Here is a 62,068-nt window from a genome sequence, read left to right as displayed (position 1 = left end):
TAAAAGGGGAGTAGTGAGAATGTGGAGAGGAATTGATATCAGAAGTGAAAATACACAAGCATGTTCCAAGTTGATGAAAGACATCAATCTACAGATTCAATTAATTCAACATTCCCTAAGCAGAGTGACTACACAGGAAATATTAATGAACTGAACTATGGTCTAAAAACCAAAGTTAACGTAAAGGATTTTAGGGACTATAGATGCCAAATAAGCAAGAAAAAGGCCAACTGGTGATTTCTAACCATAAATAAAATAAGATAGACATCAACAGAGCAGTATTTTTTAAATGCTAAAAGAAATCTCATGTCAAACCAGAATTCTACACCCAGCAGCAACAGTGCCCCAAATAAAGATGTCCTAGAAAAACTTAAAGTGAAACTTTTGATTGTCAGCAGCCTTGAATTAGACAAAATACTGGAGTGAGTTATCACACCCAAAGGAATATAATCTCAGGTAGAAAACCAGGAACGGAGGAAGGACTAAAGAGGAAAGGAAAGGATAATTTATAGATAAATATAAATGAATTTTATTTTGTGAAGTAATTCTAGAAATCTCTCATGGAGATTAAAATATATGTAGAATAAAATGCATGAAAACAGTAATACAAATGTCAGGAAGCTTAAAAATAGAATTGAAAGTGTTTAAGTTATTAGCATTTGAGGGAGGTGGTAAAAGTAATTATTCTCATTAGACTGTATTAAAGATTCAGGATTTAGCCATTAGTGCAATTACACAAAGATTTCTATATGATTTCAACTAATAAGTTTATAGACAAAATAACGGAATAATAAAAGAGTTAAGTCAACATCAGTGAAGTAAAGAGAGTAAAGGAACGTTAATTATTCAGGTCAAAGGGAAGGGAAAGAGTAAGACGGTTGAAATAATTACAAGTTTACTGGTAATTACCTGAGATGTAAATGCACAAAGTACTAATTTATTTTTAATGGCTGTGTGATCTATTCTAGAGACTTATTAATAAATATTTTGGACATTCTTTTATTGATAAATGTTTACACATTCTCTATTTTTTCCTATTAAAACATATGTTGTATGGACATTTTTGTACATATAAACTTCCATTCCTATTTTTACAGAAAATATCTATAGTGGAAGACAAAGGAAATATTAAAATGTTGATAGAAACTGCAAATACCACCTCCCCACACAACTGTATTAAATTTTTTCATCTACCAACAGTATCTGACAGTGTCAATAACCCCACATTTCTTTGTTTATGTATAAAGCTTTAGGAATCGCTCAAATCCCATTGATAAGAGACAGGAAGTCTCCTCTGGATTATCCACTGATTGGATTATCCACTCCCTCCATAAAAGGGGAACCAGAGGCAGAACTCACTGCATTTTCCAGCAATCCAGGGGCTGTCTGCACATCAGGAGTGGGGTCAGCAGGACAACTCTGCAGCCATGGAGGAACCTGCATCGGCCTATTTTCCAAGCCAGCCTGTTCTGGTGAGTGTGGAATCCATACGGACAGCAAGAGTGTCCATTTATACACTTGGTCCTTCTGTGAAACCTCTTTAAGTGAGCAGGCAGTAGCTGTTACTACAAGAAGATACCTTATTGAAAGTTGTTTCCCAGGTGTCAATGTTTGTTAAGTAATGTTCAAGGTATTGTACTTATTTGTGTAGAACGCTTTCTTGGGATAATAGGCCAGACCTTTGTTTTGTTTTGTTTTTACCCAACAACATCACTGGGAAGTGGAAGTAGTATTCGGCTCTGCACTGTTTACATTGTTCCCTTCTCTGGAAAAATTTTTACCCACAATGTGATTGGTCTTTTTTAAAAAATATTCAGTTCTGTGCTCAAATATCACCTCATCAGTTAGTCCTTCCCTAACCTCTTCATCATTAATAATTGTAGGTGGGCCGGGCCCGTGGTGTAGGGGTTAAGTTCGCGCACTCTGCTGCTGGTGGCCTGGGTTTGGATCCCGGGCACGCACCAAGGCCCCACTTGCCAGGCCATGCTGTGGCGGCGTCCCATATAAAGTTGAGGAAGATGGGCACAGATGATGGCACAGGGCTAGTCTTCCTCAGCAAAAAAAAAATAAAAAAGAGAGAGAAGGATTGGCATGGATCTTAGCTCAGGGATGATCTTCCTCACAAAAAAATAAATTAATAAAATAATTGTAGATAATTTCTTTCCCCTTTATCCCTCCTTACCGTTCTTCCTCCATCTCTCCCTCTGTCTCTCTATCTCTGCGTAGCCCTTACTGTTTATCACAGGATCTAATTATACCTAACACTATATTAGACATTCATTAGTCTCTTTATTAACTCATTCCTCTCACCAAGATTAAAATAAACAGAGGCAGTCATGTTTTTAAGTTAAATTCTGGATCATGGGTTTTAGTACATAACTTGGCTTATGATAGGTGCTCTATAAATGGGAGGATCAAATAATTTTCCCTCCAAACTGGGACATGTTGGAGAATGAAAGGGATCGTATTAATAATTATGGCAGGACAATAGGAATGAAGTGAGATTTATGACTTCACTTTTAAAAAGGATCTGAAGACAGAAATGAGAGATTGTAAAGGAAGGGTGCACTGATTAGGTTTACATTTCAAATAGATTATTGTGACTAGAGTTTTATAATGGATTACAGAGAGAAAGGATTTGCAATCGTAGTGATAATTTATTGCAGTATATCACAAAAGAGATTATATGCTTGTATAATTGTAGTTGAGGGAATTTGTTTGAAAACTTTAGAAAGTATCTTTTGGAGTTTGAATAATTTCTTTCGATAAATATATTGAGCGTCTTCTAAGGGCAAAGCAATGAGTGAATATGGCAGTGTAACACATTACAGTCCACATTAGTCTTCAGTTCATGGAGTATCCAATTTAGTGAGAAAAACACTACGAGAGAAATAGATGATAATACACATACAATTAAAAAATTTAAAAATTAACACAGAGAAAATGTGACATTAATTTTGATGGCTGGATCAGGAAAGGTCACTCTGTGGAAATGTATTTTGTAGGAATCTGAAAGGTGCTCAGGAATTATTCAAAAGCGGAGAATATTTAGCTGGATTTAGGAGGGTGGATGGATGGTTCATTGATGTACGAGTGTTGGGTGGCAGGGTGTCCAGAATGACACTCAGGTGTAGACAGGATATTAACACCAACAAGTGAGATTAGGGGACCCTGAGATATGGGTGATTATTTGGAGAACTGGTTGGATCAACTTGGCACCTGCTCATTGCAAGCTGGTCATCGAGTTATCACTGATGTGGTGAGTGGGCAGATGGGTATTTGGGTCTCAGGGTTCAAGCCAGATCTGTCTGATTCTATGGGCATTTCGAGTTCATTAATGGTATGTGAAGCCAGGGAAATTGATGGGCTGGCCTAGAAGAGGGTGTAGATGTGTAACAAATGTGAGAGCAGGATTGACTTCTAAGAAGCATCAATTGTGTTAAGTCAGATGGTGGAGCCCAGATTAACAGGGAGGAGTAGGAGGAGAGAGGAAGAGTCAGGGGAGGAAAAATGGTTACTTACAGTGGATAGAACTATGTGATGGGAATATGGCGTGTGTGAGCTATTTACGTATGTACAGGAGAATATTTGAGTGAAGATGGGACATGGGTGTGCAAGTGAAGTGAGCATCAAATTGTTGAGAGGAACGTGATTTCATTAGAGATGAGGCACTGAATTACTATGCTCTGGGCACACAAGCATCTAAAAATAGTCCTTTCTGTCCGTGACTCATATCAGTTTGGCGTCCCAGAATCTAGTTCTCAGTGTGAGGTGCCTGTGCCAGCAGCATCAGCATCATGCGGGAACACTTAGAAGTGCAAATTCTTGGCCATCCGCAGGCCTACTTGGGTTGAGGTCCAGCAATCTGTGTTTTAACAACCCTCCAGATGATTGTGATGCACAGGGCAGTTTGAGAGATATTTCTCCAGGATACAGGAGGGTGGAAGATCCAAATGAGGTGAGAAAATTCTCCATGACTGGCAGTCTGCATCCCACATTTTATTCACATTTCACATTTCATTTTGTTTTCAAAGGGAAAGCACAAAAGAAATATGATTCCCCAGACTGCAGAGAAGAAAAGACAGGCCCATTTAGCCAAGACCAAGCGGAGACATCGGGAAAGGTCTACACTTCCTATATGACTCACCAGCTGCATTTTCAAGAGGCCAGTTACAAGGATACCTTCCCACCCTGGCAATGAGGTCAGGTACAGTCAACGGGAGGAGATCTTGCAGAAGCCCCAGCAAATCTGTGCACACAGGAGACTGCAGGGTCTCCAGGCCTGCAGCAGTGAAGGAGAACTTTTAAGTACTTTTGATATCACAAATACCTTAAATATAATTGCACCAGGTGGTCCAGGTGAATTCCTGGGCTGTGTTGGTGCTGGGTCTCTAGACCCCAGCCTCAAGCCCACTGCCACACAGTCTTCAGACTGGGCGGAGATGATCCCAGGAGTGGGTCTCGGTCTCCCCCACCCACTCTACAGACAGCCCGTAACTTATGGAGACATCCGCAGACAGAGTCAGAAAGTGAAAAAAGCAAGGGAGAGACTGGCTGAGGCCCTGAGGGCAGACAGGTTTGCCAGGGAGGCAGAGAGAGCAAGGAGCCAAGAAGGATGTTCTGAGACCTGATGGAAAATAGGAGAAGGTCATGTGGAAGAAGCCAAGAAGTGTGGCCCTGGGGAAGTGGTTCCCCATGAACAGCCCCCAGTTTCACTAGCCTCATTTAATGTCAACCCCACTTCTTGCTCTGGACTGTGATGCTTTGTCATTTTATAATTGTACTTCATTGAACTCTTTTGAGAGACATAAATGTGAAGAGTAGACTGTTGTGTGGGTGAGAGATCGTGTTTCATGTGACAGGAAAGAAGATCTTTACTTGTCCTGGTTTACTGCAATTTCTGCTTACCATGATTTTTATTCACTTCTATATTAAAGGTAATTTGGCCTAAGGGATCATTTAGTGTTTTTAGTTATATTTGTTTAGAATACTTGCACTCAGGAAAAGAGGATACCTACTGTAAAGAGCTTATTTTTTAACGTTAAATTAATTTGATTCCATAAAAGTCTTACTTTACTAAGCTTGATTTTATATCTCATTCTAACATAAGTTGTATCCTTTTTTTTTTTCCAAATACTAACTCAAATATAAGACATTTTTATATAATTTAAGTAGTCCTTAGACTACCTGTTACAGCCTTATCTGTTACCTAAAATTACCTCGGTGATTTTTTAAAATAGAGTTCACCTTAGATTCTTAACAAGGAAAATGTTGTTTGGGAGCATTTAGCACTGAGAGATTCTTGGCAGCAGGCTTGCTGCCTTCGCGTTGACACTAGGTCCTGAGTCAACGAAACTTGTCCACCTGCTCACAGAGTAGGGCACATCGTAATTATTCAACAAATATGTGATGAACAATATTTGGTGGAAAAAAGGGTCAAGTTACAGTAGTCAGATGGTAGGACTCTTACTGGGTCAGGAGGGGAAAGGACTGATGTGGTTTTGGAAGGATCTGGAATTTTCTGGACTTTCTTGAAGACCTTTGATAGAGCAGTCTTAGCAGTCATGGGGAAGGAAGCCTATTTCAGAGGGTCAAAGAGTGACTGAGAAACAGAAGGGCAGAGAGGGAGTGGAGGTGGACGGCTGTGCCTTGTGCCTCCTGACAATGGCCTCTGGATTTAACACAGTGATGGCTCCCTTCCAGAGCCCACAGCTTGGTGTGGGGCTGACTCCTCCCTAGGACTAGGGTGTTCTAATTCCTCAGTGTGAGCTAATCTGCATATTCCAAAACCCCCGATGTCCTAGGACAGGGGGTGTCAAATGGCCCTCTCTGACCCTACAGGATCCAGGCCCAGGACCCTTTATGGAACAGGAAGAGGATCTGGGTATACACAGGGTTCTTACCTGCCAGACCTGGAGTTATGGGGAGTGGAGCTGAGTGAGGTCACAGCGTAGGAGCCGCTGACAGGGTCTGAGTCCACCTGGGAGGAGAACAGAGTAAGAGTGGCTGAGGGGGATGGTCAGGACAAGACCTGCCCCCTCACTTGTATGCTGCATCTCTGTGCTTGGTCACAATCTACTCCTCAAGTCTCATTAACATGAGCTGATTTCTTCCCTCATTGCATCATTTCTTCCCTCGTACATTCTGTTAAATTGTTTTAGGTTAACGTCAGTTGGGTTTTTGCTCCAATACCTTTAAATTATTCCTGACGAATTCATAGATGTAGACCATGATTTCAATGAGTTACATTGAAAAATGAAGGTGTTCACATGTGATAATTGCAGACCTGAGAAATTTAAATGATGGCATCGGGCGTGGTCCATGATCTTCAGGACATCCATATAAGCCACGTGATAATCAGAATTTTTAAGACAAGGTACCATTAGGTTTTGATGGTTTGAGTGAGAACAAAGGGGAGCCCTACAATTGCTTCAGGGTTTATCAACAGCAGAGAATCCTCCCTCACCTCTTCCAGCTCCTGGGGGTTCCTGCTTCCCTGTCTTGTGGCAGCAGATCTCCAATCTCTGCCTACGTTTTTCACGTAACCTTCTTCCCTCCACGTCTCTGTGTCCTCTCTTCTTCTTATAAAGACACCAGTCGTTGAATTGAGGGCCCCCCCTAAATCCAGGATGAGTTCATCTGCGGATATTTAATCACATCTGCAAAGACCCTGTTTCCAAATAAGGTCACTTTCTAAGGTTCTGGGTGAACTTGAATCTTTGGGAGACGTTATTCAACCGACTACATCACCTACCCTCAAGTTGAGGTTGGGAGCTGGCTCAGGCAGATCTGAACATTAACAATATTAAAGGAGTTGTTTTCACCAACAATATTGGAGTTGTTTTCCTCAAAAGTACTTGATTCAATGTAATAAACTTAAAAATCATAATTATTTGAAATCGTGATGGTGATTCTTAAATCATATGCAAGAGAAAGTTTACAAAATGAAAGAAGAATTTTTGAGAACCAACCACCAAACAAAATAAACAAGATTGAGAAAAAGGACAAAGTGACATATCAAAACATTTCCCTAGTTCCGTTAAGAAAATCAGCAAATTAACGTACTCACAGAACCAGTCTCTCCACTGAAGCAACCATTCAGTTGAACAAAACTTGACAGAATCAAGTGTTTCAGAAATCGGAAATATAATAAAAAACTTACAGCATCCAGAGGAGTGATTAATGAAGGAAAATGGGGCTGAATTTGGGTAAGAAAGCACTGTGGTGTTTTTGGTTAATGCCTACCCGCTGACATTCTCTGGGACAGCGGAGGATGTGAAGATGGGAGCCAGAATCCTTGCACGGCTCCCTCATGCCAGGAGACAAATACTAACCTGCTTCTTCAAATAGGGTGATTCTGTGACTGGGTGGTAGTGATCTGTCTTTTGGGTCCCTGAGGGACCAGCACAGAAGTTGACAGGTATTTCTCCCCCTCAGGGTGGAGGGACTTTCCAAGTGTTGTCATTGTCTGATGAAAGACTTAAAGATCTATGCTACTGGTAGATGCCTGGGCCAATGGCTGGGGGAGGAGACAGACATAAAAATCTGGAAAGGAGGCATCTGAGGAGGAAGTTTTTTGGGGAATGAAAGCTTAGAAGGGCCACTGCATCTACCAGGGAAGCTGGAGTGCAATGTGCACGCCCAGGATTGGATGGGCGCTCAGACAAGACCTGAGAAGACCTGGGCTTGCACCTCTGGCAGATTTGTGGGCTCCATGCAGGTAGGGGGTGAAGTCTAAGGTAGAGCTACAGGGGACCAGCTGCAAACACTGGAGAAATTTTAATTTTTTCTTTTTTTAAAATGTGTTCTTTTGGATACTTGCATTTAAAGACATCTCTGTCAGTTCACTTGCTGATTGTTAAGATAACTGAAAAGAGATTTCAGTGACCACGCACATCAAAAAACATAGTCTTTGTAAAAATAGTTTGAAAAGTCACTAAACAAAAGGATGACTGCAGCTCATAAAAAGCCACAACAGCAAAACCTGGAGAGCGAGGAGAATCTGATTCTCACAACAACAACACTGTAATACGGAAAATGTCCAGTTACCACTACAAAATTACAAATTATATGAAGCTACAGGAAAGTATAGCTGGTTCATATGGAATAGAAGGAAATTGACAGAAGTTTTTCCTGAGGAAGCCCAGGCATCAGACTCATGAGACAAGGACTTTAAAACAACTCTCTTATATTTGCTCAAAGGGCTAATGGAAAGTAGGGATAAAGGACCAAGGAAAATAAAGAGAATGATGTCTCAATTCAGACAGAATATCAATAAAGAGATAGAAATAGTAAAAAGAACCAAATAGAAATAATTGAGTATTACCCCTGCACTTCTCCCACCTCCAACCTTAAACAACCACGAATTTACTTGCCTGTATTTGACATTCCATGTAAATCAAATCATATAATAAGTGGTCTTCTTTGACTAGATGCTTTCACTTCGCAGGTCTTCAAGGTGCATCCATGGTCTAGCACGTGTCCTTCATATCTTTATGGCTGAAGAACATATAATGTACAGAAACACGGATCACATTGTGTTTATACATTCATCAGATGATGGATATTTGGGTTGCTCTGGTCCAGCTTTTGCTGGTCCCACTCTCACCTTCAGTGGCCCAAGATCAATGTCTCCCATCACCCTTCGTATTCACTGCCATCCAGTCAGCTCAGCTCTGCTTAGGCACCAGGTCTTGTCAATGTAAACACTGGTGGAGCCCATAACAAGGGCCCTAAAAGGCAGAGGTTGGGACAGGTAGTGGCCACCTCGCTGAAGACCGCCAAGTCCAACACATGCTTTTTGGCTGCTGCAACTTTAACATAAATAATTTGAGCAGAAATTCCCAAGGTTGCTGACATAAGTGGTTTCCAGTGGTTCCTCTTAAAAAACTTAAAGTAGGGCCTCCTAGTAGAATTTGTCATCCTTCTTGGTTTCTCAGCCACTGAACCCCTATCCTATGTTTGAGGGCTTCCCTCACTTTATGATCCTGGGGGGAGATAACACCAGCTTCCAGATTTAACAGCAGAAAATGCCAGACACGTCCAATTGTAGCCTTCCCACTGCAGCCAGGGCACAGTTCTGCGGATCAGACGCACCCACGCAGACTCTGACCCAGGAGAGGGACCTACGCTCTGATGACGATGGATTTGGACAGCAGCTAATAGAAGCGGCCTCAGCGGGGCTCCAGCCCGTCCAGGTCCTCCCAGAGGCTCCGTGAGCAATCCCTCTAACAATCCTGTTTCACACAATCAAGAGCCCTGAGTGAGAGCCTGGCGCTGGTGTTGGAAGTGCGGAGACGGTCAGGAGGGGCCCACAGTTCGCATTCCAGCCTCGGTCTAGGATGGGGGCCTCTTCCCAGACCCCTGGTCAGCCGGCGTGGTCACTGGCCCCCAGCGGCTTCCCCACGGGCTGGGTCCGCGGGCTCAGCGCGGCTCAGAGGCTGCACCCCCGGGGTCAGTCCCCGCGCGGACACCTGCGCCAGACTCCACGCGGCCATCACGTCCGGAGGATGCAGCCGCGGGGACACGCGCGTCCTCGTCGTGGGCGGAGGACACGCCGCTGTCCGGCCAGAGCGCCCCGCGCCGTGGGCAGCGGCGGGGCCGGGGGAGCGGGGAGGAGGGCAGCGGGGACCGGGTCCACGACCCTCCGTGGGGGTGCTCGGGGCGGCTCGGGCGCGTGGAAGGCTCCGGACTTTACATCCAGGGCCCCATGCAGCGCGGTCCCCTTCATCGTCGCCGGCCTCGCCTCCGCTTCCTTCTGAGGCGCCAACCGCCTGTTCTCTCTTCACCGCCCACGACCTGTCAGCCCTTCCCCGCGGCCCCGGGGCTCGGCTCTCTCCGCCGCCTCTCGCCGCTTTTCGGCTGGGCTCGGCTCCTCTAACCAGGCGTCGGGCCCTTCCGCCTGGCCTCCGCTGTGTCGTCACATCTTCGGCTCTTTCCGTTTATCTTCGTCTCTCTCTCCGCCTGTTCAGCTCCCTCCGCCTGTCCCCGCCGCTCCTCGGCTCAGTGGTTCGGGTTCGTCTCTCTCCGTCTGGTTTCGGCTTTCTCCGATTTCACTGCCACAGTTCGGCTCTTTCCGTCTCTCCCCGCCAAGTCTTGGGCTTCGCTGATTGTTCAAGTTCACCCCCTCTTCACTGTGCTGTCGGAGTGTCACTTTCTCTACATCCTAATAGATCAACATATTAAACAAACAGTAAGTGTTCCTAATCTGATAAATAAAAACAAGAATTTTGGTGTTTTACTTATCTTTCCTTTGGTGGGCGAAGTTGAGAATCATCTCTTATACTGAGAGCATTCTCTATTTTCTGTGAACTGTTCTTCGCCGTTTGTCCCTTTCTCCAACGGATGCTTCGTCTATTTTGGTTGGTAAGAGTTCCTTAATATTAAAAAATTAGCTTTTTGTGATGAGTTGCCAACATCCTCCTCTTTTCCTTTTTTTGTCTTTGCCTCTAGTTGTTGCTGCCATGCAGATTTTTTGAAAGGAAATCAAACGTGTTAATTTCGGTCCTTGTTTTGTTATAGTTTTAAAAGACCATCTCTTCTCTGAGATTATATATAAAATACTTATCCTTTGGTTTTTTATAGGACTTTCACAGCTTTAATCTGTACCTTTAAATCTATGATAATCCCTATTCCACAGAACAACTGGGGGTTCCAACATGATTTTTTTGTTAGCAATTCATTTTTTCTTTCCTGCCTTAGCACACCACCTGCACCCACTTTATTAGGAAAAATGTTCAGGCAGGGAGATAATTTGAAAGAGTTTTGCAGTGAACAGTCACGTTATGGACAGAATTCTGTCCCCTCAACAGTCATGTGTTGAAGCCCAAATCCCTAGTACCTCTTATTGTAACTTTATTTGGAGTTTGTGACTTAAAAGAAAGTAACTGAGATAAAATAGGGCCATTAGGGTGGACCATAATCCAATTTGATCAGTGTCCTTATAAGATGAGATTAGGACACACAGACCAAGAGACGCCAGGGGCACACATGCACAGAGGGATGACAACGTGAAGAGGCAGCTAGACGATGGTAATCTGGAAGCCAAGGAGAGAGGACTTAGGGGAAACCAATCCTGCAGGCACCTTGATCTTGGACTTCCAGCCTCCAGAATTATGAGAAAGTAAATTTCTGCTGTTTAAGCCACCCTGTCTGTGGTACTTTACTACGGCAGCCCTAATGAAGACAGTCCACCACCTAGATTCCATCAGTTACAATTTACTATGTTTACTTTGCCACCTCCATCCATTTATCACCCAAGAATCCATCTCTGTTTAATGCATTTTGAAGTACGCTGCAAACAACAGTAGACTTCACTCCTAAACATGTTAGCATACATAGTCATCAAAGTTCAAAATTTGGCTGAGGCTGGAAGATCTTCCCAGGTGGCTCACTGAATGGTGAGCACTTGGTGCTGGCAAGTTGGTTCCTCTCCGCGTGGACCTCTCCACAGGGCTACTGGAGCATCCTCATGGCATGGTGGATGGCTTCCCCTAGAGAGGGAGCAATCTAAGAGACCAAGGAGGCAGCTTCAGTGTGGTTTATGATGTAGCCTCAGATGTCAGACACTGTCATTTCTGCAGCACTGTATTGACCACTTGGGTTCATGACAATTCACGGCTAATCGAATGTAGGAGGGGGCTGCACAGGGCATAAACACAGGTGGAAGGTACCATTGGTGGCTATCTTGGCTGCTAGCCTACACACCCCCCTTTCCTCCAGGCCGCCTCTCCTCATAAGCCCAGAATTCCTTTTCTTCTGCTCCTGCTCACCCCTGAGAACCTGGTTTGATTGGAGCTGTTTGGGGCCTCTGGAATTCATGGCTGTGTTTGGGACAACATGGAAGGTCTCATCTTTCCCTTTACTCTTACTCCTCTCCCCTCTCTATCCTTCTCAGCCTCTCCCCCAGCTCCAGCCTTCCTTGGCTCCTAGTGACTCTTTTAGCAGTAGAGGATATTCTGAAGGTCAGCAGGATGTGCAACAGATAAGAGGGGTTTGCTGGAGCAGGAAATGTTGGGGGAAAGTCTGCTTCCTGGGGTCCTGTCACCTTCTGTAGAAGGGGAGCTTGGGGGTTGTTGGTGGCTTGTCAGGATAACTACTGTGTTTCTTATTCTGAGACTGGGTCCTCAACATTCCCCAGGGCAGGGGATTTTAGGTTGAATGGGGTTCTATCTATCCACTACAGTTGGGGACAGAGACATCTACACAGCAAGAGGAAGCTGACGAGTTGCCAGCTGGGGCTCAGAATGTTCCTTGTGTTTGGGATTAGGGAGGATTCCCCACAGGGGCAGTCATCTCCTGTTGGGAGGGACTTGAGGGACTTGCATTGTGGTCTCCTCTCATTTGTGTTGAGTACTGCTTGCTGATGCTTCTATAGACTCTTATCTTTTGATAATGGGAAGAGAGGGAGTTTTCTGAGGATCTGTTTGACACTTACACTGGAGAACCTGGTGTGTTGCCTAGTGAGACTCTGGTCATTGCTTTTCTGGGGGGAGACTGGGTTACTCCTTGCTGGGTATACTCATATCTAGTCTTAGTAGTCAAGAGGCGAGCTGGGCTTTGTGTTGGGTGAAAATGGTGTGGTATTGGTTGGGGCTCCTTTCTTCTTGGTGTATAGGGGGTTGTAAGTTGGTTTTTGGGGTTTCCAACATCTCTAATCTTGCAGGAATATGAGGGAGCACTTGCTGAAGCTTCCGTCATTTGATGGAGCCCTCGTTATTTTGGGGATAACTGGGAGGCATGAGACTGAGGTTCCTGTTGTATCTGGTGCTTGGAGACTGGAGGACCACTGCTTGTACGGGGATCCCACCTTTCAAGTGTTGGGGTGACAGGGAGGGGTCACTTCATGGAGGGCCATTGTCTCTAATTCAGGGAGAGAATTGAGTTAATTGCATGAGATTCCATGTATCTTTAGTCAGGGGGCTCTGGAGGGGTCTTTATAGAACTGCTTTTTTCTAGTGTTGGGGGAGATCGGAAGTCTCACTTTCCGGGTCTGCCCTTGTCTGTACTGTTGGCATAGACTGGGTGGGTCACTGGGCTGGGCCTTCCCATTGTCTAGTGTTGAGGAGCAGCTAAGGGTGTTACTTATGGGACTGCTGTCATTTCTAAAATTGGAAGTGACTAGGGGGTGCTTGCTGGAGTCCCATAATTTCTAGTTTTGCGGGAATGGAGGTCTTGATGCTCAGACCCCAGCATTTGTGTTTGTGGATGACAGTTGTTATCTGAGGTCTGGTTGCCTCTAATTTTGGAAGGAACTGGTGATGTCTCTCTAGGGCTTCTGTCACATCTGCTGTTGGATGCAGATTGTGAGCACCATTTGCTGGGGCTCCATAATCTCTAGTCTTGCGGGGTGGAGTGAAGATTTTCTTGGAGGTGCTTCCATCATCGCTATTTTTCGGGTATCAGTTCAACATGTTTTTAAAAGCATTATATTTTGAAAATGTTTAAACTTACATAAAAGTTGTAAAAGTATACAGGGTTATTTTATTCAGTCAATATTCATTATATTTACGTACATTTCCTTCCTGCTGATGATCATTCCTAACATTATGTGTCTTTGTGTGGAATTCTTTTCCTTCAGCCTGAAAATTCTCTTTAGAGTTTCTTGAATTTCAGTTCTGCTGCTGTTTAATTGTTCTAGCTTGTTTTTTTAAAACCCCATTTGAAAAATATCTTTAATTTGTCTGCATTTTTGAAGAATATTTTACTTAAGTCAGAGAATTTTAAATTGGCAGCTTTTTTCCCCCCTCCCATTCAACCCTTTAGCTGTCAGATGTCATTCATGTCTTCTGCTTCCAAAGTTTCTTTTGAAAAGTTTCCAGACTTACTATTGCTCTTTTGAAAGAAACATGTCCTTTTTCTTTGGTTGCTGTAAAGATTTCTAGTTTGTCTTTCATTTTCTACAATTGTTCATGTTTCTTTCCTTTTATTCATAGTTATTTTGAAGTCCTTGTCTGCTAACTCAGGTATCTGGATTGTCTCTGGGTCTGCTTCTACTGATTTATATATTCATAATTGAGAGCATTTTCCTGCTGCTCTGCATGTCTATTAAGCTTTTATTGTGTGCTGGATCTTGTGAACAATACCTCGTAGAAGGTCTTAATCATGTTGCTTTCCTCTAATGATTAGGTTTCTAGTACGAATGGATCACCCTGAGCCTCTGAAGCCTAGGTTTTAGACCCTAAAAGGACATATATATTTCAGTTTTGCACTGACTCCCAAGATGTAGTCCTTACTCTTAGTGTGTGGCACTGACTCTCAGGCTGTGACATTTCTAGGGTCATAATTGAAAGCTAGGGCTTTTTTTTCTTTTATCAAGGTCATTCCACTCCAGATGAATCCAAAAGCCAACCTCCCACTCCTGGCATGTGTGATCTCCGAAATTTCTGCACAATATTCCGTTTTCAGTGGCTTTTCTCTTCTAAGTCTCCTAGATTCGTTCCCTGCACGTGCACAAGTTAGGTGTTATTCAAGGACCTGAAGGGGGATTTTTAGTCAGATTTTGGGGGTTTCCTTTTGTGAATCTTTATTTTACACTAGAATATCCTTCAGAGATATTTCAGGGTCAGGTTGTGTTTCCTCTACCATAGCCCTGGAATCCAGTATTCCTCAAGAGAGCCCTGGTTCCTTCCTTTTTCTTTAGAATAGTATCTTAGTAACCAATTTCTGGGTGGTTGATAGGTATTCTCATTATTACTGGTGTATCGTTCTTCTAGGCCTTCTGAGCTGTCAGGCCTTGGAAAAATATGAATCTATACTGTCCTCTACATACACACATTAACTATCTATCTATCTATCTATCTATCTATCTATCTATCTATCTATCTATTATCTATCTATGTATCTATCTATCTATCTATCTACCCATCCATCCGTGAAAAGCATGAACTGATAATGGTAGCTCTTATTCCAATCCAACGCCTCAGTTGGATTGGAATAAGAGCCAGCCTTCTCTCTTTCCTTGTTTATAACATCTTTGACTGTGATGCACTGGCTCTCATCATCTACAATATATTTACTTAGTTGTTCATGTCTAGTGTATGCATAAATTAGTTTCAGAATTGCTAACTGATATCCTTCTGAGAAACATTTTTTATGAACTAGACTGCAGGATTTCTGGTCAGTTCTTTTGATCCAGGCTTACAGGATCTGGTAAAACATAAGTTTCCAAAGTAATTTTGGTTTCCTTTTCATAGCCTTCATTGTGGCTATGTTATTCATTTGCAATACATTTAGATTCATTTGTTATAGCTTGTTTTCCATTTTATGTTCCCTTCACTAGCTGGTGCATTAATTTTTTTAACCTACAGTAATATCCACTCTGGGATGTACTGTTCTATGGGTCTTGGCAAATGCATAGAGTTGTGTATCCGTCAACACAGTCATGATCTAACATGATACACACATGAACAGTCTTGATAGGACATTTCCATCACTCCCAAATTCCTTTGTGCTGTCCCTTTGTAGTCATCCCCCTCTCTTACTCTTTGCCCCGCAAACCATTGATTTCTTGTCCTTCCCTACAGTTTTGCCTTTCCCCAAATGGCGTACAATGGAATCTGCAATAAATGGCTTTTCATCTCTGGCTTCTTTCACTTAGGAAAATGAATCTGATTTTAATGGAGGCATATGTTACACATAGCACAAAGCATAGATCTTAGGTGTAGAACTGAATGCATTTTGACAAATGCATACACCTATGTAACCTATACTCCTTTCAAGATATAGAACATTCTCCTCAACCCATAAAGTTCCTCCATGTCCTTTCTCAGTCAATCCTTGCTTCTGCCTCACCCCTTCTCCACAATCTGAGGTTAGATGCAACCACTGTTCTGATTATTTTTCCTACCACATATTATTTTTTGACTGTTCTTGGAATTCATACAAATAGAATCATACAATATTTACTCTTTTTTGTGTGTGGCTCATTTTGCTCAGTATAATCCTGCAATGGATTTTAATTAATTCACAATAAAAGATGAAATATATAATGTTTCCTATATACTGGGAGTCTCATAAATGTTTTACATATATTAGCTGATTGAATCCTTAATACAAGTCTGTGAAGTAGTCAATCTCATTGTTCTCATTATACAGATGAAGAAACTTTGGCATAAAAAGTTTGTTACTTGCTTGAGGTAACCATCTCTAAAGAAGAGAACTGAGATTAGGCAGAAGAAATTGAACTGTGATAAGTTAAAAATGGAGACCACAGTTGATCCCAATGGGAGCACTGGAGCTGAGGTGGCCCTTCTGGAGTCTCTCAAATTGAGGCCAAGGAATTGGGCCTTTGTATCCACCCCTCTCCCCCCATGAACCAGTGATTGGAAGCGGGCTGCTATTCGGAGTGGTCACAATCTTAGGTGTGGCACTTTCCTTTGGCCCAAGGAAATTCCCAGAGAGGTTGGCAGTATGAGCCCTTAGAAGAATTTCTGCAGCTACAAGAGCGAGTGACTTAGTCCTGAAATAAGAATCTAGAAAATATACCACTGTCTCCATTATGGTCCACCACTTATGCCACTCAGATGCACTTGCTTCTTACAGTCAGTGCACTAGGATTCTGGTTGGTCTTCTTGACTGGGGAAACTTAGAACAGGAAGATCAGTGGGACAAATTACAGACAGCTCTTGACTGCACCTTTTATTCATGCTACAATTGATACTTACAATCCCACTTCTCCTACTGTCCCATTTAGATTCCCCTCACCCTTGACATGCACCTCTGCTGGTCTGGTGGCTTACCTGGAGAGAGGATCCAGATCCTCATCCCTGAGTCATCTGAACACCTGATAACCACATCCTTCACAGGATAGAGCTCCTACACTTAATTATTGGGGAAAGAATATCAAAAGACATCCCAATGGATTACTTGAAGGCCAAATGTCTTCTTTGCCCTCACTGTATAACAGAAGCCCCTTGTCCTCTGGATGAATTACTTGTGCCAGAGGCCATAGTGACTTCTTTCATTCTGTTGGCGTCATAAGCAGTAGTAAAGTTCAATGGGACTCTGACTTTGTCTCCTGGTAGAAGTGTCCACCTCTGGGAACCAGGACCTGTTGGTTAATTATGGTTTGCAATTCTTCCCAAGAACCTCATAACCCATCTTACATGAAGAACACCTGCAATGGCAACTATTTTAGACTACACATGGGAATATCAATGCTTGGATTGCACCTAGGACAGGACAGTAGCTGATGGGATTCCTGGGCAGGGGTATGAACTTCCCACCCAGGTGATTGACAAGAGTACATTCTCAGGCAAAAAAGGGCTGCACAGTTCAGAATATCTTCCATTTGCCCCAGTAGATCCACCTTCTCTATCTTGCTGTACCCAGGAAGGTTAGTGAAGATGAACTACGTCAGCGGGCTTTCTTGCTTTATGGCTTTTGGCTGGGTTTGGTCAATGGGGAGCCTAGATATGAAATCAGAAGGATGAAAGAGAGTGACATCTGTTCCTGGCTATTTCTTGCAGGAGAACCTGGGGCTGGATGCTACCCCTGACCTCCTTTCAGCTTCTGGAATGCATTACCTCATCTCTTGTTTCTAGAATTTGATAATTTTTCACTATCCTTACGCCTTCAGGCTTAGGGGTGTTAGTAGAGCCCTACACTTACCATCTCACTGGGTACCAACCACCTTTTGTGGTCTTCTTACATCCTGTCCGCAACTCCGAGAAGCCCCTTTATGAAAACTCTACTTGAATCATCCTAGTCTCAGTGTGTCCTTTGTTTCCTGCTGAGAATCCAACTGATATGTCAACTCATTGATAGCAGAAGGCAAAGACCTAATAGTGAACCATAAAACCCAACAACATCAGGACCGACCAAGTCTCTGACCACATCACCTTCTACCACTCCCTCACTGTCCCCAACTTGATCTACTCCAGTCACACTGGCCTCTGTCTTCCAGACCTTTGCATGAATATATTGCTTTAGTCACACAAATTCGTATGACTCACTGTCCCAACTTGTTATGCTATCTGTTCAAGTGCTCCTTAACTAAGAGTTTATCCCTTCCTATTCTATGCAAATAAGCAAGATCTCAATCCCTCTTAACTATCTTAAAATGCTTTCTACATTTTCTACATGACACTTATAATAACATGTTTTCTTGATTTCTCTATAGTCTGTCTTTCCCCAATTAGAACCTAAGCGCTCCAATAGCAAAAGTAGAATTTCATTCATTGCTACAGACACCAGTGTCTCCAAAAGTGCTAGACATATAGAATGTACTCAAGGAATATGCTGGTGGTTAAGAGTGTCTACTGTCTGGGCTCAAATTCAGGCTCTACCATTTTCTAGCCAAAGAGCTCAGGCAAGTAACATGCCAGTTTTCTCACATCTGAAGTTGGAATGATACTACTGCACACTTCTTAAGTTCATATTTAGTACTCTGTAAGTTAATATTCATAAGGCATTTAGAAGAGTGCCTGGTCTATCAGAAAAAATGTTTGATCATTTATTAATGTAGTGAAATACTTCGCTATGAAAAAATAAGACCCCTTCATGAAAAGGAACAATTCACAAGAAAAGACCTAATCCTGTATGTACTTATTTACATTACACCCAAATATATAACAAAAAAATGACAGAATAACAAATAAGAATCTGTTTCTCTATAACCGTAGTAGAAGACTTCAGTACACCTCTATCACTAGATAAGTTTGAGAAAATAATCTGAATGTAATACTATATTCAAAAACAAAATTAGCTTGAGTTTATGAGAAAGTAGTGTCCTAAGGATAGAGCAGTCAGCCGGGTCAAATGATGCTGCGTGCTGAAGTAAAAAAAGAGTAAAGAATGACCACTGGATTGGGCCTCGTAGAAGCTGCTGATGTTCTTTACGAGAACAGATTGAGTGACATACTTGGACAGACCTGCTTGAAGTGGGTTGAAAAGAATGGGAATTGAGGAAGAGGAATATTTGAATACTAACAACCGTTGCAAATGTTTGCCTTGAAGATTAGCAGAGAAATGGAAAAGAGTTGTTGAGAGAGACTTTGGGTTTAGGAGAGACAGACTTTAAATGGAATGTACTGGAACATGTAGTAACTAAGTACTGGAGTCCTAGCACAGGACATAGGTCTAAGGAAGAGGTTAGGTGTAAATATATGTGAATTTAGACTTCATTTCATGGGAAACTGATATGAACTGGATAATGGATATCCATTTCCTGAACTGTGCATGAGACCAGTTCTTCAGACATTGGTCAGATAGACCTAAGGGTGAGGTTGGTGATATAGGCTGTAAAGTACCATTGAGGCTTACCCAAGGCATGGTCAATGACCTCATCCTTGGGTATCACAGGAATCATGCTGGGCTATTTTTGCCGATTGCGATACCAGCTCTTTCTGATGTTGTGTTTTGATGGTTGCAACACCACTCAGTCAATTGCAAGAAACAGAATGTTTGCCTGGGAAAGAAAAAATCCAATCTCAGAATGGGGTAGTTTCCAGAGCCTTGCTGACCCCCATCCCTGATGAAATCTCTGGCACCTTCAGTGGAAGATGTTGCCCAAACGTATTTTTCACCTTTGTCTTTACCAGGGCACAGTGTGCCAGGTGCAGAGCCCCAGGGCAGGGAGGACCCCAGAGCTCCTTACTGAGAGCAGTGAGCAGTTAGGCCTGGACTGGGGGAGTGACAGAAAGAGGACACCGGAAGCAACTCTGACCCACAGTGACATTGAGGGAAGATCTGAGCCAGTATATATTGCTCTTGAAAATGCCCTAGTTCTGATTAATAACAAATCTTCTTTCCATGGTCTTGAATGGCAGAGCACTTTTAGACACGTGTACCATGCACAGGAGTAAAATTTCCCTGCAGAAGGTTGCACTGCAGGTCTCTTTCCATCTCTGCTCCCTCAGTCACCACTGACTAGAGGCCTTGCCTCAAACTGTTGAGTCAGCTGAGATGTTCTTTCTGCTTCTTCTGCCCCTCCTTGGGAAATTTCCACATTCCATGTGCCTGATGAGTTATTCGAGCGGCTTTGATTACATAAGGCCCAGTGTCTACAAGGAAGGTGACTTGGTGGTCAGTGGGATTTCCCCCTTCTATACATTGACCCAGGATTCAGAAATGCAATGGAAATTTCTTTGTGACTCATCCAAGCAAAGATGTCACATTTTACGTGTAAGTTCCTGTGTGTGTGTGAATCCCTCTGACAGTTATGAAAGTTGAATATAAAAGCTGTGTTGAGATTCTCCCGTAAACTATGAATCATCAGCTCCTTTCTTTTCCTTCAATAATTATTTGTGGCTTCCTTTATTTTTCCCTTCTGGAATATTTTCCTTCCAAACAGAAGACAGAAATAAGCATGTTTTATTTTCCCCTGCCTTGGAATAATCTCCATTAGTGATTATTTTCTGAAAGCCTAAAGGATGCAAATTGTAGGGAAAAAACACCAAGATCCTACTGCAGTGATCCACAAGCCATCCTGCTCCTGACCCATATTGTGGGAGGGGAGGGAATCTTTGGGCAAACCATACCTTGGCTAGAAGTTAGTACTAAGAGAAAGTCTCATCATAATGTATAGATTATTCAAAAATGAACTATTTATTGAGATGATATTTATTTTTCTTCAAAATGCATTTACTCAGTATCCTTTATGGTCTAAAATAATTTGGTGTATTCTCTGAAAAAGATGTGCTTTTTTCCAGTTTTATTGAGATATTATTGACGTTCACCACTGTGTAAATTTAAGGTGTACTGCATAATGGTTTGACTTATATATTTGGTAAAATGATTACCACAATAAATTTAGTTAGCATCTATCATCTCATATAAATATAATAAAACAGAAAAAGCAAAAAAAGAAAAAAATATTTTTTTCCTCTTGATGAGAACTCAGGATTTAGTATCTTAACATTCATATGTATCATACAGCGGTGTTAACTATAGTCGTGTTGTACATTTGATCCCTAGTACTGGATGAAAGATCAAGTGTTTAACATATATATACATATATATATATAAAATGGAATTTTCTAGATCTTTTTATTAATTGCTAGCCTAATGATACTGTGGTCAGAGAATGCATTGTGTATAATTTCAATGTTCAAAGGCTTACTTGATGGCCCAGTGTCTGGTCAAATGTATGTATATTCTTTGGGGTTCATAATATACCAGCGTTATTTACATTTATATGTAAATATCTGTTAAGCTTAAGTCTTCCATAACTTGGCATATTTTTTTTGTCTTTAATTTGACCATTTCTAAGAGGATATGTTAAATCTCCAAATCTGGTTGTTCATATATGTACTTATGCACATGGGTCTATAAATAATAGCTTTTTTTCACTTTGGGGGGATATATATAATGACTGTTAGTACTCGATCTTCTCTTCCTTTCACCACATAGGGTCACCACATATGTCACATATGACATATGGTCACCACCTTTGATATTTCACATGCTTTTTGCTTTCAACTCGGATTTTATCAGATATTAACAAGGATACCCATGCTTTCTTTTGGTTCATATTTAAATGGAATATCATTTCTACCTACTTTAACCTCTTCTGTGTTTTGCTTCAAGTATTGGAAAGCATGTAGTTGGGTCCTGTGGTAGGTGAAATGTGCCCCCAAAGGTGACCAATTCCTAATCCTTCGAATCTGTGAATATGTTACCTCACATAGAAAGGAGACTTTGCAAGTGTGAAGAAGTCAAGGATCTTGAGATGAGGAGATAATCCTGAAGTATCTGGATGGGTCCAATATAATCACAAAGGTCCTTACAAGTGAAAGAATAAGTCAAGAAAGTCAGAGTCAGAGAAGGAGTTATGACAATGGAAACAGAGATTGAAGTGATATGAGGCTGTTACCTAGGAATGTGAGCAGCCTCTAGAAGCTAGAAAATGCAAGGAAATGGACTCTTCTCTAGAGCCTCCAGAAGGAATGCATTCCTGCTGACACCTTTATTTTAGCCAGTGAGACTCATTTTAGATTTCTCTCCTCCCAAAGTATAAGATAATAAATTTTGTGTTATTTTAGGCCTCTAAATCTGTGGTAGTTTCTCAGAGTAGCAATAGGAAATGGATACAAATCCTATTTGTAATCCAATCTGAGTGTTTCTGTGTGACTCAGAATTACAGCATCCCAACATTTTGGTTTTTAAAGCTGTATTCACCAATGAAAATAATATTTTAATGTTAGAGCACCAAAAGCCTATGTTCTGCTGTGCAATCTTCTGGAATTGCATGTTGTACCTTGTCAATTAAATTGTTTGAAAATTAACGTTGGACTGAACTTAGATGTGTAAGAGAGGAATCAACCCAAAGATAAGCTGTAAAGCTCACTGCTTATGATGGTTTTCTAATCTGTAAAGAAATAGATGAAAAGCTGCAAGTTTACACTGCTCCTCGGACTCTGAATTGTTTTAGAACTCTTTTAGAAAAACATAGAGTCATAAATTGCTTCTTCCTCTTTATTTTCTCCCTAAGACTATCTCCTTATTTATTATGGTGCAATTTCCCTGCTTCTGGTAGTATGTGTTTCCTAAGTCTGTGAGGCAGGCAGTTTTAGAAAAGTATATTGCAAAAGTTTTGATGATACCATTCTATACTCGACTTGCCCTTCCTTCAAGTTTTTCTTATGCACTTCCCTGTCCTACCTAGTTTCTTTAATGGATTATAAACTTTTGCTTCATCTCACTATACCTGCACATGCCCATGACCAACCTCATGTTGGTGCCACTGTGTGAAATAGTGTTTGACTTGTAAACAAATATGCAAATGGGTTCTTTCCCCTTAAGCATCCTTTGTGCCTCTTCTTTCCACTAATTCATTTTAGGATATTGATCTATCTCTTTTGAGTCTAGAGTTGTAGGGCTTGATCTTCCAAGGCTTTGGGAACATCTTGTGCGTGTGCTCCAGATTCCAAAGTCATGAAGAGACAGCCATTGCTCTGGAATGAACAAGTTGCTTAAGTCAAAATGCCACCCTTTACTCTTTTTTTTCCCCACTTGAGTTATGCCTGAAGTGCATGACTTGATCTTTGTTTTTAATACTATGGCCTTGGTACAGGTTGAACTTCAAAAACTATCGTTATGTCCTGGTCTTTGTTTTTGCCATCGAGGAGATCAACAGGAGCCCCCAGCGGCTCCCCAACCTGTCTCTGGGTTTCCATGTCTACAATTCCTTCCACAGTGATGTCAGCACCTTGGTGAGCACCCTGAGGTGGTTATCGGGATGGGGTCAGATGATCCCTAATTACACCTGCCAGGCACAGAACAAGAATATGGCTGTCACTGCAGGAACCACACCAGCATTCTCTGCCCACATTGCGACACTGTTGGAGCTCTACAAAATACCACAGGTATGAGCATGGTGGAGGGATGGATCTGGAGGGACTGACGTTTTCCTCCTTGGTGAAATTCTGTGGCCACTCATGTGGAAAAGAAGAAAGTGGTTTTGCATGTCTCCCTAATAGGAAAAAACCTACCACAGATAGTTCTTGAAATGGTGGATTCATTATTTTGGTGTGTGAATCTGAGAGAGGGATGAAGTAGCCAGAGGCTAGCATCACTGTCTAAAGCAGACCACAGGAGCTTCTGGAAGTGTGGTTGCCCAAATTCTCTCAAAGGAGTGGAAGCTAGATATTCTGAAATAATCATACCCTAGTTACTTATCGAATAGTTAATAAAATTTTATATGTAAACATGTACTTAAAACCACTTTACACTCTTCAAATGCTTTACAAATAGTCACAAATTTAATTCTAATATAAGTCAATGAATAGGTAACGTTATTATGGGACTTTTTAGAGATATAGAAACTAAGATGGATAGAGGTTATTTAACCTTCTCAAGTGCGTTAAGCTAGTCACATTAGAGTCAGGATTTGAACCCAGGCAGTCTGCGTTCAAAGCCAAGCTTCCCCTCAATCACTTCTACCATCAGATAATATTGCTTCATACTCACAGTGTTAGCACCAAGAATGTAAGTTTAGCTAGCTGATCATATGAATTTTGTTGAAATTCTGTTTATTTTTCTTCCAGAGAACTCAATATGGAACACTTTTTCTCTTTTGATTCAGACAACCTATGGAGATTTTGATCCTGTACTGAAAGGTAAGGACTAGTTTTCTGCTCTCTATCAGATAGCTCACAAGGACACATCTCTAGTCTTCAGAATGGTCTTATTGTTGACACATTTTGGCTGGACCTGGGTAGGAATCTTAGTATCACTTGATAAAAAAGGTGAGCAATTCCTCTGGGAACTTAGAAGAGAGATGACTATGAACGGTGCCTGCCTGTGACTAAGATACCTGTGAGCAAGAGGACGTACACTTCAAAAGATTGGACATGCATAGCCAGAAGCACAGACTCATCAGCCAACGTGTTTATCATTTATGGTGACACAAGTAGATTAATAAATGTGAGCATTGCAGGAAACCATTATTTAACCACTCAGAAGGTGTGGATCACTACACCACAGTGGGATGCTTCTTTTATTCCACGTCACCACTTTTTCGATACCTACCATGGGAGTCTTTCCTTTGCACACCAGAACTTTGAGATATCTGGATTTAAACACTCTCTATGGACAGTTAGCCCCTCTAAATACCAAGAAGACTTTTTCTTTACCAAATGATGCCTTGAACATTTCAACTGCTCATTTGCAGGAACTGAATGTGGAAATTTTTGGAGTGTCCATTCAATGCCTCCCTGGAGTCTCTGCCAAAGGAAACATTAGACACGACTCTGTCTGGATCCAGCTACTACATCTATGATGCTGTGGATGTGGTGGCATGAGCCCTCCATGAAATACTTCTTATAAAAGCAGAACCGGGGTCCATAATGGATGCAGGCCAGCTCATGTTTTTCCCTTAGCAGGTAAAATTCTCCCTTAAATAGGATTCTCATTATTGTTCTTTTAGGATCCGAGAGTTATTTTATTTGGGTATCGAATTGTGATTGTCACATTGTCACAGATCAGCAGTGACTTGTGCATAATGAATTACTGTTCTTTCTTACAGGTTGCAAGTAAACCTCTAATGATTGTAGGGTCTAATTAGCAACAGTGTCAACTCTTTTAACTAGAAATAATTGATTAAAAACTTTCACTGTGAGAGGTAAGCGTTCAAGAGAAAACAATGACAATTCATCCCAGGGAATTAAAAAATTCAGGGATTTCCAAAATCTAGTTCTGGCCCTATCCCTTGATATCTTAAATGCTTCTGGGGAAAGGACAATTTATTTGAACTTCCTGCATTTTTCTAGAAAGGCTACTGATAGCTAAATAAATATTTCCCCATTGAAATTTAAAATGACTTTTGGAAGCAAGGAGTTTGATCCCCTTTTTACAGATCAGAACCCCAATACTATGAAATATATTTTAATTCCCCAAGTCCTTATCAATTCTATTTAGATGAATTTGTACATGAACCTAGACTTTTATAAATCCAAAACCTATGAATAATGTGTCATGAAACTCTTGCTTTCAGGTATGAGGAAGTGAATGTCATGTTAGATCTAAATACACACATTTGTTGTGAATATATATTTGTTCATGTATATATACAACCATATATATAGTTATGTATTATACAAATATCAGTTGTACATTTATATAGAAATTATATCAATTAATGCGTGAAGATTCTGTACTAGGAGCTTTCATCTCTTCTCTCTCATTTAATAAAATATTTTGTTCAAAGGTAGGAAGAAGCAGGCTGTCTTTGTCTCTTCTTGAGCTCGAGGAAACTCCCTAGCACCCCTAAAGCAAACCTCATTGCTCAAGGTGCAGCTCAGGTTTAGCCCCACAGCACTCCCTGGACGTGGAATCTTCAGGAATGGTTTAAACCTCACCATGTGCTCTCTGAGGGCAGACAAGAATGCCTGCTTCCTTAAGCATGCAGAATAGTAAACACTCCCCAAATTGAACTTATTCAGAGGATGACTAATATAGAGGGGAAAAAATCTAATTGCTGGGCAACTCAGTATCCCCACCAGTTCGAATCTGGGTTTTCTGCCTTCAATTTCCATGCTCATTTCATTTCCCCATTATGTCTCCCTTTTAGCTCCACCCATTCCTAAGAAACACCCAATTTAAAAAAAGCACTGGAGCTCACGTGTCACTGGATGAGAAAAGAAACTCTGTGTCACAGCATGTAATTCTGAACTATATGATTTTCCTAAAGGTCTTGGACTTCAGGTGAAAGTAAGGGAGTTTGTTCCCCAGGAACCACGTGGTCAAGGTTTCATCACACATGAGGAGCTGATAGACTGGGCCATGCGATTCAAAAAGGTTGCAGACAAGTCAATCTTGGATTAATCATCTACATCACAAGATAGAGAGCATATATGAAAATAATGGTGAAATCATTTAACTCATAACAAAATTCTCATTTGTTGATATAATTTTTCTTACTGTCCAAGAGATATTGAAAGGACACTTGTAATTAAAGAGATATTCCGGAATTTTGAAATGCTTTATACATTACAGCAGGACAGTGAGGCTACCAATTTAATAGGATGAGCTGATAAAAAATTGATTGAATTCCCATTTAAGCTGAAAAAGTGTCAATCTCACGTGCTTGCAAATTTATTGCTCTGCATGCATTGTGCCCTGAAGATATAACAGATGCTGATGACCTAGACTTTTGATGATTTAAAGATACAATTCAAATTGTCTTTTGCCATATGCTTTTCTTCCAGAAAACAAATTTTATTCTCTTTAACGAAAATCAAAAGAATTGACATTGAGGGGTTTTTTTAATATTTCAATATTTTATTAATTTTCCTTATATTTCCATCTCTTCATCCCAACTTTATACATTCTTGTAGAAAAATTCACCATCAGAAAAAAAGATTCTTTTGGCTCCCAAGGAACTGCATTCTTCCTCTTCTTCAGATTTCCCTTTAGAACTCAGTCTTGTAAGCCATCCCTCAAGATGCTATATTATATCATTCAAGCCTGTCCCTGTGTCTTTGGTGTATAATCTACCTGACATTAAATACATTACTAAATAAATTCAATAATTACAATTTGTACTAATCAAACAATTCTCATATAAATGCATTGTATGAATTAAAATATTATTTTTTATTAAGGTAAAATCTGCTTATAGTTCAAAAAAGTAATCCTGGAATACCATATTCAGAATCACATTTGTTATTGCCAGATGCCCCATTCCATAAAACAAACAAGTGTCCTAGTCATTGAGATGGAAAATTTTTTAAATCAGTACGTATTTTCGTGTTGGGAACTCTTTTCTGCAGATTGACCTTGATTTTATTTTGCTTTCCCTGGGTGCATCAATCATGTCAAATCTTATAGGTGATCTCTAAGATAAGTTTTGAGGTAATTTAAACAATATTATCAATTATTCAATATTATTAAATAAAAAAATATTATCCAATTATATAGTATTGTTCAGTATCATCAATAATTCTCTTCTTTCAAACTCCCCACTCTGGGTGTAGGACGTTCTGTCAGCCAGGATTCAGGAACATCCCTCAGGAAGAGAGAGCTACCTGCTGCTTTGTCTGTGTATTGTGCCCCGAGAGAGAAATATGTAATCAGACAGATATGAACTGGCAAAATTACACAATCACTTTCTCTCACCTCTTCTTTGTCTCCAAATAAAATGTAAAGGATCTGAGAGTAACCAATAGCATCACATTTCTTCATTATTTTCTATTATTTCATTCACTCATTCAATACATTCATTTAGGAAATCAATACATCGTTTCCATGTTGGGAGTTACCTTGATCTGGCTTCCTTATACTCACATTGTTAGGTTCTGCTGAAGCAGCTCTTCTCAAGGGAATACAACCCTTAAACCACATGATGTGTTAGGCAAACACTTAGAGATTCCGTAGCACCGTATACTCATCTTGATCACAGAATAACACACATGGAATTACGATGGAAGTAAGTGTGGGTGTCTTTAGCACATGCCTCCTATTCATATCTTTACACCCAAGGTGGCGAGCACTATGCCTTACACATAGTAGGTGTGCAAAAACCAGAACTAAAGATTCAATAAATGAATGGACATATTATATTATTATTACTCTAGTAGAAGACATAAACAATGAATTGAGCATGCAAACTTGATAAGATAAAGGCTCTGCTTTCCAAGAAATCATAGTGAGGTACATGTGAAAAAGAATAGCAGGGCAATTTGAAAAGTGCCAAAATAAAGGTAGTTAGAGGTTAGCAGAGTCAACAAGAGTAGATAGTGTTACTTGGATAAATCAGATAATTCTTCATGGAAAGCTTATGTTTGAGTTGAGCTTTTAAAAATATGGGGGGATTTTTCAGTTAAAGATGAAGAGGGCCTCTTGGCAACAGATGTTTGAGCAACAAAAGTTATGCAAGATTAAGAAGTTCTGGAGACCTACCATCCAACATGGGCCGATAGTTCACAATACTGTACTGTAGACTTAAAAATTTACTAGGAGGGTAGATTTATGTTAAGTATTCCTACCTCAAAAGAAAAAAAGTATTTTAAAAAAGGAAGTTAAATAAAAAAATTAAAGAGGACAGGAGGAAACATTTGGGGGTGATGAATAGGTTAAGGACTTGAGTAGTGATGGTTTCACGGGTGTATATTATCTCCGAACACATTAAGTTGTATACATTAAATATGTACAGCTTTTTGTATGTCAGTCATACCTCAATAAAGTTTTTTTTAAATGTTTTCATGTGGCATATTCAGACATTCAGAATATGACTAATATGACTGGAATGAGATGATAAAAGACTGATCATGGATGATGATGGAATAGGTAAATAATGAAAAAAAATCCCATCATATTTAAAGTACAATATTCCAGTCTTACCAAACAAAACAGCAAACAATTCATATATACTTATTACCAAAGTTGTCTCTACATTGCTAAATGTTCTGTCCAGTAAGATAATTCATGAAATAACATATTACAGAAATAATAATGGGCTGGAGGAGAGAGCATGTTTACAAATTATGTTTGTTGTTAGAATGCATCTGGCTATAAATTAAAAAGAAAAAAGTCTAAAAGTGTCTTTTAAAAAATATTTATTATATCCCATAAAAAAGACCAGAGTAATTTACTACGATGATTCTTTGTGCCAGAAAAAATAAAAGCACAATTGTTGCATTATAAAGACGGAGAAGGAAATAGGTTTCATTCCATTTGTTATTTACTTGATGAATGTTGTCATAGATATCACTTTTTACGAAAAAATAGTGAAAGAATTAAAAAAAAGGCCATGATAGAATGACTCCAGGTTTAGGGAAAGGAATGAAGAAAAGCTATTCAACATCCAGCTACCTGTACAGTCTAGGGGTGCAAGGAAAGCATCGCCTCCAGCCCCGCCGCTGGAGCTGATTTCCTCCCACTGTGAGGTCGGCCAGACTTATTCCAGCCCCACCCCCGCCTCTTCCCGCCCCTGGAACTGGTCTCCGCGGACAACCTCCTGGCCTGGTTCCGCCCGCAGCCTGGTCCCGGCTCATTGCCCCGCCCGCACCCTTGTCCCCCCGACCCCCGGGCCTGGTGTCACTCACACCCTTGTGCCCGCCCACAGCCCGCCCCTAGAACTGGTTCCCGCCCCTAGATTCCGTCCCTGTCCCTGGTGCTGACCCAGCCCGCGGCCCAGCTTCGCACTCACTCTAGACACTGGAGACCTCCCCCGAGGCTGGAGTGCGCGGCCCCGCCCCGCCCGCCGCCTCAACCCGGAGCCCCCAAACGTCCGTCCTCCCCGAACGCCCGCCCGAGACCGGAAGCGGAAGCGCGGGCGGCGCCGTGGATGGAGCGGGAGGTCTGCGCGGTGTGTCCAGTCTTCTCGGCGCGGACGGGATTCCCGTGGACCTTCGGCCGAAGGGGCGAGGCGCGGTGAGTGGCGGGCGGTCCCGGCTCCGGTCGCGGTCGACGGAGGGGCCTGGGCCGCGGGCAGCCCCGTCACGGCCCGGCGTCCCTCCGTCCCCCCGGAGCCCCGTTTCCCCGGGCTGTTCGCTCAGGGCGCCCGAGGCTGCTGTTCCTCCCGGCTCCGGGCGCCGCCGGCCCCTCCTCAGAGTCCCCGTCACCGTCCTCCGTGTGATTTTGTCCCCAGGGGGCTTATCCGCGTCTGGAGGCGGTGTTTGGGTTGTTACTAATGGGGGCGCTCCTGGCATCTAGAGGGGGAGGCAGGGATGCTGCTCAGCGTCCTCCAGGGCCCAGGACGGCCCGACAGAGAATCATCCGGCCCCAGATGTCAATGGTGCGGAGGTTGGGAAACCTGCTCCAGGGCCTGAAAATCTCCCGAGCCCTGAATGAAGTGTGGGAAATATTTACAAGTCAGCGAGCCACTTACAGGGGCCATAAATGACAAGCTTGTTTAAAGGGTCCGGAGTCACCAAAAAGTCTCTGTCCAGCCAAGTGAGTTGAGCGAGTCAAGTGCACACAGCGCGGAGCTGCTTCTCCCATCTTGGGGAGCAGGTGGCTGGACAGGAATCGGGAAAATCCAGTCTCAGCCAACAGTTACAGTTAAATAAGTAAATACGAAAAAGAAAAGTAAGTGGGGTGGGCTTTCCTTCCATCACCTGTATTACTCCCTGTAAAAGGCCTCAAAAGCAATCTTTGCTTTTTTTTTCCGTTAGAAAAGAAAAGTGTCTGTGGGGCTCAAGTTTGAGTTGAAACCAGGCTCAGGGTCCACCTGTCCTCGCTGATCCGTGGATTTCTGTGTGACCAGGTGAGTACCCTGTGGACCTGGTACCAACAGGTTCCGGCAGCCTCCGCTGTGCAGAAGACCTGCCAGTGGGCTTTCCTGGGCTCAGGTTGTCACCACATGGACACTGAGAGTGAGGGTATCATGAGAAAAATTATTGATGTTTGATGGATTATATTCAAGGGAAAGATGGTAAGGTGTGTGAGGCTCTGTGTGTGTAAATAATTCAGAAAATAGTTATTTGCAAAGAAGAACACATTAAACAAATATATGTAAATAAGTGTAAATATGTGTAACATAGACTTACCTGCATTCCGAATTCTCAAAAGTCAGGATTCCATATATAAATATAAATATATAAATGTTTTACGTGTATATGTAGTATTACAAGACATCTCATTAAATATTAGCAGGGATGCTCAGCAACATTCCTCAGGCCTATTCAATTTGACTTCTAAAGACCTATAAATGCTCCACAAAAATTCAAAATCTTACAGACACCTGGAGAAAAATATGATTTGAACTTCTTTATGTTAGTAACAGAAATGTAAAGTTAAATTGACCAGCAGCCGGATTTATTTTCAGCATATTGTTGTTGTTTATGAGATTTCAAATCATTTGGAGGAATATTAAGCAACACTTTTTAGATAGAAGGGTAGGGCACTAGTCTCCAAAAAGATTGTCCTCTCCACCTCACATTCTAAAGGGAATTAACTTTGCTTCTTGAGTCCTTTCTGAAATAACAGTCTGGTGATTCACGTTGAAGACAATCTTGTTAAGTAATTTTATATATAATTGTTGGCCTCTCCTAATTGTGTGTGTATGTCTGTGTGCCTTTTTCATTCTAGCATTCCTGGGACGTTCTTGAGGGAATGTGTGCTTGTCATGCAGTAGATATTCTTTGAGTGCACAATTTATGGTGACCCACCATCCTCATTTATTCAGAACAGAGGGGTTTTCCAGGACACAGGACATTTAGCGTTCAAACCAGGATGGTTCCTCATCTGATGAGCCAGGCTCTGGGCCAGATGCGTGGGGACCTGGAGAACCAAACAGACCTTGTCCCACCTCCATGGGATTTATATTCTGTTAGGGAATTTGGATTTTAGACAGTTAATGATGAGAGTGATGTGGGAGTTTGGCACAAGGGGACTCAACCTGAGGGGGCAGGGAAGCCCTCTTGAGAAGGACTGATATTTAGCTTGAGAGCTAGAGTTGGGACTGGATTTAGGTGGTTGGAGGGTTAGACTGGAGTGAGGGTGTGGGAGTGTGTTCAAGAGAGCGTTTCAGGCAGAGGGACCCGCATGAGGACACCCCTGAAGCAGAGAGCCTGGTGTGTCCATGACCTGAAAGAGGGATGGCTGAGCCGAGTCAACACAGGGGGAGGGGTGTGAGCCAGACCAGCGAGGGGAACAGGCTGGACCAGGTCAGGCGTGACTTTGGACTCTGTTCTAAGACCAGTGGGAAGACAGTGGAGAGGTGCGAGCAGATGGGTGATGTGATTGGCGTTTGGTCTAAGCATGTGGGTTAAAATGGACTTCATGGTTAAGAATGTAGACTTAAGAGGCAGATAGGAGGTGTTGGGAAGAAGGTTACGAATAAGGTGATTGTTCCCTAGGCCTGGGTGATGGCTGTGGAGTAGGAAAGAAGTAGAAAGAAAAGACCTTGGAGTGTAGAACCGCGAGAAGGTAACGGTACTTTCTTGCCTGGATGTGTCAGATGGCACAGGGTAGTGACTGTGCTCCTCGCTGCTGTCCGTGCAGACCTGCAGGCGCCCCCTCACCCAGGTCTGTGTGTTCACCCCACTTAGCCACTCACAGGCCTCCCTCCACATCTTAAAGGAAGTCAGGCCTTACTTGTGAGGGGGTTGTCTCAGACGGGAGACACCGAGGAGAGCCCCTCCAGGCATCAGAGCAGCCCCTTCAGCCTCTCCCTCAGGCTGCTACCCCTCCACTCTCTCGCTTTCCACCCTCAGAAGGACCCCTGCTCAATATTCCACGTCCCCATGTTCTTCCTCCCTCAGGCTTGAGAAGGGTGGGCAGCCAGTGGGGTGGACATCATCTGTACCTTCCACTCTGACCCCCGCAGGTCCTGGGCTGGACAGAGAGCAACTCTACTGGGAGCTGAGCCATGAGAGCCAGGGCGTCCCCCACCTGGGCTCCTTCATCCTGGATGGGGACAGCCTCTATGTCAGTGTTGAGGGGCTGGGCTACAGCCGTGCTCTCTGTCCCTATCATAGTTCTGTGTTGCCTCCATTGCTCTAAAGTGAGCTGTGATCCATCTCTGTCTCCTTCTGGTCGGGGTGCAGTCTTCTGGGGTGATGACTGGGGCCAGCCACCTTCCATCTCGTTTCATCCCCCCTGAACACCCCTCCACTCTTCCCCTCTGCTTTTCCCTAAGCTTTTCCCACAAAGCTCCCTACATCCTCCCTATCCCTTAATCCTTTATGTTCACCCCAACTCTTGCTCAGCTCCTCTCACCTTCTCTCCACAGCTGACACCTATGGAGCTGTGGCCCTGACTACTACCAGTGAGTATTCCTGGCCCTCATCTCCTGGGTTCCATCCCCATTTGGGGTTGGGGAGCAGTGGTTCTCCTGCACCCACTGTCCTTGGTGAGAGAAGGACCTGGAAGGGCCCTAACTCATCCCTTCTCTCTCTCCCGTGTTCTGGTGGAGAGTTGCAGCCCAGGGTGAGAAAGCCTTAGTGACAGACATATTCTCCACCACATTCTGACCCCATGTGGTTTTCACTTTAATTCTCCTAAAGCCTTGCCCTTGGTCCTCCTTTTCCAGGTGTCCCATCCATCTGTCCAGTGTTCTGCCCGTCCATCTGTCTCTCCTCTGTGTTCAGTCTCTCTTGTTCACCTATCTCACTCTCTTGGGCTCCTCTCATCCACAGGCTTGCTCATCCCTCTACTCACACAGTCACCCCTCCCCTCACTCATTTATGCTTCACCTGTGAATGGTGGTCCTGGCACAGCCACTGCTGGAGCCCGGGTGAGCCTGGGGGCTCCTCCCACTCTGTCCCTCCCTGAGACAGCCCTCGCCACAGCTCCCGAGCCGGCCACCACGTCCCTGCATACTTGATCATCAACTGTGCCACCAGAAGCCACCACAAGTGTCTGGGGGCCCCTTTTCCTTCCCAAGAGAAGCTCTCCAGCCCCACACCTCCACCAGCCAGTTGTGATCCAGGAGCTGGGCAGCCACAGTGTGAGATTCTGGTTTTGAGGAAATGGTGCTGATCACAAAGATTATACCAATGATTCAGTCTGAGGCCAGCCCTCAGAGAGCCCCTAGCCTCGTGAAATTAACACACCAATATAACACTGTGTGGGAGGTTTCGGGAAGAGGCACTGGCATAGTTTGCAGAGGAAGAGCTTGCTAGAGAAAGTTGCACCTGAATAGAGTCTTTAAGAATGAGCAGGAGAGACCCAGGCAGGTAGAGGATGAAGAGTTTTTCTGGCAGAGAGGATTCCGTGAGCAAAGGCTTGCGCCAGAAACAACATGCCGAATGGGGAGAATTGAAACGAATTTGGGTTGCGTGAAGCATGAAGTTTAACCCGCGGTACATGGATAAAATGAGACTGAAAGGTCAGCAGGAGCCAGATTGAGTAGAGCCTTGAGTGCCAGGTCAAGAAGGTTGAACTAGACACTGAAGGCCATAGGGAGCCACGGGTGGTACTAGAGCAGTGGTGGCCCTAGTGAGGTATTCATTTCAGAAAGATTCTTCTAGTGGTCAATGTAGAACATCCTTTAGACAGAGCATCCAGTGAGCCTGCTGGGGTGTTGGTCCGGGTGAAGGAAGTTAAGACCTGAGCTGGGACAGGGATGGAGAGGGAGTGTGTGTGAGGACCAGTGTGCAACTGGAATTTGTGTTACTGGGAGGGAGGAGGAGCTGAGCAGATATGCTGGTTCTGACTTGGGTGACCACACGGGTGGGTGGTGGTGCCCCTGGGAGAGAAGACGCCAGATGATAATGAGTGCAGGACTCTGGTGTGGTCTCAGGCCAGCTCTCAGTGATGGCCATCGCTCTCCCTCTCGTCTTGCAGCTTTGGGACACAACCTGAAGACCCTCACAGTCACCTTCCCCATCTCCACCCTCCAGTATTCATCAGACAGGAGCAATGGCTCAGCCACGTTCCACTCCACTGAGAGGGTCCTGCAGAGCCTGGTGAGACCCTGGTCCCAGCAGCTCCTGGTGGGTTAAATCCCACCCAGCCCCTCCCCCAATCCCTGTCCCTCCTGCTCCTCCTCCTCCTCCTTCCTCCCCAGCTGGATCCTTGTTCAAGAAGAGCAGCCTGGGCCTCTTCTCCTTGAGTTGCAGACTGGTCTCCCTCAGGTGAGACCCTCCCCTCAGTATTTGCCCCTAATGACTACTTTTGTTACCACCCCTCTCTCAGTCTCCCCTCTGACCTCCCATTTCCTCCTTCCTGTTCTGGCCCCCACCCCAGAGGTTTCAGGACCTCTCTCTAGATTCCCCATGTACCTCTCTCCCCAGGCCTGTGAAGGATGGGGGAGCCACCTGTGTGGACGCTGTCTGCACCCACCACCGTGACCTCGTGGGCCACCATGCCTCTGTGCTGGGAGCTGAGAGTCTCCACGTGTCTGCTCTTCCTCTCGGTGGCTCCAGGCTCTGCACCCTGGAGTTTATGCATGCAGAGAGAATACCAGCTGCATTACCGCAGCATCAGCTGGAACCACAGCAACCCGAAGCCCACATCCTCGGAGTACACCGCCCTGCTGAGGGTCACCCAGGACCAGGTGGGGTCTCCCCTGTCCCGTCTCTCCTTTCCCTGAAGGCACCCTCATTCCTCTGCCTGACTTACATCTGTTACATGGTTGTTTCAATCCTTCACATTCCCTGCGTGTCTGGGTTCTCTCAGTTTCCAGAGGTGATGTCCTAGCTGCCTTCCCCATTTCTCACGTGGGTAAACTGAAGCTCAGAAAGGGGAGTATTGTGTCTAAGGTCACACAATGAGTTAGGGGCAGAGCCAGGATTTGAAGTCAGGTCTCCCTTGCCCCAAAGTCTGTGATCTTTCACTGGCTCCAGTGGGGCCCCGCATCCCCAGGAGACCTCCATCTCTCCCACTCTCCCTCGCGTTTGTTCTAGGTCACCAAGCTCTACAGAGGCAGCCAGCTGTGAGACATATTCCACTCCTGCCTGGTCACCGACTTGATGTAGGTTGAGGAGATTGGAAGCATTGGCTGAGCTGGTGACTGATGGCTCTGAGCTCCCGTGACACATCCTTGATCTGGAAGTCACTGACATGGTGCCCATTCTCCCCCACATCCCTATCAGCTAATCTTACCATCTCCTTCCATAGGTTTTTCGGGAGTTGAGAAAAGCATTAACATTTGGGGCCACCAACCTCCAGCATCATCCTCCTCCTCCACTTCTGGAGACTTTCAACAAATATCAGCAGTCTAACTGTACTCTCCACTAGTGGAGCCGCTAACCACATGGGGCAATTTAAATTTTTTATACACCTGGTGGGATACGATTCACATATTGTGTGTGTGTGGGGGCTGTATTTTTTAGGTTTTTCTATATACAATATCTTCTCCTCTGCAAAACAAATAGTTTTACCTCTTCTGTTCCAATCTGGGTTTCTTTTATTCCTTTTTCTTGCCTAATTGCCCTCATTAGAAACTCTAGTACCTGTGATTAACATATCAGATGAGGGAAGACATCATGGCCTTGTCCCTGGTCTTAGGGGGAAATTTTCAGTCTTTCAGCATTGAATATGGTGTTAGCTGTGGGTTTTTCATTGAAGCTATTTATAGGTTGGGAAAGTTTTTTCTATTCCTAATTTGTTGAGTATTTTCTTTTTTAGACATGAAGGGCGTTGTATTTTGTGAAATTCTTTTCTATGTATATGGTCGAGATTATGTGGTATTGGCCGTTATTCTATTAATATGGTGTATTACATAATCAGTTTTCAGATATTTCAGATATCTCACTAGAGGTGAGAGATTCAGACGTTCTCAAGTCTTTCCTGGGCGTGCCACACGCCTGAGCCCTTGTGGCCTTCCAGATGCCCACAAATACACTGGAGCTTTTCAAAGCCCCCTGTGGACATCTCATTCCCCCAATTTTTCTTCTAAGTTGTTGGCTCACCTCTTGCCTGCCTCTCCTGGTGTCACTCCCTCAGGCAACTACAATAGAAAACAATTAGCGCTGATTGTTTTTAGCAAGTGCCTTGGGGACAGACTTTCCATCCTGGGCAAGCTCTGACTCAAGTAACGACAAGCCCTGAACATGGGGCGTTTTCGGGGAGCTGCCAGGCAGGTCAGCTAGTTGCAGTTGGGTGGGGATGGGTCTTTTCAGAGCTCCACACCCATTATGGCTGCTGTGCTGCTGGTTGTCTCAGCCACCATGGTGCTGAGACTGACGGTTTTCAAAGTTATGGAGGATGTTGTGAGAGCAGGATGGGAATAGTGCAAGTTATAATGCCACGAAGTTTGCTGCCTGTATCAAGATTCCACCGTGTGTCTTCACTAAACCCTCCTCAGATTCTTACAAGCCTTTGATTAATTTCTAGACTTCTGAAAAGTTGATTTCGACCATTTTTACCAGTGTTCTCATTGTTTGTATGCATTTGCAGAAGTCCTTACTCCAAAGTTTCAAAAATGTTCTCCCTATGGTTATTTATTTATAAATTAATTACTTGAAATGAAATTACATGAAAAATTCGGTTCCTCACTCACATGCACTAGCCACATTTTAAGTGCTCAATAACAACATGGGGCTAATAATGAGTGTATTTGGTAGTGCAGACAAATGTTTACATTATTGCAGAAAGTTCTCTTGAACAGGACCCAGAAGCAGGGAATCTAGAATCAGGGTAGAATTCTAGACACCCTTGTTCATATTTGTGCCCTTCCAGGTCTGTCCCCCACAGTAACCACACTGGAGTGGACTCCCTGTGTACCTTGCCGCTTTGGCACAGAGACTGGACAGAGTTGCCATCTATGAGGAATTCCTGCGGCTGAGCCAGAATGGTACCCAGCTGCAGAACTTGACCCTGGACAGGAAGAGTGTCCTTGGGGATGGTAAGGCTCCCTGGTCATTGGGAAAGGAAGTGAGGCCTTTCTGGGGACTCTGGATGCCTGGAGCTGAGAGAGTATTGAACTTTCTCAGGCTGGCAGGAGGTGGCATAGTCCCCCAGTCTTTACCCACCCTTGAGAGAGAGAAAAGGACACCAGTGTAATGTAGGAGGCCCTCACCTTCTCCTAGACAGTCTGTGACCTCATACTAGTCACCTCCCCTCTCTGGACTTTTGTTTCCTTATCTCTGCACTGAGAGCCACTGGCCGGATGGTCAGTGAGGGCCTCCAGCTGTGTGTGAAGCAGACTTACATGTTTGGGCGTCATGTGGTTTCTGATCCACAGGCTATAGTTTGCCAAGTCCCGCTCTAGATGAGCACCAATGCACTAGAACTTTCTGCAGTGGTGGAATGTTCTATATCTGTGCTGAACAGTGCATAGCCGCATGTGGCTGTTGAGTGCTCGAAGGATGGTATTGGGACTGGTCTTTATTGTTACTGAGTTTTAATGTTACTGAGGTACCAGAATTTTTATTTGATTTAACTAAAATTAATTTTAATTCAAAAAGAGACTTGTTGCTGCTCCATATCAGACAGCACACCTGTAAGAGGTTGTCTGGATAGAGGTACAAGAAGGGGGACATGCACCCTCCCACCAAGCCCACTGGGTGCTGTGTGTCCTACCCTCCTGGAGTTTATGTTGTAGCTGGCAATAACAAGAATAGAGAATTGAAACTTATCAATTAACTGATGTGAACAAACTCATACTTGCAGGCGGAAATCAGAGAAGACTTCCTGCAGGATATTACATTGTAGGTTAATCCTAGAAAATGAATATTAAGCAAATAGATAAAGGAGAAGGGGATGAATGTGTTTCTAGACAGGGAAGAACACTTTTGAGTGGGAATTTACAAATTTAGAGAGATCCCATAGGCTTGCCAACTGTGATGACCCATTCTCCCCCTAGCTATCATAAGAAAGTCCAGCTCAAATTCAGTCCTCTGTGCCCAGAGGTATGAATTTGATTTAATTTATTAAACTTTTGTTCTGTGATAATGGCCTTGGATTTTGTAGGAATGTGTGCTCACGTTTTAGAGATGGAAACTAAAATGGGGTGAAACATGATGATGTCTACTTGACTTTAATATTTCATTGAAAACATGGGATGAATCAAGGTTGGCAAGTGTTAATAATTTATACATTGATAAAATGTTGTTTTAATTGGATGGAATATACATGGTTAAATTAGATGATGGATGTTTATGAGACTGTTCCCTTTATTTTTCTGGGTCTAAAAGTTCTATTAAAAAGAGTGAACCACACTCACATGCACTCTCCATTTGATTCACTTCCAGAATATTCTCCCAACAGAGAGGACACCTTGACTGAGAAGCCTGGTAAACCTGCAGGAAACCCCAGCCCATGGTAGGGGGTGAGTATCTTGATGCTGTGCCTCATCGAAGAGAACCATGCACACAGGGTCTTGGATTATGAGGAAAGTTGGCCAAGCCTTGTCAAGGACGGTTGAGGCACAGTGGGGTCAGCAGGAGCCCTGGGGCAATGACAGGAGGTGGCTCACCCCACCACTTGTCTCCCCAGACCACCCCTTCTGCGCCCTCATCCTCATCTGCTTGGCGGGCCTCCTGGTGCTCATCACAGGCCTGATCTGCTGTCTCCTGGTAAGGCATGACGTGTTGCTTGTCTTCTTACTATTGGGTTGTAAGAGCTCTTTATATATTATAAATACACGTCCTTTTCTAGGGATATGTTTTGCAGATGTTTTCTCCCAGTCTGTGTGTGGCTCGCCTTCTCCTTCACAACATGAGTCATTGGGTAAATGAAAGTGACAGTCATCATGAGATTCCACCACACTTGAGAATGGCTAAAATTAAAAAGACTGATTATAGCAAGTGTTGTTGAAGATGTCAAGTCACTGAAACTCTCATCGAGTGCTGGTGAAAAATAGCTTGAATGCATATTTAATAATTACATACGTCTACACAGCAATTCCTCCCCTAGGAATCCATCCAAGGGAAATAAACCCGTATGTCTATACACAGATTTGTACACACATGTTGATAACAACCTATTTATAGTATACAAAAATGGAAAACAACCCAAATGTCCATCTACTGGTGAACGGATACACAAAGTGTGGTATTTCCCCACAGTGGAATACTATATAACCATAAAAAAGAATGAATTATTTTTTTCTTTTTTAATTATTTTATTGAAATTATAAAGGGTTTTAACATTGTGTAATTTTGGGTGTTCATTATTATTTGTGAATTTCTGTATAGACTGCATGGTGCTCACCAACAGTAGTCTAACTTTCATCCATCACCATGCATATGTGCCCCTTTAACTCTTTCACTCAACCCCCAACCCCCATCCCCTCTGGTAACCACTAATCTGTTCTCTTTATCCCTGTGTATGTTTATCTTCTACATATGAGTGAAATAATGCATATTTGTCTTTGTCTGGCTTATTTCGTTTAACATCTTACCCTCCAGGTCCATCCAGGTTGTTGCAAACAGGACGATCTTGTCTTTTGTTTCTGGCTGAGTAGTATTCCATTGTATATAACACATACCACATCTTCTTTATCCATTCATCTGTAGCAGGGCACTTGGGTTGCTTCCATGTCTTGGCTATTGTGAATAATGCCTCAGTGAACACAGGGCTGCATAAATCTCTTTGAATTGTTGATTTCAATTTCTTTCGATAAATACCCAGTAGTGGGATAGCTGAAAAGTATGGTGTTTCTATTTTTAATTTTTTGAGAAATCTCCAAACTGTTTTCCCTGGTGGCTGCACCAGTTTGCATTCCCACCAGCAGTGTGTGAGGGTGCCCTTTTCTCCTTATCCTCTCCAACATTTGTTATTTTTTGTCTTGGGAATTATAGCCATTCTGACAGGTGTAAAGTGATCTCTCATTGTAGTTTTGATTTGAATATCCCTAATAATTAGTGATGTTATACATCTTTTCATGTGTCTGTTGGCCTTCTGTATATCTTCTTTGGAAAAATGTCTGTTCATATCCTCTGCCCATTTTTAGATTGGATTGTCTGTTTGTTTGTTGTTGGGTTGTATGAGTTGTTTATATATTTTGGAGATTAATCTCTTGTCAGATATGTGATTTGCAAATATTTTCTCCCAGTTGGTGGGTTTTCTTTTCCTTTTTTTTTTTTTTTGTGAGGAAGATCAGCCCTGAGCTAACATCCGTCCTAATCCTCCTCTTTTTTTCTGATGAATACCGGCTCTGAGCTAACATCTATTGCCAATCCCCCTCCTTTTTTTCCCCCAAAGTCCTAGTTGATGGGTGTATGTCGTAATTGCAGATCCTTCTAGTTGCTGTATGTGGGACGCAGCCTCAGCATGGCCGGACAAGCAGTGCATCTATGCGCGTCCAGGATCCGAACCTGGGCCGCCAATAGCGGAGCGCGCACACTTAACCACTAAGCCATGGGGCCGGTCCTGTCTTTTCGTTTTGTCATCGTTTCCTTTGCCTTGCAGAAGCCTTTTAGTCTCATGTAGTCCCATTTGTATATTTTTTCTTTTCTTTCCCTGGCCTGAGTAGACATGGTATTGGGAAGGGTGCTGCTAAGACCGATGTCAAAGACTGTACTGCGTATATTTTCTTCTAGGAGTTTTATGGTTTCAAGTGTTAGATTCAAGTCTTTTATCCATTTCGAGTTAATTTTTGTGTATGGTGGAAGATAACGATCTACTTTCATTCTTTTGCATGTGGCTGTCCAGTTTTCCCAACAGCATTTATTGAAGAGACTTTCCTTTCTTCATTGTATGATCTTGGCTCCTTCGTCAGAGATTAACTGACCACAGATGTGTGGGTTTCTTTCTGGGCTTTCAGTTCTGTTCCATTGATCTATGAGTCTGCTTGTGTGCCAGTACCATGCCATTTTGATTACTATAGCTATGTAATATATTTTCAAGTTAGGATTGTGATGCCTCCAGCTTTGTTCTTTCTTCTCAGGATTGCTTTGGCTGTTCGAGGTCTTTTGTTATTCCATATATATTTTAGGATTCTGTGTTCTATTTCTATGAAGAAGGTCCTTGGGATTCTGATTGGGATTGCATTGAATCTGTAGATTACTTTAGGTAATATGGACATTTTAACTGTGTTTATTCTTCCAATCCATGTGCATGGAATATCTTCCCATTACTTCAGGTCATCATTGATTTCTTTCAATAATGTCTTCTAGTTTTCATTGTATAGGTCTTTAACCTCTTTGGTTAAATTTATCCCTAGACACTTTTTTCTTTTTGTTGCAATTGTAAATGGGATTGTATTCTTGAGTTCTCTTTCTGTTAGTTCATTATTAGAGTATAGAATTGCAACTGATTTGGTAAGTTGATTTTGTACGCTGCAACTTTGCTGTAGTTGTTGATTATTTCTAATAGTTTTCTGATGGATTCTTTAGGGTTTTCTATATTTACAATCATGTCATCTGCAAACAGCAAGAGTTTCATTTCTTCCTTTCCAATTTGGATTCCTTTTCTTTCTTTTTCCGGCCTAATTGCTCTGGCCAAAACATCCAGTACTATGTTGAATGGGAGTGGCGATAATGGGCACATTTGTCTTCTTCCTGTTCTCAGAGGAGTGGCTTTAAGTTTTTCACCATTAAGTATGATGTTGGCTGTGGGTTTGTGATATATGGCCTTTATTGTGTTGAGGTACTTTCCTTCTATACCCATTTTATTGAGAGTTATTATCATAAATGGATGTTGGATCTTGTCAAATCCTTTCTCTGCATCTGTGGAGAGGATCATGTGACTTTTATTCCTCATTTTGTAAATGTGGTGCATCACATTGATTGATTTGCGGATGTTTAACCATCCCGGCATCCCTGGTATAAATTCCACTTGATCATGGTATATGATCCTTTTAATATATTGCTGTGTTCGATTTGCTGATATTTAGTTGAGAATTTGTGCATCTGTGTTCATCAGTGATATTGGCCTGTAATATTCCTTCTTTGTGCTATCCTTATCTGCTTTTGCTGTCAGGGTGATGTTAGCCTCATAGAATGAATTAGGAAGTGTTCCATCTTCTTCAACTGTTTAGAATAGTTTGAGAAGCATGGGTATTAAATCTTGTTTGAATATTTGGTAGAATTCTCCAGAGAAGCCATCTGGTCCTGGACTTTTGTTTTTTGGGAGGTTTTTGATGAGCATTTTGATCTCTTTACTTGTGATTGGTCTGTTCATTTACTCTATTTCTTCTTGATTCAGCTTTGGGAGGTTGTAGGAATCTAAGAATTTATCTATTTCTTTTAGGTTATCCTATTTGGTGGCATGTAAGTTGTTCAGTGTATTCTCTGATTGTCCTTTTGATTTCTGTGATATCTGTTGTAATTTCTCCTCTTTCATTTCTAATTTTTTGTCTTTTAGCCTTCTCTCTTTTTTTCTTAGTGAGTCTGGCTAAGGGTCTGTCAATTTTGTTTCAGTCTTCTCAAAGAACCAGCTCTTTGTTTCATTGATCCTTTCTACTGTTTTTTTAGTCTCTATTTCATTTATTTCTGCTCTAATTTTTATTATTTCCCTCATTCTGCTGACTTTGGGCTTCATTTGTTCTTCATTTTCTGGTTCTATTAGGTGTAGTTTAAGGTTACTTATTTGGCATTTTTCTTGTTTGTTGAGTTGCGTTTGTATTGCTATGAATTTCCTTCTTAGAACTGCATCCCATAAGAGTTGTTTTGTTGTCGTTTCATTGTCATTTGTCTTCAGGTATTTTTTGATTTCTCCTTTGATTTGTTCATTGATCCAATGGTTCTTCAGTCGTGTTGTCTTTAGTCTCCACATATTTGTGACTACCCCATCCCTTTTCTTGTAGTTGATTTCTAGTGTCATAGCATTCTGGTCAGAAAAGAAGCATGATATGATTTCCATCTTAAATTTATTCAGGCTTACCTTGTTTCACAACATATGGTCTATCTTTGAGAATGTTCCATGTGCACTTAAGAAGAATGTGTATTCTGCTGTTTTGGGAGGGTATGCTCTACATATATCGATTAAGTTCATCTGATCATATGTTTCATTTAATTCCACTATTTACTTGTTGCCTTTCTCTGCATGATCTATCCATGGATGTAAGTGGGGTGGTCAGGTCCCCTGCTATTATTGTGTTGCTGTTAATTTTTCCCTTTAGGTCTATTAATAGTTGCTTTATATTCCTTTGTGCTACTGTGTTAGGTGCATATATCTTTATAAGTATTATGTCCTCTTGGTGGAAAGTCCCCTTTATCATTATATACTGCCACTCTTTGTCTCTCATAGTCTTTTTTATCTTGAAGTCTGCTTTGTCTGATATAAGTATGGCAACACCTACTTTCTTTTATTTGCCATTTGCTTGGAGTATTGTCTCTCATCCCTTCATTCTGAGCCTGTTTGTTTTTAGAGCTGAGATGTGTTTCCTGGAGGCAGCATATTGTTGGGTCTTGTTTTCTAATCCACCCCACCACTCTTTGTCTGTTCCTTGGAGAATTCAATCGATTTACATTTAGAGTGATTATTGATACATGAGTGCTTAATCCCACCTAATCTATATTTCCATTATTCCTCTTCCTTTGTGTTTCTGACTACCATTTCATTTTGGGGTTTTTCTGTGGATGTTTCTCTTTTTTTATGATATATGGCTCTGCTCTGATTTTTTGTTTGCTGGTTACTGTGAGGTTTGTATGAAGATTTCATAGATGAGATAGTCCATCTTCTGATAGCCTCTTATCTCCATTAATCTAAGCAGGTTCCATCCCTTTCCTCTTCTCCTTCTGAGTTATTGTTGTCACAAGTTATTCATTTTTGTGTTGTGCGTTTGTGACTAACTTGAAGTGTTTATAGTTACTTTTTTTTTTTTTTTTTTGTGAGGAGATCAGCCCTGAGCTAACATCCGCCAATCCTCCTCTTTTTTTTGCTGAGGAAGACGGCCCTGGGCTAACATCGGTGCCCATCTTCCTCCACTTTATATGGGACGCCGCCACAGCATGGCTTACCAAGCAGTGCGTCGGTGCGCGCCCGGGATCCGAACCAGCGAACCCCGGGCCGCCGCAGCGGAGCGCGCGCACTTAACCGCTTGCGCCACCGGGCCGGCCCCTATAGTTACTTTTGATGCTTTCCTTCCCTTCTTCTTTTAAGTTATAATTAAGTATTTTCTACCCTGTTGTGAAACAGAGCTGTAGCTTTTTGATTTTGTCTGTCTATTTATCTCTTTGCTCGAAGATTTGTAGACATTTGCCTTCTTTTTGTTTCAGGTATGAGGGCGTTCTTGATCATTGCTTGTATGGGAGATCTAGTGGTGATGAACTCCCTCAGCCTTTGTTTATCTGGGAAAACTTTTATTTCTCCATTGTATCATAAGGATCGTTTCACTGGATAGAGTATTCTTGGCTGAAAGTTTTTGTCTTTCAGTATTTTTAATATATCATTCCATTCTTTCCTTGCCTGTAAAGTTTCTGCCAAGAAATATGCTGAAAGCCTGATAGGGGTTCCTTTCTAGGTTATTTTCTTCTGTCTTACTGCCCTTAATATTTTTTCTTTGTCATTGGCTTTTGCCATTTTTACTATTATATGCCTTGGAGAAGGTCTTTTAGCATTGATGTAATTAGGCGTTCTGTTGGCTTCATGTATTTATAACTCCGGTTCTTGCCCAGGTTTGGGAAGTTCTCAGATCTTATTTCTTTGAACAAGCTCTCTGCTCCTTTCTCCCTCTTTTCTCCCTCTGGAACACCTATAATTCTTAGGTTGCTTTTATAATTGAGTCATATATTTCTCCAAGAATTCCTTCATTTTTTAAAAATCTGAGTTCTTTCTCCTCGGCCACTGGAAGCATTTCTATATTTCTATCCTCTAAATCACTAATTCTTTCATCCATAATATCAGCTCTATTTTTTAAAGATTCTAGATTCTTTTTTATCTCATTAATTATGTTCTTCATATCCAGAATTTCTGCTTGTTTTTTTTTTAATAGTTTCAGTCTCTTTGATGAAGTATTCCTTTTCCTCATTAATTTTATTCCTGAGTTCATTGAACTGTCTGAACATTCTTGTAACTTGGTGAGTTTCTTCATGACAGTTATTTTGAATTCTCTGTCATTTAGATTGTAAATTTCTGTGACTTCAAGGTTGGTTTCTGGAGATTTGTCATTTCCTTCTGCTCTGAATTGTTACTGTAGTTTCTTATGGTGTTTGATGAACTAATCTTTTGCCTGAGTATTTGTGGTAGTATCAGGTCGCAGATTCCACCTGCTACTGCTGTGGGGGAAGCATGAGCTGTGTTTCTGATCCCACCCCATATGCTGGACGTTGTGTGGGTACAGTGGGTGTTCCAACCCTGTGGAAAAGCATTCACACTGGGCTCAGAGCTCCCGCCACACGGAGGCAAGTACCCAGTTGTGAGAGCGCAGCACTACTATGGGTGTTTGTGCATCTGGGAAAGCATCTGCATGTGCACGTATATCTGCTGCTGCCTTTTCTCATGCTCATGGCAGCCTCTGTGCTTGGTGGGTGGGGCTTCTTCACGGGTCTGAGCATTGGCCGATCATTGGGACTCCAGTGGCACGGTGGGCTCTCCAGCCATCCAGGAAAGCATTCATGTGCGGGTCCAGGGCTGCCGCCAACCCCTCCCAGTGTTGCACCAAGGCACATTCCTACTTTTGGGGATGCAGCAGTACTATTGGCTCTCACGCCAACCTGGGAAGCGCTCGGGCGTGTGCACAGTGCTGCCAGGGAAGGGTTGGGGATAGGAATGACTTCATAGTACGTGCAATGACAAGCATGAATCTCAAAATAATAATGCTGAGTGAAAGAAGACAGTAAAAAATGAGTAGTATATGATCCCATTTATAAAAATTCTTGGAAAATACAGGAAAATCTATAGGGACATACACCGGAACACTGGTTGCCTGGGAATGAGAATGTGTTTGCAAACGGCAGGGAAGGAGGAATTAAAATGAGCATGAGGAAATTTGGGGAGGATGGGCATTTCTTTTCTTGATTGTGGTGATGGTTCAATAAGTTATAATCAAAATATATCAAATTGTTCACTTTAAATGTATGCAGTTTACTGTATGTTGTTAATACCTCAATTAAGCTAGAACATGCAGGGGAAAGAGAGGGAGAGAGACCCAAAAGAGGGAAAATGGAAGGAAAAGAAGGACTCAGGGTGAAAATTAAGTGGACAAAAGGAAGAGGGAGACACAGGAGGCATCGGGTCTCTGTGGCTTTGGCATCTCCTTCCCCTGGAGTCTCCCATACTGGGCAGCTGACTGGACCATTCTGATGCGCTCTCCTCACCTCACAAGTCACTTGTCTGCCGGCGGAAGAAGGAGGGCAACTATGAGGTCCAGTGTCAATGCCTGGGCTATTACCTGCCTCCTGGCGACCTACGGAAGCTGCGATGACTAGATCTGACTAGATCTGAGGTCCCTTTTTCATAGCTGGGGTCCAGAGAAGCTTGGCTGGAACAGAACGAAACCACATTGGACAGACACAGGCTCCAAGCCTTTCTAGACTTGGGCCCTGAATGGCTCACAGGGGACTAAGCTGAAAGGTTTCAACTTCCTTAAGTCCTGAAAGTGACTGTAACTTCTGTCCTGTGGTGTCACACCAGTTCATCCCTCAGGGACACCAGAATTGGTGAAACCAGCACAGACATTGCCATCATGTAAAATCGAATCCCCACTTCATTGCAAGGTTTCCCTTCTTAGGAAACTTTGCAACATCCCTCCCCTTGACTCTGTGCAGCCATCACACCCCTCTCGGTTCCTCCATATTCCTCCCCCACTGAAGCACTGGCAGTCTCACGTTCCCCTTTTCTGCTTCATTCTCTGAAGCTCAGATTCACCAGGACTTCCAGATCAATCTCCCTCGATGTCTCCTCTCCCCATTCATGGGTCCTCCATGACGGGAAACAGGCCAAGATGAGAGGAGTGGGTGAGACATGACTCTGCAGTCACCTTGGGCCTTGGGAGTTAAAATGACTAGGTGTCTGGAGACCCTGAATCCCAGAGTAACACCAAGGCTCTGGGAATAGAGTATCTGCTCTGGATGTAAAAGTGAATAAAACTCGGGGCGGGGGGAATCTGAGGGAAAAGAAAGAGTCTTTTTTCATCTTTCTCTGTACAGAGTCCAACTAGCCTCACAGCAGAGGCTCCCCAACAAGCAGCCCAGAGCATCCCAGGCATGAGGCAGGCTGTGCTGTTCTGCAGTGGGTCTGTGGGAACAGATTACATTATCTGTACACACTGTGCAGACGACCACAGCTGAAGACACCCAAGGGCTGAGAATTAAAGTCACAGTCATGACACTCTCTCAGACTTCTTGTGTGTGAGCTTCACATTCTCAATCTTAAGCTGTGATTCTCTGAGAATGCACACTCTGAAGATTCTAATGATTAATAATATTAATATATTATTATTATACATTGCATACATCATACATTATACACTGCACATTATAATTATAAATTAATGTATAATTATTATTATACATTAATATATTATGATATATTACATTATTATAATAATATGATAATGATTAATAATAGTTATCATTATTGACTTTAATTTCTGCTAAGCAACATGACTGGCAAGCTCTGCGTGTATTATCTCAGTTACAGTCACCATTTTTAGGGTTTTATTCCCATTTTAAGCTAAAGATATGGAGGCTCAGAAATATTAAGTAACTTGACAAAGAAGGAAAAAAATTACACCAAAGCTAAATTAAACACCTATTCAAACTATGTGTCAAAGAAAGAAAGACGTTATCGGACCTACAAACAGACTCAAAGTTGACCTCCCACAGGCCTGCAGTGAAAGAACCAGTAACGAATGTGCATCAGGAAGAAGAAATGTGAACCCAGGAAAACAAAACAGGAGTCATGAGGAAAGGAAAAAACAGTCTGTCTAATTTAGTATTAGTTTTAAAACAAGACATTAAAAACACATTCGAACCAAAATTCCAGATGATTACCACATGGAAGAATAGAGGAGAGAAGATTTAGCTAAAAAATAACTTATTTTTTAAGGAAGATATAAATACTAAGATACTCTATTATTGTTTAACACATTGCTCTCAGAAACTGATAAATCTGTGGGACAAAAGTAAGTAATGATAAAGAGGATTTGAAGAGTGCAACATACTCAACCAGGCAAATAGACAAATCCCAACACACTGGCTGATTTTGAGACTTGTGATGCTGAAAACGGTCATTCTCCTGACAGCATGATACGGCAATGGGACATCAATTTTCATGAATCAAATTTCCAACGCATACAAATCTAAAAGAAGGGAAAATCCAGTATTTCATTATATGCAACTGTGATTCAACATGCAACAAATACCAGAAAAATAGAGACCCAGAAGTAGGTGTCTTTTTTGAGAAGACAGATATAACAGCTCTTTAGTGAAATATTATGTTGGAATCTATTGGAATATTACACAAAAAGGACAATCCATTTGGCCTAGGTAGGTTTTCTCTGTGACTGTGAGGGCAGACCTCTAAAGAATTCCCTGACTGTGATACCGCTCTGTTGATCTTAAAATACAAATGCATAACACTCAGGAAAGGAAAATGAGAGAACAAAATGAGAAGGAAAGATCTCCTTTCTCTCCTCACCTGAAACCCAATCTCTCACCTCAGAAAGATCACTGTCTGTATCTTCTCTGTCATGCAAAGGAATCAAAGAAAAGAAAACTATTGGTATATATTAAAGTTTCAAGAGCTCAAAGGAAGAAGACATCAGGACCCCTGCAGAGGCATTAATGTAGTGTGAGCTCCATGTCATCTGCCCCGTCTTGTCTTTTCTTCATCGTGTTTGTCGGGACGTCCTTCTTGGCCCCTCACTCTCCCTGCCTCGCTAGCGAGTCTGTCTGCATCAGTGCTACCACCAGTCTCTCTCTTGCCATCTTCACTTTCCCTTCCTGTTTCCTGATATCCTCCTCAGTCACCAGAAGTTGTTTGCAAAGGAGCTGTAGGATGTACAGACCAGCTCCTGGGATCGTCTCTGCTGAATCTGAAGACCAGGCAGGGATGGGCATGGGACTGGAGTTCAGACCACCTGTGAGCACACCTGGCAGGGATGCACCTGTGCAACTAGGTGCAAGATTCAGCAGGGCTTTGGCAAGGTCCAAAGGGCTTAACAGGTTTCCTTTACTCTGCTGGCCTGGAGACCTTGCAGTCTCTTCTGCCAGCAGAGTTGTTGGGGCTGCTCCAAGGTTTCCTCCCATTGATGGCATCTGATGTCATTGCCAGGATAGGATGTGATTCTAGTAACTGGCCTCTTGAATATGTAACTGGACATCCTCAAAGGGATGGAGATGCTCAAACCAGGCTTTGGTTTGTATTGGTTTCCACAGTCATGTCGCTTCCTCTGTGATGATTTGACCATCATACTTCTTTTCCTCTTACCCTATAAAAATAAATTGTGAATGTGAATCAGAGTGATAAAATGAAGCCTGCCTTCCCAGGACAATTATGTCAGATGCCTTGTGCTTCTACCCTCCCACCCTCCCTGTGGGGATTAATCTGACCTGTGTCCTGTGACATCATCAAAGAGATTTGGGTCAAGAACAGAGAGCTCAAGGTCAAAACTCAGGACTACGGCAGGTCATTTCTTCTCCCCCATGTTGTTAGACACTTATGAGTATGACTTTATTCTCTTTTTGTCCTTGTCACTCTCAACAACAAAATCCCTGGTGCTCCCTGTCAGGACACACGGTCCCCAGTCTTTTTCTAAATCCCAAATCGTACCATTCTTCTGTACTATATGATTATTCATTTGATTAACCCATTGACCAGTTGGTGTTCATAGCTCCATTAGAGCTTAAATCAGTAGTGAAATTATCATCCACCCCACTCCTAGTGACTCTTATTTCACAACTGTGAACATTAAATCTCAGTACAGAGAAGGTAGGTCTAAAAAAACTCAACTTATAAATGGAGATTGTACTGTAAGTGGGAAATACACACTGGATTTATGAAACACAGGAAAAAAATGTAAACTCTCTCATTATTAAGTTTTGTATAGACTGCACCCACATTGATGATCTCTTGGTTATAGTGGGTTAAATATACTATTAAAATTAGTTTCACCTGTTTGCTTTCATTTTTTTAAAATGTGGCTACTAGAAAAAAATTAAATTCTATAATATAGAATGCTTAATGTTACTATTGGACAGTGCTGAGGAAGCCATCAGTGAAAATAAAGTCCAGAGAAAGTGGTTAGGGAAATTTTTTCCCTAGAAAAGGAGTCTACACTGGCCCACACTGCAAGATGCAATAAAAACTGTCATACACACACACACACACACACACACACACACACACTGACAGAATGAAACAAACCTCTTCCTAGCGTCCCACCACTTCTCACATGGCATGAGGTTGCACTCCTACTGAGTCCTAAGTGGACTAATCTCAAGAAAGAAGGCAAAAGTCAAGGTAATTTACCAGTTAGGGAGATCTAAAACCAGAGATTAAAGCTCAAGATATGTGGTGAATTTCCTGTCGTGGCTTCTGTTATTAATCCAATACATTAGGGAGACTTTTCCAAGGAGGGTTGTTTTAAAACTCACTTTTTCTTTACTATGTAAAAATAGACAGGCTATGTAAAGAATAATTACTCTAGCCAATCAATGAAAAGGAGATGATAGAACACGAATACCCTTATTATAAGTCACTACTGGATTAGAGAGACAGGGAACAGCTGACATTGGGTTAATTTGGCCTAAATTAGGCTGATTCTGATTTCATGACTGTCATATTGATTGTATTATGCTAGAACCTATGAAACTTCCCAGCCCCCCTACTATTTAACCACCAAGGCCCACCACCCTGACCAGTCCTTGCTGACACATCCCCTGCCTCCATCCCTTCTGACAACACCTGGAGGTTTTTCCCCGAATCCCACTATGTCCTTGTGCTCTTCTACCTGCCTCAGGGCCAGGGAATCATTTTCTCCAAGCCTCAGGCTCTGCGTGTGCCCAGCTCTGGGGATGTCACTTCTCCCTCGAGTGAAGACAAGGATCAGAGCGCAGACCCTGTGAGCTGAAGCACTTCGACAAAGACTGGGGTTGCTGACGGAAAAGAACCTTTAGTGGGCATGGTTACCAGGGTCCAAGAAGCCCCAGTGATTCCTCCAGGGAATATGATGCAGGACAGAGCAGGAATGTCTGCGGGTGGTTCGGCTGGGGAATGCCTGTAGGGTGACATAGGTGACATTGGTAATGCATTTGCCAATGTTGTTCACTCATTTATTCATCGTATGTCATGGAGTGCTTTCTACATACATCCAGGCAACAGTCTCACCCTCTGGGGCTCACAGGCAGTGTCAGAAGAATTTCTAAATTTTATTTCTAATATATAGGTACAGCACTGGCAATACACTAGGTGTTCCAAGCATTTTTCAAACATGAACTCCTTTAATACTCTCCATAAACCTACAAAGTAGGTATGCTGATCATTATTGCCAACTGAGTGATGAAGAAACTGAGGGACCAATCAGGTAAATAACTCGGTCAATACAAATATCTAGGAAGGGATTGAGCTGGAATTTGGATGTGAGGAGTTAGCTCCATAGTCTGTGCTCTTAACCATGACATTTACTCTCTAAAGACTTCACATCATGAAAAAATTTGATCAGTTATCCATTTTCTTGGTGCATTGAGAAGCCACACTATTTTATCTGTGTCTAAAAAATAGAATACCTGCGTAGAAACTACTGCACATACACACTCAAATTACATCTACCAATGTCCCCAGTCCCTGAAAATTAATACAGAGAGCATTTCAGAATGTTTCTTGCCCAAGTTGGGAGGATTCTGAGGAAATCTTAGTGTTACTGTAAGAAGCTGAGGACAGGCTGGGAGTGGGTCTCAGTGGAAAGGTGTCCTCAGGAATCACCATTGAATGACAACATTGATGGGAGAGTCTCAGCAGTGACTGAATTCAGGATCTGGTGGTATTTTAACCTGGTACTTATGTTCTGGCTGTGGGTTTATGGTGATGCAGCACAGGGAGAGGGGATGGTTCACTGTGTTCTTGGGGAAACCAGACCCATGAAAGAGAGGGAATGTTGGTTTCCTTAAACAATGGACTCGTGGTGGGAAAAATTCGGCCTGGAACAGACAGTCGTGTTCCTGGTATAAACAGAAGGAGTTGCCTCTGCTTCAGCCAAAGCAGACAGCCCTTCCTCATGCACTCATTTTATCTCAATGGGAGGAAGGAGGAGGAAAAAAATTCAATGGGGTGTGGCTGCCTCTCAAATTTTAACAAGTTTATAACAATTCACTTTGGGCAACTGGGAAAGAATCTGCTCTCCATCCCTCTCTACCCTGCTCTGTGCACTCTTAGGTTGTCCTGTATGGATTGTATTATCAGTCCACTCTTGTGCTCTTTCTTCCAAATGAGTTTGAATATGGTAGCTGTGGAAGGAGAGAAGAGGGCTAGAGAAGAGAGAGATGAAGAAACTCCCCCTTCCCTGCAGAGACTGCACATTTGGGCAGTGGTTCAATTCTTCTGTCACAGGCTAAGCCCCTTTCCAGGTTCCTGTAACTGCTCCATCCCCTTGGATCAAAGGGTATCTCCTTTAATCCAAGGAATGATAAGCGATCCCTCATATTGCTACTCCCAGGGTGTCCCACCATCCTCTGTTGGTTTCTCTTAGCCCTGCTGTGATGTTGTGATTTATAATAAAAAATATATATTTGGTCTTCATCCTGTTTCTGGCACAAAGATCCTAAGACCCTTGGAATTTCCTGAGCAATAGGAGCCATGGGAGCATCTTTTGTTGTATTTGGTCTCTCCTCCTCAGTTCCTGAGCCATAAAGGTGAAATGGGTGACCTGTTATTCATAACAAGCCCCATTCCAGCATAAGTGGGTTTATGCTAATGAGGTGACTTTTGGAGAGCACCTAAGGGGGGCTGGTTGCCAGTGGAGCCAGCCAAGAGATTAGAGATTTGGAATTTTCAGTCCCACCCCCTGATATCCAGGGAGGGGAGAGGGGATGGAGATTGAGTTCAATCACCAATGGCAAATAATTTAATCAATCCAATCAATCAATGCTTATGCAAGGAAGCCTCTAGAAAAATACAAAAAGGTGGGTTCGGAGAGCTTCCAGGTTGGTGAAGACCTGGAAATTTGGGAAGAGTGGCACACCTGGAGAGGGCATGGAAGCTCCAAGCCCCGTCTCCGTACCTTGCCCTATGCATCTCTTCCATCTGGCTGTTCCTGAGTTACATCCTTTCATAATAAACCAGTAATCTAGTAAGTAAAATGTTTCTCTGAGTTCCATGAGCCACCCTAGCAAATCAATGGGACTTGAGGAGGCGGTCATGGGAACCTCCAATCTATAGCCGGTCAGTCAGAAGCACAAGTGACAATCTAGGCTTTCGACTGGCTTCTGAAGTAGGAGGGGAGGCAGTCTTGTGGGACTGAGCCATTAACCTATGGGATCTGATGCTATCTCTGGGTAGATAGTGTCACAATTGAGATGCATTGTAGAACACACAGATGGTGTCAGAGAATTGCTTGAATGTGTGGGGAAACCCCCCCACCTCATGCTGTGGCATTGGATTCAGAACCTGTTCTACCTGCTCACACTTATATAAATAGTATCTTCATTAAACCCTCTTCATTTAATCCGTTTGACTGGGCAGCCGCTTCTCGACAAGTTGCCAACTAACATACACCCTGGCACTATACGGGCTCTACTCATTCTAACCAGAAGCCAAATCTTTCTTATTCACTGTCACAGAAGAGGAAGCCACATTTCAAGAAAAGAAGGAAACGTCACCCTTTGCCAATATATGAGCTTGAAGCACAAAACACAAAAGCCACTTCCTCCTTTGCCTATCGTTTGAACACAATTATTTCTCAGCAAACTTCCCACGCCTTGAAGCAGTGATATTTGGTTAGGAGGATTGCTGGAAATAAGGTGAAGGTGTTCTGCCCTGCAAAGAACAGGACACAAGTATCAAGTAGAGCCCAGTATTTCTGCCCCATCAGAACGGCAGCCTAGACTTGATGCCAAAGTGGTCCTGGTTAGTGGCTCATACAAACGTTCTTTCTCACCCGGCTCACTGGAAATCAACTGAATCTTGCCCTTAGAATATACTGTCACTTTTGTTTCAAACAAACCTCTCATGCCAAGTGTGCTTGGTACCTGAGAGGCTTTAAAACATGGCCCCACAGGGTGATGGTTGCACAACATTTTGTGTGTTCTAAAAGCCACTGGATATTAATTTAAAATGGCTAAAATGGTGAATTTTATGTTATGTGACTTTTATTAAAAAATAAATAAATTACTGGTCCCATACAGGTTTAAACAGGGAACCTAGTTAATCAGTTTGGGTTTTGGCAAAATCATATCCGTTACCCAGGGATTTTGATGAACATTATTTTTCATAAAATCCAGACAACATTGGCTTTTTTTTTTTTTTTTATTTCTGTGGTGATCATGCAAAATGCTAGTGGGGAGAGCACGACATGATGTAATTCATACAAAAAGTATGGATGTTAATTGTGCAAATGTCCTAACTGAAGCTTTCTAAATTTTCTTTTTATTCTATGTGGAAATAAAATCACAGGATAGGCTGAAGATGTTTAGGAACTGCATGTAATGCTATTGAGAAAATATCAGAATGGACAAGGATAAGAAATTGTAATTGATAAGATTTGGTGAACCACATCTTGGAGCTGTGGTCTTCATTCAAGGGACAGACAGCTCATGGTGACTCACAGGGAAGGAGCTAAGAGAATAAATACTCTGACCTCTCTCTCCTCCATTTTTCTGATATCCTGTTGGTGTTTCCCACTGGCCAAAACCAACTGAAAGGCAGAGGTCAAGAAAGTCCATTGTCATACTCCAAAGGTGTCAGCATTCCAGCATCCAACTGGATGGATTTGGAGGGGTCAGTGGAAGATATCCAGCTCACTTTAATATCTATTTACTTGTTTATTGGGTCTCCCCCCACCATTAGAATGTAAGTTCCATGAAAGGAAAGACGATGTATGTCTTGTTTAGTATCACAGCCCCAGTTTCTAGACAATAGATACTTCACAAATATTCACAGGATGAATAAATGACATCGGGACGATTCCTTAACATCTCGAAGCCTCCTGGGTTTCTCCTCTGTTTGTCACAGGGTGTTTGGGCTGGACAAGAGGTAGAATTTAGATGCTTCTGGCAAACGATTGAGATACACCCTTATAACGCCTCCAAAACACCTACCTGCATGAGTCGATATGCATGGAGGTTTTGAGAAGATTCCACTGGAAGGAAAAGAGAGAGAAGACAGAAGGGTGGAGAATGTCCATGTGTCCAGCAGACCTAAGTGGCTATTTGGTGGCCCCTTAAGTGAAGGGATAGAATGAGAGATGGTGCCATGGTGTTTATGAGTCAGAAGTGATTCCATGCCCAAGGGCAGCTGCTTTCAAGCTCGGGAGACAATGGCAGCCCCAAGCTGGGGAGAGAACCTGCTTCTTCCGGCACAGGTCAGGATGACTCTCGGCACTCTGTGGGCTTGACCTGGCCACAAGCAAATATCGCTGTGCTGAGCTGGGCAGAAACTTGGGGAAGGCATATGAGGGACTTTGACAAGGATGTCAGAGAAGAGGAAGATGGGGAGCAGAGACCAGATGCTACTTCAGCAAAACCCACAAACTCCCAAAGAGGGATTTTTATGAGAAATAGGGAAGAGGAAGGAAGACAGTCTGAGATCCCATGGTCAAAAGCTAGCCAGGCAAATTGAGCCAGCCCATATCTGTAGCACTGGCAGACGCAGCTTGAGAGTTTCAAAATGCACATAAAGTGGATACTTTTATTAAAGCTGGGAATTACCCATGAAGTAGGGTCACAGAAGTGGGACGTAACAAAGATTAAATATCGATAATAAAGCGATGTAATGTTCAGGGAGTAATGGCAAGTACTATTGGGTGTTGTACATTATAGGATTTCAAATAGAAGGTATGCCCCCTCCCAAGATAAGAATTAGGAATGTCACTTTCTGACACTTTTCATATTTTTTAAAGATGGAAGTACTTTATTAGAGGTATATTTGGAAATATAAAAACCATTGCATTCTAGACTCAATAAAGCCAAATGGTAACAGTAAATAATCTTTAAGATCTTTAGTAAGAGGAAGGTTTTACTGGAAGGCCTAAGATGTTTGCAGCATCACTTGAAACAAGTTGTTTTAATGCAGTTCGAAATCTCATTCCAATGAGCTTCAAGCAAGTATCTGAATTATTGATACAACTGACTTTTTCATATTTGGTGGTCACAAGGATGGGGCGAAATAGTCAATATTGTTGGTGGCTCTCCCTAGTCCCCTTTTTGGGCCAGCTGTCCCCTTCTCCAGAAAATTGGCCTCAGCCAAAGGGGAGTTGTTATACATCTTCCCACCACCATGGGGGCAGCACGCAGCCAATAATTAACTGACACAGGGACAAAACAGGCTGCTCCCTGTGCCTCAAAATGGGACCAACGCTGAGGTACAATTCATGCTCCAGAGCTCACAGTGAGGTCAGGCTGCAAGTAGCTTCCAGCTGAGACCACAGCCTTGCTCCACTCCTTCTTCTTCCCGTACTTTCTCTCTTCTCAGAGCACTCCCTCAATAAATCATGGGCACCAAAATCCCTGTCGCAGGCTCTGCTTTTAGGGAAGCTGACCTAAGTTGGTTATTGTCGTTTTAGAAATAGCAGTGTTCGTAACGGAATTAGCACAGACTTATTGTTATTGGAAACTTAAACAAAAGGGTCTTGGGCCGGCCCTGTGGCTTAGTGGTTAAGTGCTCGTGCTCTGCTGCTGGCGGCCAGGGTTCGGATCCCAGGCGCGCACCGCTTTCTCCAGCCATACTGAGGCCACGCCCCACATACAGCAACTAGAAGGATGTGCAGCTATGACATACAACTATCCATTGGTGCTGTGGGGGAAAAATAAATAAATAGATAAAATTAAGGTATATTAAGAAAAAAGGGTCTTTGGGTGACTCTGCAAGAGCATGACATTATCTGTAAAATCAAGGGGTGTCCTTCAGGGGGCAGAATAGAGAACAGTGTCCTGTTGCTGTGTGGTAGATTGACACACTCTTTCCTTGATGCATTCATTAAATAAACATTATTGATCCAATCCGTGAACCTAATCTTCTGTTGGGTCATAAGCGTGCAGAGATAAATGACAAGGAACTCATAGGATAGCGGGGCACAAAAACACATGAGCATCTGATTATAATCCAGCATGCTGAGTATCACAAATAAAAGATTGATAACTTTAGGCACAACAGAACAGAAATGTTAAGGCAGGGAGGCAACTAGATGACTTAGAACTGAGGATGGAAAGATTTTCTATGAGTAGAGCTTAAGTAAACTTCAAATTACTATATTTCTAATGATTTACTTTTGGACAGTTTGTGAAAGTTTGATAGATTTGTGCAGTTACTAATGTTTTTCTTCAACCAGACATTAAGGAAGACATATAAGCTTCCTCTCATTGATAACCTACCACTAATTTTAAAAGCATTTAACTAGAAGAGTGCTTAAAATTTAGCTCAAAGATGTTCATTACGGTATAGTTTATAGTACTAAAAAGTTGGAAATGATGCAAAAACAGGCTAAATACATTAGGACACATGTATACCGTGCAGCTCTCGAGAAAAAACTGAAGTTCTAAGAGGTTCGATGAGTTGAAAAGATGTTCACAATATGACAAGTGGGAAAAATAAAGGTTTTAAAATAACATGGGCATACTTGTTCTGTGTCACCCTGAGGATAACTTTCTGTGTAGCCATGAGATATCTGGCACTATGTTATGGTTTTCTCTTTCCATGTAGGTGGGTGTGACTAATACAGCATTATTAATACTCAAGTGTTTTTAAGCAAGGGGTGCCAAGGATGTTGTCCCACTTCCTGAAAAACCAGTATGAATCTGCCCCCCATAAATCATGACCAGGGCCCGCCCCAGTGGCCTAGTGGTTAAGTTTGGCGTGCTCTGTTTCGGTGGCCTTGGTTTGGTTCCCAGGTGCAGACCTACACCACTCGTCTGTCAGTGGTCATGCTGTGGTGGCAGCTCACATACAAAACAAGGAAGATTGGCAGCAGTTGCTAGCTCAGGGAGAATCTTCCTCAGTAAATCAAAAGATCACGATCAGGGCCAGCACTGGGGGGAGGGGAGGGAAGCACTCGTCTCAGGCACGAAATTTAAGTGTGCATCAAAAAAAATCAAGATAAATACCATGTAAATGCAATTTTTAAAAATATCAAAATCAATGCAAGAAAAATCCATGATAAGCAAAATATCCAAATCCAAGATCTGACAGTGCTATGCTGGGCTCATAATGGAACCTGATACAAAAGGAAAAATGTGAGCCCCTACATATACTTTTTCAATGTACTTTTAATGGTTAATTTTTTTCTAGAAATTGATTTTGAAAAATTATTGATGAGTTTTCTTCCATTAAAATCAAGAAAGTCAAATTTTAATAAATTCTGGTTTGGGGAAAAATAAAATATTTAAATTTAAAATAATATTTTGTGTTCTAATATCCTTGCTTTTCAATTTTTTAATTTTTTTTCAATGATGTTTAATGGTTTAGGAGGGAAAAGTACATTTTAGGTGGTCAATAAATATTTCTTGAATGAATGGATCTGTCTTTTTTTGGACACCATAAATTATTTGGATTATAAGAGGACGGAGTTATTTCACTTTATATTTATGGGATTTGAGAACCATTCAGTTTTTATTCTAAGTGTCTTTTCTGTCTCTAGTGGAGGCATATGAGGCCATGGGGGTAAAGGAACGTACCAAGCATAGCTTGATGTTTATATTAAGAAAGATCCTTATTTTGGAGGTTACAGCTTTCACTTACCTTAGAAACATAGACTTCCTTAACACGATTGTATTTTAAACCAACATGTAACACTGTAATAGAGATAGACAATGCCTTGTGCAAGTCTTCTGTCAGAAAGAACTTTATTCAAGCATTATAGATTTATAGATCTTGATAGCTAAGAGGAAATATAGATGCAAATCCTCCTCTTTGTATATTCCAAAGTGTTGCAATCAAATGCAAAATGTTGACAATCCATTGGCTGCTGTATCAGTTAGCAATTGCCACAAATAACACTTCATAACAAACCACTCCTGAAACTCAGTGCCCTAAAATAATGATACCTGATTGTTGCTCCTGAGTTGATGGGTTGGGTGGGCAGGTCTGCTGATCTTGACTTGGCTCACTGATGTGACTGCAGTCAGCTACAAGTTGGTTAGGTGGCTGATTAAGGACAGCCTCAGCTGGTGTAAAGGGATGACTTAACTCTCCTCCATATGTTTCTCACATCCCTCCAGCGGGTTAGACTGGGCACGTTCTTATGGCGGAGGCAGGGGTGCAAGAGTGAGCAAGACAAATCATGCAAAGGGCAAGAAGGGATGCACACCCAATTTTGAAACCTCTGAGTCGTGCTTGCTAACATTCCGTTGGCCAAATAAACTCTCAAGACCAAGCCAGAGTCAGAGAAGGAAGGGTTACAAAGTTACAGGGAAGGGATGTGGAGGCATGGAAACCATTCTTGAAGGCATTGATGCAATTAACCTACCACAATTGGCAATGGGTAAAAATCATGCCTTCAATATCCCTTAGAATTGTCACCTCTATATTGAACCCTCTGGACAAGCCAAACATCGAAGACCAACCTATCATAAATGAACTCTTGTTTGTAAACAGATGTCAGCCCCTCTCCCAAATTGTGGCTGCCACAAATAACAAAGACTGAGCCTCCATCAATCAAGTTTAATGTTGTGATCAAATTGTTCAACACAGCATCATTACCGAGCGAACTGAATCCTAAATGATAAGTTGACTCAAAGTAAATAGCCTTTTCTCTGTATCCCCAAACTAAGAATTCCTAGGGTCAAAGAAAGAGAAGGAGAAGGACTAGTGGCCTGGAAGAGGAGCTCTCTGGTCAAGAGTTCAAAGCCCAGCTCAGCCCGCTGCAGCTGTGTAATGATGGGAAAGTTACTTAACCTCTCTGAGCCTCAGTTTGCTCATCTTCAAAATGGAGAGTAACCATTCATTCACGCTTTCATTCAAAATATTTATGAAAAATCCACTGACTATACTTCCCTGCACTTATGGAGCTCAGAATCTAATTGGAGACACTCAGGAAGAAAAGAAATTATAATACAGAGCTAGAAAGCATGAAGCCTTAGAGGACACGCAGAGGTGACATCTAATCCTACTTGAAGAGATCTAAAGAGTGCTTCCTGGTGGAAGTGACGACTAAGCTGAGACTCAAAGAGAGGGCAAAAATTAGCCCAATTTTGAGGAAAGGTGTCCTAGGAAGAGAGAATGGCAGATGCAAAGTCCTAAAGCCAAGAATATGTTTTCCTTTCTAGTTTTAAAAACAAGCTCTGGCATAAGCATGGAAAACAGAAGAATATTCTAGAGCATTCACTCACGCACAACACAAATCCCCTGGGGATCTCATTAAACCACAGGTTCTGGTTCAGCAGAACTGGAGTGGGGCCTGAGATCCTGTTTATCCAACAAAGGGATGCTGATGCTTCTGGTCCACGGACCACACTTTGAGGAGGCAGGCTGGAGAGTGGCCATGGAAGGGAGGACATGTACATTTTAAATTTTCCTTCTTCTCTCCTTGCCACTCAACACTTTATGGGAGACGAAGAGCAAGGCAGGGTGATGATAACTTTGTGAGCAGTGCGAATCCTAGCCAAGTCACAAAACAGTTCCTGGAAGGAAAGGAGACGTTGGTTCCCGGAAAGTTTCCAGGAAACCAAAATATTTCCCAAGGCTTTGTCATCAAGTCCTTCAACTCTCTGTGAAACGCTGGAATTCTGCTCCATTGACACTCCTGCTTACCAACATAACTCTTTTAAGTGTTTGTGCCAAAGTAGCCTATACGTCAGTGAGCTTTGTTTATCCCCTGGGGCTCTCGTTACAGTTTTACTGGCCATTTCTTTAAAGGCAGGGGGAGTCTTTGTTAAAGGGTAAGCCAGTCGGTCAGAAGACAAGCCATTTCCTGAAGCCGTTTCCATACTCTGTGACAGGTGCTGGAGAGGCAGGCTTGCAGCCACACGCCAAAGAACTTAGGAGAAAACAAAACGGTAGCCAGATGTTCTTGGTCATGCCATTGCACTAGGATCTATTATTTCCTCAAAACTCTGGAAATTCAAAGGGTTGCAGAACATAGAAGGTAAAATCTTAATCTGGAACAGAAAGTCTTGTTTCTCACCAGCGCATGGAACGTGGGAAGAACGCCCCACCCATCAGTGCTCTGAATCACCCAGAGAGTCCTGGGGCTGGTGAGATCTGCAATTCCACATTAAGCCATGAAGAGAAGATTTCAGCGTCAGCTCCTGCCGGCACC

The 62,068-nt window shown here is 42.5% G+C and overlaps 1 protein-coding gene and 2 long non-coding RNA genes across 7 annotated transcripts in view; 2 read left to right on the top strand and 1 right to left on the bottom strand.

Moving 5' to 3' along the window:
* The first annotated feature begins 23,247 nt into the window (after positions 1–23,247).
* On the top strand, positions 23,248–24,695 carry LOC131403295 (uncharacterized). The gene is made up of 3 exons (XR_009219369.1): positions 23,248–23,306; positions 23,988–24,059; positions 24,614–24,695. It is a non-coding gene; the product is annotated as an uncharacterized LOC131403295 (long non-coding RNA).
* A 126-nt stretch (positions 24,696–24,821) lies between these two features.
* LOC131403294 (uncharacterized) lies at positions 24,822–35,283 on the top strand. 4 transcript variants are annotated; one of them, XR_009219365.1, is made up of 7 exons: positions 24,822–25,063; positions 26,012–26,151; positions 30,558–30,649; positions 33,119–33,154; positions 34,675–34,796; positions 34,898–34,964; positions 35,124–35,283. It is a non-coding gene; the product is annotated as an uncharacterized LOC131403294 (long non-coding RNA). The 4 variants fall into 4 exon arrangements; XR_009219366.1 differs by lacking the exon at positions 33,119–33,154; XR_009219368.1 differs by lacking the exons at positions 34,675–34,796; positions 34,898–34,964; positions 35,124–35,283 and adding an exon at positions 33,525–33,582.
* Positions 35,284–61,920: 26,637 nt separating this feature from the next.
* Positions 61,921–62,068, bottom strand: part of LOC131403293 (adhesion G protein-coupled receptor E1-like) — a 13,107-nt gene continuing 12,959 nt past the window's right edge. For both annotated transcript variants that reach the window (XR_009219364.1, XM_058537538.1), the window contains one exon: positions 61,921–62,068. This exon is cut by the window's right edge and continues 56 nt beyond it. The gene's annotated coding sequence lies outside the window, so the exon portion shown is untranslated.

This window comes from Diceros bicornis, unplaced genomic scaffold (assembly GCF_020826845.1).
Source record: "Diceros bicornis minor isolate mBicDic1 unplaced genomic scaffold, mDicBic1.mat.cur scaffold_667_ctg1, whole genome shotgun sequence".
Lineage (NCBI taxonomy): Eukaryota > Metazoa > Chordata > Mammalia > Perissodactyla > Rhinocerotidae > Diceros > Diceros bicornis.
The sequence above is the reverse complement of the archived record's forward strand: the minus strand, read 5'-3'. Positions and strand labels throughout refer to the sequence as shown.